This window comes from Cibotium barometz, chromosome 14 (genome assembly GCF_041138505.1).
Source record: "Cibotium barometz isolate CiBa-2024 chromosome 14, ASM4113850v1, whole genome shotgun sequence".
In the NCBI taxonomy this organism is placed as follows: Eukaryota; Viridiplantae; Streptophyta; class Polypodiopsida; order Cyatheales; family Cibotiaceae; genus Cibotium; species Cibotium barometz.
Window position 1 is genome coordinate 36,651,707 of NC_141059.1, and position 72,089 is coordinate 36,723,795.

The following is a 72,089-nucleotide window of genomic DNA, read 5'->3' on the forward strand; positions in this document are numbered from 1 at the left end:
AAGTCAATGCATGAGCGACACTCCTAAGATCAGGATTTGAGATTGTAATATAGTGATGTCAATGAGGATAATGGTGTGAACTCGCGCCATGGCAATCATATCAAGGGTAAAAGTAGTAGGAATAACCCATGGTCGTGTGTGAACAACATAAATAATGCTCAAAGCATGTGTGAACAACACCAACAAAACCATGTGTGAATAATCACTACATAAACACCAAAGTGCTCAAATCAAACGCTAAACCAGTCAAAATGTGAAGCACACGTGAAAAACCTCCACAAAATACAAGGTGTGTAAACATGCTCACAAAGCACTAAGTAGACATGTAAAATATTGAGGCTTGTAGAGTTTGAAAAGCCCAAAGGAAATGTGGAAAGGCCAAAGCCTTAGGGTAAGTCCAAGGTGTGAAAAATGTCAAAATATACCCTAAGGTATTTAAGCAAATGAAAGCCCCCTTTTTTTTAGCTCATACCAAGAATTTTTTTTCTCTCTCTTCCTCCTTCACGTTGGCGGCCACAACTTTGAGCCTTCACACAAGGCTATGGTCCTATCTCCAGGCTGAGAGCTCTTAATGATGCCCTTCACAATGACTTAGTTGTTAGTTCTTTTTTTCTTTGTCTAATTTTGAGGACGCTCCAGCCAACAAGTGCTAATAATTGCTGAGCCTTAGAGAAAAGAAAAGGCAGTGAAGTTGTTAAAAAAAATCACTAATGTGTTGTGCTAAACTGAGCTTGCATTTGTGTGCTGCTTCTTGTTCAACCTCACACTTGGCTCTCAATAGTCATCACATATTCATCATGGTCCAAGGTTGATGGAGTGCAAATCTTAGCCATTTAATCAACAAGCATTATTTTGCAAGAATAATGTCATGATACAAAATGATTCTAACACATTAGCACTAGGAATATTATAGAACACAACTATTAAGGAAATATTTCCAAGTCAGCACCACTCAGAATATTAAAAATCACAAAACTAATAAAATCATGACACATAAGCCTACTAGAATTCTAAAACTAGAGAATACCAATAGCATTTTGACACATCAACCATCAGAAGTTTAAAACATTGAATAGACATAAAGCTACCCAAACATTCTTTTATTAGTATAGAAAATTCTACAACAATTCCACGAATAGCCCAACCCAAAGCTCTAGCAGCACCAGCACAGGTGGAAGATGATCTAGCAATCCTTCATCAAAAGGAAGGTCATCACCAACAGTGTAAGGAATAGAACCCTGTTTACAACCACTTTCCACATCATCAGAACCACCAGCACCAATTGTTCCAATGGCAGAAGCACCACATGGCATAGTAGCTACTGCAGAGCCACTACCATCAACCATAAAAAAGCTTTCATATCCTTGAGCGCAGCAATGGTAGAAGCTGCACTTGCACAACCAACAGAATTTGCCATTGCACCAATAGCGCTAGAGCCAGCACCTGTGCTCACATAAGCACCAAAATTTTCCTTTAAACCAACACCATTACTGCTCCTCGTACTTCTCCTAGACTCAACAGTAACACATGATGTAGATCGGCTTGCCACAACTGAACTGCCAAACAACAGATACAAAAGGTGAAGATTTTCTTGCTAAGACTAGACCAGCAGGCAGTGGCCACAAAATGAACATCATTTCTTGCACAAAAAATAATAAATATAAACATAAATACCTTACCAATGCCATATACATAAAAATACTAAATATAAAATCACATAAATGAATCAGAATTGACACATTTAGAAAAAGTTCACCATCAACACTTTTGTAGAAATCACTTATTTTCTCATGTAGAACTGTTGGATAGCTTCATAGTCTTCCATGTGTATCATGTGGCATTGAAATGACTCTCTATTTTTCCCCTTAAGGGATTTCTCACCCTTCCATGAATCAAGGAAAAGTGGTGAAAAAAGGTTATAATATTGCGATCCTCTCTCCTCTTTTAGAATTAAGGATATCTCTTTATATTGTTTTTATAAGAGATTCACCTATTATTTTATTGTATTACTGTCCCATGTCCAAAGTTAGAACCACCTATCCTTAAAATTCTTAAATTTGAAATAATAATGTTCTATTTGATCTAAAAACGTGAAGCATCTAAGATGTGACACTCTTAAATACCCACATGACTTTTCAACTTCTAAATCCTTCAAAATAGATTGCATTTACGCATTTCAAAATGGGAGAAGTTAAAAAATGGAATAACTTGATGTAGACATCAAATTTTTGAATTTCTTTTTACCCATGCCTACCTCTATGCTCTAAGAGTGTGGTTGTTAATCTGTCATTTTTCATTAAGTATACAGGGGTTTATGAATTTTTTTCATTTAGAGACTTGTCTAGATTTTTAGAATAAGAAAAATAGGGTTTTCAATGTAGGGCGATTTTAGTATACTTTGATGAGATATAGCTTTAGGTTTTTTACTTTTCCTCCTTTGTACTAGAGAGAAAATTCAAATTTGTGTTTATTTTCTTTAGTAGCTATGCTCAAAAGCTTTCTTTCCCTCATAAACCACATTAATGACTTTAGATATTCTCAATCATGGGGTTTCTTCTCTCCTGTAATAGATAAATTAGAGGGTATGTTGATTATTTGGTGTCATTTAGTTGGAACCATATATTCATCTTTCCCTTCAATCATATTTATGATCATTAATCTCTACAAAAAGAATCAAAGAACAAGAGAGAAATGGAGGTATGTCCATCTTCTAATCTGTTATGTTGTTTTGTTATGGTTTAATTTTGTCTGAGTTATTATGTTTTCTTTTCTATTTTGGCCATCTTATTGTTCTAAATGTGATTTAGTCATATGTGAAATTGAAGATAACAGTTGAGTTTAATGATGTTATTTTTGTGTTATTTGGATTGTTCATTAGTGATTTTCTGAGTGAAACAAGTGGGTGAAATATAATTGTTGATTAATAGTTATGATTTAGTTCTGGGATATATTGAAGTCTATATGTTATGTTTAATAATGTTATTTCTCATTTAAGCTGTGTTATTTGTTAATTTTTTGAGTTATACAAATGTATAAAAGCTAATTTGGGGTTAATAGTTGTGTTTAATGATGTTTGCTTTCCTATTCTGACCATCTTATTATTCTAAATGTCATTTAGTCATGTGTGAAATTGAGTCAATAGTTGAGTTTTTCGTGATCTTATTTCTATGTTATTTGGTTGAAACAAGTGTCTTATTTTGATTAAAAGTTATGATTTAGTTTTAAGTTATATTAAAGTTATATCTACTTAACGTTGTGTTCAACAATGTTATTTCTAGTTAAAGTTGTGGTATTTGTTAAATTTTTGAGTTGTACAAATGTATAAAGGCTAATTTTTTTGTTAATAGTTGTGTTTTATCCAAAGCTAATTTTTAGTTAATAACTCTGTTTTGTCCAAATGCTAATTTTAGGATATAGGCTGGAATAGGAAGAGAGACATTCACTTCCAATTGGAGCTTGAGTATGGACCACTATACAAGATAACGACAACAAGTGAAAAGCAACCAGAGATAATGCAACAAGAGAGAAATGCAAGGAAAAAACATGTCGATCTTTGGGTTGAGGGGTGTATTTATCCACTCGATCCAATTACCCAAAGACCTCCAAAATTTAGTGGACTTATATCTTTCATTAAGTATGTGTGTGAAGGCAATGCAGGTTATTGGGATACACTAGGAGGCTAGAAATGCAAGCTCATAGTGTTTACACATCTGTAGCGCACCATGATGGGCATGGATGCAAGGATAAAGGAGCTCAAAAAATCACTAAGTGAAAATGAGAGAGAGTATCAGAGTCTGCAAGATGCGATTCATGTTATGGAAAATGTGGTGCATGTTGTCTAGGTAGATAATGAAGAACTGCATTGCAAAATACATGGTTTGGAGAAGGAGAACAAAAAGATGGTGGCAATGCTTGAAAAGACTATTATTTCTAGACCCTCAATGAAAACCAAAGAAGCATGTGAGCATGTGAGGTTGTTCAAACCACTTCATGAGCTGACCAAAGGGAGTGGGCAACATAATCGTCGAGAGTCTATGCACAATGTGCAAATATGAAGAATATGTTTTCCAACCTAAGTGAAGAGGTTGATGATGCAATTGCAAAGCTCCTAAGCAAAGGTATGGTGAAGTTTACATTGGAAAATCCCAAATTTAAAACCATTGGTGATGATGTTGCAAGAGTATGCTTGAAGGAAGTAAGCAATACCTTCACAGCTACAGACACTCAAGGTAAGGATTAGCTTCGAATCCTATGCTATAATTTATAAAGCAATTGGATGTAGGGTTTAAGGCTGTTCTTAACAACAGATGGGTGGTGCCCATCCCTAAGCCGTTCCATGTGAAGCAAGCACGGAAAGATGTTAATGCAAAAGTCTTAGACACAATTGGTAAGCCAATACATTTGGAACATACAAATATTCTTAAGTCTGGATCAAAGGAAGGGCCTTTCAAATTACATGTAGAAAATAACTTTATATTGGATGTATGTAAGCTACAAGCAACAATGGTGAAGTTCTACAACATGTTTATCGAAGTGCAGAAGTAAGCTTCAATTTGTTTTGAAGCTTAATGAGAGTGAAGTCATTAAGGGCCAAAAGCTTGAATATGTTAGCTTGACACTAACGAATATGGCGTTGGATCCCAACATCAATTCAAAACATCCAAAATATTTCAGTGTGCAATTGGTGAATGAAATATGATGGCTTGCTGCATTTGAGGTACCAAAGGAGGACCATGAAGTACTGAAGATTTTTTTTAAAAACTTAACAGAGATACCAGATATTGTACGATGGTAAAATAATGGTGAAGTTTTGCATGTTGATGGATTTGGTGAATATGAGGTAGAATGGTATCTTGCTGGTGATTTGAAAACATTGAAATGTATGTTTGGTGTTTCAAATTTAGCATCAGCTAAGTTTACTTGCTTATATTGCATGCAGTCCAAAAAGAAAGGCAAGGATGGGAAGAAATAATGGATTTCAAGGACATGAAAATGTGGTGCTCTAACACGTGACCAATGTGTTCAAAGGAATGGAATGTTGGTGCTCTAACACGTGACCAATGTGTTCAAAGGAATGGAATGTTGGTGCCATTAGATCCTAAGTGGGATCCTATTTTAGAAATACCCTTAACAAGGGTCCACTTTTGCACCTTGCATTCCATAGTAAGGATAATAGAGAAGTTGGTGTTTGAGTACGTGTGTTTTGCCTACAACAAATGCAGCATGCTTCAAATGTTGATGCAACATGAAGGAAGGTAGAACAAGTTCTATTTGATGTTGGATTGCACCGGGGCCAAGTAGAAATAAAAAAGGATGAGAAAAAGTCAAGAAAGAGTGGAAATTTACCATGTAAACCGTGTGTTGGGGGAGCGAAAGCTAGGAAATTCTTATCTCCACCATGAGTTGAAGATTGTAAGTTGCTTGTAAAACAATTAGAGAAGTATGAAGCATGGAAAAAATTACACATGGCTATCCATGATCGAAGCAATGGGGGACGGATGCATATAGCAAAGGTAAATGTGTGGATTGCACTTGATAAATTGGTACCACTTTTTCAAAAGATGACATTCAATTCCGATGTTGCCAGTTGTAAACTATCATAACTTAATGGCAGAGACATGGACTTCAAATTACATTACACATTATATGGTCAGAGTGGTCTCCATTTTGTTTTTACAATTAAAATGTGAATGTAATATTTTGAGTTTTATTGTGGATCTTGAATGCAACACATACTTGAGGCTCATGGTCCATACTTTGCTGAACAAGGAAGTTTGGCGATATGGTCCACACAAGGTGTGGAGAGATCTCATTGGCAAGCTTGATGCGGATTCTAAAAAGCAACGGTGCATGGAGGTGGAATTAATGATTCAAATCCTCTAATGGTGGTATAAGAGAATAGAGATAAGGTATGAGGACAAATTATTAAAGTCCAAATCCAATGATACAGAAGCTGTTCGGGCAATATATGAAGTGAGGAAAGCAAGATATGAAAATAGCATGGCTAGAGAACATCATACAGAATGGTTGACAACCCAAGAGGGAGTCAGGTAGAAAATGGAAACATCAAACAAAAAGTGGTAATGGAAGTGATTTAGAATTATAATTAAGAAATAAGATTTTATGAGAGTATTGGAGCAATCCAATATGAGAGTATTGGAGCAATCCAATGTTTTAAAGAAATAGGTGTTTTATGTTTATGAGACTGCAAGAGCAATCCAATGTTTGAAAGAAATAGGTGTTTGCTAAAGTCAACATGGATTACTTTTTCAAAATAAGTGTTTGCTAAAGTCAACATGGATAAATTTTTCAAAGTGTTGATATTTTTTAAAAGTAAGTGTCAATAACTTATGATAAGTTCCATTTATAAATGAGGGCACTTCTTTCATTTCTCTCCATTCCTTCCTAGCTTATAAGTATCGCGTGTACTAAGCAAAGACCAAATAAGATGCCTACCAAGACACCAATTCATTCATCCGAATCTAGTGAACATACTAACACCGACAATGATGAAGGTCAAGCTCCTCCTCCAAATAGGAAAGCTGCTCTTATTGCTTAAGCTACTAATGTTCATCCCCGACATATAAGAAGAGAAGATGAAGACCAAGCACCGCCACTCTTCGTGAAATTAGGAGGTTCCCAAAGAGTCCTCAGTTGATTATACCCAAGGTGCCTTTCTCGAGGTTGGTGTAAGATATTGCAAGATCTACAAAGGGGAAATCACTATAGGTACTTTTTAAGAGACCAATCATGCAGTGTGGATTGATGGTCAGCCCAAGCATTGCTTGATCTTTAAGAGGTGGTTGAAAGTTACTTGGCGGACCTCATACATGATGGTTAGCTTATTTAGCCATCCATGCCCGGTGCATTACACTCAAGCCTATGGATCTCTATCTTGTTCGTAGGATTCGTATAACAATAGTGATGCATTCAGCCTTAACCATGACATGGTTTGAAGAGCTGTGTGAATGCTCGTGTATCATTTTGTGTTTCATGTTTTTGTTCAGTTTTACTCAACTAGTTGTACTTGATGTGATGTACCGGATTTGGATATTTTAAGTTTTCTTTATTTCCAATGTTGTGTCCTTGATGTGATGTATCGGATTTGCCCATTGATTTGATATTTTAAGTATTTTTTCATTTTCAATGTCCGTGTATATTTTTATATTTTCATGGAAAAAAAATTGCATGTGCATCTGTAGGTGCTTTTTTATTTACATGTGCATGTGCATGTGCATGTCCAGGTGTATATTCATAATTTTTTTCGAGAAAAAATTGATGCATGGTGTGCAGTGATCATAATGGGCTGAAATTTATTCTATGTATAGATCATGTGGCTTACATCATGAGCATGCATGTGCATGTGCAAGTGCTATTTTATATGATAGTATTATTTTTCCAAGAAAAAATTGATGCATGGTGTGTAATGATCAAAATGGGTTGAAATTTTTTTGCACATAGAGCATATGGATTACATAGCCTAGATAATATATTAGACCCATTAGAGGAGGCCTATAGGGTCCCTGTATGAAGGCTTACATGTGGAGGCCTTCTTTTTTAAAAAGTAGGTCTCTATACATGAGTCTTCAAACAAGGGCCCTATAGGCCTCTGATGGTGCACCTGCTGGGTTCTTCCCTGTGTCCTCTTGTTTGACTTGAGCTTGTGTTAGGACATTTAGTGGCGTGATGTTCCCAGGTTGCACACTTATGGTCCGGATAGTGGCCTATTTATAGAAGTGGAAACATAACTACTAGCATGATATGGACAGTCTTTAATCAAATGATCAACCCCACACTTAAAACAAGTAAGTGTTGGCATGTCATTAGTAGGCGGTGCTACCATTGGTTGATTTTGATGCGAACCACATTCGTGTTAGGACAGTTTTCTATTCGATGAGATCCACCGCAACCAAAACATTGTAGTTGCCCCCTTCTCATACCTAAGTTCACATCTTTACCTCTCCATTGCACTGTGGTTTGGAACACTAGCATTGGCGTGCTATTTTGTAAGACATAAAACTCTGGTGCAATCTTCGCGGCCTCCTCATAATAATCATTATTGATTTCTATCTATGTACCATCTCACCCTCGTCCAATGGCTCCTCAATCAATACTTGGTTGATTTCTCATTGATTTTAGCCTGTGGTGGTGGTTGTGGCGGTAGAACAGGTGGCAATAGGGGCGATGTGTCCTATATCCAAAACATCTCTCTTGGTAAGTAGGATGGGTTTGGCTACCCTACAACCGTCGCAGCGGTTTGCACGGGTGGTGTTGGTAAGGCTAATGGCACTCTGGGTGCCGGTAGTTGTGCTACGGTTTGGAAACTCAGATACATGCACATATAAGTGTCATGGTTTCCTAATTTCACACAATGAGCACAATAGAGTAGCGGCCTTACTCTTAATTAAGGGCATTTAGTAGTGATGTGATTCATAGCACCATACCAGATCCCTTCAAGGGTAGAGATGAGCATGCCTTGATGCTTCTCTTCCATCCTTGACTTTTAATTTGTCCAGTATAGCATTATTGAGCTCGTCATCCACAGTCATGTTTCCAACTTGCTTGCTTCGAATTCTTGTGTCGTCCTGGTGGTGACTTAAGACTCTCAATGTTTGTTGGTACTGAAGCTGCCTTCGAATCTTCAGGCTGTGGCAATTCAAGCATGTTGTCTTCATATTCTATTGCCAACTTACATCATGCATCTAAGGTAGCGAGTCGGGCTAATACTAGACAATCATGCATTTTATGATCTCGGAACCCTCTGCAGAAGCAAGGCAATAACTGATCATCCGTTAGCCTCTCCCGTAGCTTACATCTTGAATTCAAGTGCTTGAGTCGAGATACATAATCTCGCATAGACTCATTATCTTTCTGCTTAATATTGTGAAGCTGAGCCACAGGACTCCATATGTCACCACTTCGAGCAAAGCTTGGTATGAACACATTCTTGAGCCGAGTGATGTTGATTTTATCTTATGGCTTCAAGGTTTGATACCATTGATGAGCCTTTCCTTCTAGGGTCAGCGAGAAGGCATGGATCATGGTCACAACACTCACTTGCCCCCATAGGTTTCACATGTTAACTCAAAGACCTCAACATGTTGGATCGAGTCCCCATCCCCTGAGAACTTTTGTATAAGCTTAGAAATGATATGTGGCTTCATTTGGGATGGTCTAGATTCTAGAGCAGTGCCTAGTTCCCTAACCATTCCTCAACCCATTTTCGAAGCCGTATTGAGCAAATCTGCCCTTGTGACCATGTTAAGATCTGCATTTAGATCCACCATTGGTCTTTGAGGAGCTACTCCCCCTACCTAGACCTCGTTCTCTTCCTGCATATGCTCTTCTAGGCAATTCGGGTATTATGGCCTGGCTCATTATTAGCAGCCTCTGGCCGCCTTTGTTGAATTAAGAGCTCCATGTCCTACAACAATGAGGGATCATTGATCATTTTCTCTATGTCTTCCTTTTGTATAAAGGCGATCCTCACCTTCAATAGTTTCCCTAAGTAAATTGTCTCCTTATTGTGTGTATTAATACCTTCCTCCGCCCTTGGCTCTTCATTGATGGGTTCTTGATTTGGGATTTCTCCTTCAGTCATACCCAATTCCATACCATCAATGGTGTTTAGTGATTGAAATGGATTTACATTCTCTATTTTCTTTTGTTCATCCCTTGTTCTTTGAGTATTGAGCTCTTGTTTCCTTAAGCTCAATAATCGTAGTTGTTGCTCTACTTCAACCCTCTTCAAGTCTAATTCTATTTTTTCTGATGTTGGGAAGAAAACTTGACCAGTCCTAGTCGCACTTTCCTTGTCTCTCCTAACCCTGGGGGTTCCACTAATCCTCACAGTGTTAGAAAGCCTGGTACTCGAAGATTGACTTGGTTGTCCAACGCTGGTTGACCCACAGATTATGCTTCGTCTTCTATGCTGGGTTGGAGACCAAAAATCCCCTGACTATATCAAAGATACCACTGGATCTTGTAGGGGAAGATGGTTTTTCTTCCTCTCCAAACTCAGGGAATCATATCCCTTCATCCATGGCCTCTTCTCTACTTATATTAATGGTGGTTAGATTTCTCTGAGTCGAAACACTCAATTGAGTGCTCGTCGAGTGGCCTGAACCAACACTCTTTTGATAGGAAGATCTTGGGTGGTTGGATGCACTATCGTCGGGAGTAAGATCGTCTCCAATGAGTTTACCAAACCTCAAGTGCATGAGAATGTGATTTGATAGGCTAAATCACTACCCCAATTTAGATTTTCATAGGGTTCTGTCGATCTAAATTTTTAGGTCGTGAAAAAGCAGACTACAGTTCACGTTGTGTGAGATAGTAAGGAATTGTTCACTTCGTGAAACAGTAACTGATTCATGTCGTTGAACAACTTTCTGCACTTTCATGTGTTTAATAATCACTTCAAATTTTAGGTCTGCATTGCCTTGAACTAAGTTAGTTGGTCTCAATTTGTGTAATAGAGGCACTTTCCTAACTTTGACCTGATAGCCCTTGGTTCGTGAACTAGGTCCGTCCACTGATAGTTCACGTCGTGAAATCACAAAAAATAATTCACGTCATGAAGTGGTAAAGCAAGGGTTCACATCATGAAATAGGGAATGTTTCACATTGTGAAGTATGAAATGGGTCACGCTGTGAAATAGAAAATGTTTCACGTCGTGAAGTATGAAATGGGTCACGCCATGAAACAATGAATGTTTCACATCATGAAGTACTTTTCTGCTAATTCACGGAATAAGATTCCTTAGAATCCATTGAGTCACAAGTGTCATGATAAGGTACCTTATTTTTCGTAAGGTAATCTTAAAAATTGCGGCACTGATTGCGGAAGGCGGTTCGCACCTTGAAGTAGAAGGAACTGGCTCACCTCGTGAACCGTTTTCTACACTTTCACGTGTCGCCCCCAAGTCGACAGAATGAAGTTTGGGTGTAATTTACCTATCCAAATGTTCTAGAATGGTTATGCTAGGAGTAAGGAATGTAATGCAAGTTTTAAGCACAACCATTGGCTCCTTATTTTTGTAATTTTTGTGAATTAAAAAAAAACAAAAACAGAGTATCACACCTGCTCGTTCACTCACGGTAGCAAGTTTGGTGATACAAACATCAAAATTAAAAGAAAAAATGATGCAGCTTTCCTCTAGGATAACCCAAATACTCACCCACACCCAAAACAAACAATTTCTAACAACTCTTCACTTCTAATCAAACCGTATCCATTCATTCTCATCATAATGCACTTTCTAAATTCAAAGACAATCATGAATCTTGCATAGTGGGAGCTAAAGCTCAAAGAGGATGGAAGAAACAATGGTGTTCCCCGGTAGTTACACCAAAAATGTTAATGGCTTCTACCGCACCTCCCAAGAGAGAACTTTAAACATTCACCATTGAAAGAAGTAATAGACAACAACCATCATTGGGTACTTACCAATGCTTCGAGCTCACGCCCCTTGAGGTCCCCAAGCTCACTTCCGAGACGGAAGCTCCAATCCTCCAACCTCCACCTCCACACTGTCACCGTAGAGTCGCTCACACCATAACACAAGGCAATCTCTCTCTCTCTCTCTCTCTCTCTCTCTCTCTCTCTCTCTCTCTCTCTCTCTCTCTCTCTCTCTCTCTCTCTCCTCTACACATACATGCATAGAGAAAAAACATGCACTAGAGGACTCTCTCACACACACAAGACAAGGAAGAACTCTCATAGCACAAAGGGGGATTGTGTCCTTCTATTGTGAGAAAATGCCTTATATACAATTGGTCCTTATTCATGCTTAGGCATCCAAAACTTACTAACTAAGGCCTTAGGTGGCCAATATCTCATAATGTCCTCAAATGGAGGAGTATATTTGTTAATCCAAAATGGGATTAACATTGAGGAAGAAATTTACATGCAGTAGCCTGCAGGTTATGTTAAAGCAGGAATATAGCATCTTGTTTACAAGCTACATAAGAGCTTGTATGGTCTGAAACAAGCTCCAAGAGCCTGGTATGGCAAAATTGATGAGCATCTCAAAGCTCAGGGGTTCCAAAAGAGTAATGCAGACTATACTCTCTACTACATTGTTCTAGTTCTTCTATATGTTGATGATCTGATTTTGATAGGAAGCAATGCAGCCATGGTTGCAGCTACTATCAAATCCAAACGCTCAGCTAAGTTTGAAATGAAATATCTTGGATACTTGCACTAAATCCTTTTGGGATTTAAGTAGCCAGGATCACAATAAGTGGTATCTTCCTCGCTTTAGCAAAAGTACCTTCTGCTCTCTGTAGGCTATTCTCAAGAAGTTTGGTATGGAGACCCGCAAGCCAGTGTCTACACCAATGGAATCCACTCTGAAGCTGCCAAAAGGATGAAACAGGACATCCGTATGATACTACTTTATACAAGCAACTCATTGGTTCTCTCATTTATTTAATTATCACTAGGCATGATCTTTGTTTTATAGTAAATAGTCTTGCTCAGTTTATGCAGAACCCCAAATTATCTCATTGGACTACAACCAAAAGAGTGCTCAGGTACTTGAAAGGCACTCAGCATTGGGATATCCTATATGTAGGTAACACACTAAGTCTTTAACGGGTTTAGTGATTATGACTATGCCGCCTATCTTATAGACAGAAGAGGCATCAATGGCAATGCATTCTTTCTTGGTGCAGGAGCCATTTCATGATGTTCTAAGAAGCAGAATACACTCAACCTTTCCTCTACATAGGCTGAATACAAGGCTTTAACCACCTCATTCTGCGAAGCTATCTACCTAAAATGATGCTTGCAAGAACTTAGTCTTTATGGACTTGATGGTCCTACTCCTATTCTTTATGATATCATATCAGTTGAAGCCTTAGCCAAAAATCCAATCATGCATCAAAGGACCAAGCATATTGAAGTCAGAGAATATTTCATGTGGGAGAAGATACACTCAGGTGATATAGTGTTGCGGGGGGCATTGTAATACCAAAGAGAATGTTGCAGATATCTTCACTAAAGCAATAGGCAAAGAGCAAGCAGGCCTTGGCATGATGGAGCTTCCCTTAAGGGAAGGTGTTTGAAGAGTAAGGTAAGGCTTCACAATTGCTCCATGCTTGGAGCAAGGGAAGGCTCAATAGTCTTCCACAAAATAAACATGTTTGAGATTTTTTAGGTCTAAGTTAACTGTCAGAATCAACTATCAGATCAGAATTAGCTAACTAAATGAGCTGGCTAAAGAAGTTGTTGGAGTCAGCTTCCAAAATATCATGTGCAATACATAATCACTAGCGTGACCCCGCTACACATATGTTAATAGAACTAACACATTAGTATTTTTATTGGTGAAATCACTCATGATACTAATAAGTTAGCATGACACAAGGGCTTTTTAGGCATCCCCATATAACCATAGAGGGTGTCTGGTAATATCCCTCGTGCTCGGGTTGGCAACAATTGTCCTTAGTTGCATGTTTGCTCATATAAGTGGATAATGTTAGGACCTATACAAACAAACACCTATGGCATTGATCTATCATCTTCTCGTGGATGGTTTTTTAACTTCAAAAGGCATCTAATGTATGTGTTGCTTGTGCATGTAGTGGTGTGTTCATGATCAATAATTTTGTCTGGCTCTAATTGTTTTGCATCATCAACTAATTGTAGAGCCTCTTCATAAATAGGATGAGTAAGGATTTGTCCTCAAAATGACCTTAACAAATTAATATGAAAAGGAACAAGAATGTTGGATAGTCCTAGATTCCTTTGGAAACATTTTTCTTTTCATAATTAAGGGCTAAGAAAATAGTAGATCTTAAAGAATGAGGATGAAACATATTTACTTCAGCTCTAATGTGTGATCTCAATCCAACTATAATTTTTTTATTTGTGTCCTTCTCATGCACTTTCTTTATTGCCAAATTTGTCTACATACATTTGCACTATCTCCTTCTATATATGTAGTATCCCATTCCTTTGGGTGGCAATAAATTTTTCTTTATTGCCTTTTGGAACTCTTTCAAGAACGGGATTTATGATGTCCTAGCTTAGTAGCATTCCACCATAATGCAACACTATCAACTAAATGGTTCACAGTGCAACTCATTTTCTCTCTTTAAGAGAATTTCTTCCCCAAAAAGTAATCATCACAAGCTGCCTTAACCCCATGAGAGTACCACCTTAGCATCTTTTTTGCCATCATAATTTTGAAGCAAGTTTTTGACTAATCTTCTTCTCTTTTCTAGACTCTTGAGCTCTAAGGGTAGCTTCCACTTTTTTCTGAATATGATCACCTTTAGAATCTGAGGATTCTCCACTACTTGCTCCTCTACACCTCTTCTTGTTTGCAAGATAATATATCTTCTAACTCCCTTCTTAACTCCTTTTCAACTAGAATCTGGTGTTGGAGTGCCTTGATTTGCTCCTGTGAAATTGGGGGTTGAGGATTCATGTTAGAGAAAGAAACGTATATAAATAAAGAGTGTAAAATTTTAAATGTGAATAGACGGGATTGCAATTGATCAAGAAACAATAATACTTATTAGTTTGTCTCCAATTGCAAAAAGTCAAATCTTTGCGTGGTAACCCAAACATCAACAAGCAATAACAAGAGTGGAGACACATTTTAAATCATAGCCGTAATCACATTTGTCAAGTTGATACCAAAGTTGTTGAGTTGAAGCCACACTTGATTGGACAATTTTGTATAGAATCTTTGGAAAGACTTGTTGAATTTTGTTTTCCAAAATTCATGTTGAAATTTTGGGCCACTTTGACGTTGATTATATGCTTTGTTTTTGTAAATCTTGGAAGGAACTATTATAAGCTTCTTTAAAAAAGCTTTGTAAACTTAAGCAATTAAATCTTAAATAATAATATAGGCTTATTAAGCCTTTTCCTCACTTAAGCAAATTTATTGGTGAAATCACTCACAATACGAATAAGTTAGTATGACACAATGGCTTCTCATGCATGCCCAAGTAGCCATAAAGGACGTTTGCTAACATTTCTCTTCCTCTCATAGGCATATCTCCCTTTCATCTCCCTAGCTCATTCCCTTCCCATGCCCATATTTTTCTCCTCCCTAATCTTGTGATTTCAGCCCAATTTTTTCTCCTTCACTCAAGACAAGTTAATGTTAGCAACCTTGCTCTTATATCTAGTGTACTATTCAATGAGTCTACTTAAGTAAGCCTTGCAAGAGTGAGTAGAGGATCAAGGATATGATCTCTACGATGTATCAGATGGATAATCAAGAGTGAGTAGAGGATCAAGGATATGATCTCTACGATGTATCGGATGGATAATCAAGGATCCAAGTGGGATGATTGTTTCTATAACTGCTCAAAGTAGACAAACCTTGGAGGATTATTGGACTGAGATCCAATGCTGAGAAGATGTATTGATAAATGCACACAAAGTTAAATATATTGCAATGGTGAGTTTACCAAGGGTTGAGAGCTTCCACACTTGGAAGTTAATTAGGGGTGTTTACTCAAAAGATATTAAACCAAAGCCACATGTTATAGAATAAAGTAAATCAAGATATGCAATTGTCAAATTTTACAAAACCATGCAGGTGTACCAAATGTAGTCTTTGAGAAAAATAGAACACATAGTTGATGGCAACACCAAGAGTCACCTAAGATCATTCTTTGAGTTCACTCAACCAAAAAATGAGTCCAATCTATGCTAGAAATTCTTGTGAAGTCAACATTGGAAGACATGCCAAAAAACGTGGAGACATCGAGAAGTTGATCTAAGGGAGAAAGTTGCCTCCTAAAACGAATTTTTTTGCACACTATAAATGCAATACAAAAATTTATATATATGCATTCAATCCATAGGCATGTACCTTTATTGATCAAAAGATGTACTTTTTTTTACATATCTCCTTAAAGATAAATAATTTTATAGTATTTTTAGAGAGTTTAAAAATTGTGAATCTACTAGGTACATGATTTTCCTTTCAAAACTTTGAAATTGTGAATCACAAGAAATTTCATGGAATATATTAATTTGCCTTTCCATTTCTTCAAAACTCATAATCAATGTTAAGCCAATTTTGTGGCTTAATCATAATTGGCCATGTTTCATCTTATTCATCCGTATCTCTTCTTGGATCTATTATTGCAACATGGGATCCATGTCTTGGACACCTTAACTCTACCATAATGTCCTAAAAAAGTCTCAAGCAACTCATTGGTTCTCTCATTTATTTGATTATCACTAGGCATGATCTTTGTTTTATAGTAAATAGTCTTGCTCAATTTATGCAGAACCCCAAATTATCTCATTTGACTACAACCAAAAGAGTGCTCAGGTACTTGAAAGGCACTCAGCATTGGGATATCCTATATGTAGGTAACACACTAAGTCTTTACGGGTTTAGTGATTATGACTATGCCGTCTGATAGACAGAAGAGGCATCAATGGCAATGCATTCTTTCTTGGTGCAGGAGCCATTTCATGATGTTCTAAGAAGCAGAATACACTCAACCTTTCCTCTACATAGGCTGAATACAAGGCTTTAACTGCCTCATCCTGTGAAGCTATCTACCTAAAATGATGCTTGCAACTTAGTCTTTATGGACTTGATGGTCCTACTTCTATTCTTTATGATAACATATCAGCTAAAGCCTTAGCCAAAAATCCAATCATGCATCAAAGGACCAAACATATTGAAGTCAAAGAATATTTCATCTGGGAGAAGATACGCTCAGGTGATATATAGTGTTGCGGCATTGTAATACCAAAGAGAATGTTGCAGATATCTTCACTAAAGCCCTAGGCAAAGAGCAAGCAGGCCTTGGCATGATGGAGCTTCCCTTAAGGGAAGGTGTTTGAAGAGTAAGGTAAGGCTTCACAATTGCTCCATGCTTGGAGCAAGGGAAGGCTCAATAGTCTTCCACAAAATAAACATGTTTGAGATTTTTTAGGTCTGAGTTAACTGTCAGAATCAACCATCAGATCAGAGTTAGCTAACTAAATCAGCTGGCTAAAGAAGCTGTTGGAGCCAGCTTCCAAAATATCATGTGCAATACATAATCACTAGCGTGACCCTGCTACACATATGTTAATAGCCGTGACCCCGCTACACATATGTTAATAGCACTAACACATTAGTATTTTCATTGGTGAAATCACTCACGATACTAATAAGTTAGCATGACACAAGGGCTTTGTAGGCATCCCCATATAACCATAGAGGGTGTCTGCTAATATCCCTCGTACTCTAGTTGGCAACAATTGTCCTCAGTTGTTGCGTTTTTGGTCATATAGGTGGATAATGTTAGGACCTATACGAAAAAACAGCTACGGCATTGATCTATCATCTTCTCGTGGATGGTTTTTTAACTTCAAAAGGCATCTAATGTATGTGTTGCTTGTGCATGTAGTGGTGTGTTCATGATCAATAATTTTGTCTAGCTCTATCATCAATTAATTGTAGAGCCTCTTCATAAATAGGATGAGTAAGGATTTGTCCTCTAAATGGCCTTAACAAATTAATATGAAAAGGGACAAGAATCTTTGATAGTCCTAGATTCCTTTGGAATCATTTTTCTTTTCATAATTAAGGGCTAAGAAAATAGTAGAGCTTAAAGAATAGTAGAGCTTAAAGAATTAAGGGCTAAGAAAATAGTAGAGCTTAAAGAATGATATAATTTTTTATTTTTGTCCTTCTCATGCACTTTCTTTATTGCCAAATTTGTCTACATACATTTGCACTATCTCCTTCTATATATGTACTATCCCATTCCTTTGGGTGGCAATAAATTTTTCTTTATTGCCTTTTGGAACTCTTTCAAGAACATGATTTATGATGTCCTAGCTTAGTAGCATTCCACCATAATGCAACACTATCAACTAGATGGTGAAGTGCAAAATGATAATTTTGTAGAGTGGTAACCCAAACATCAACAAGGAATAACAAGAGTGGAGACACATTTTAAATCATAGCCATAATCACATTTGTCAAGTTGATACCAAAGTTGTTGAGTTGAAGCCACGCTTGATTGGACAATTTTGTATAGAATCTTTGGAAAGACTTGTTGAATTTTGTTTTCCAATGCTGAAATTTTGGGCCACTTTGACGTTGATTATATGCTTTATTTTTGTAAATCTTGGAAGGAACTATTATAAGCTTCTTCAAAAAAGCTTTGTAAACTTAAGCAATTAAATCTTAAATAATAATATAGGCTTATTAAGCCTTTTCCTCACTTAAGCAATTTTTATTGGTGAAATCACTCACAATACCAATAAGTTAGTATGACACAATGGCTTCTCATGCATGCCCAAGTAGCCATAAAGGACGTTTGCTAACATTTTTCTTCCTCTCATCTTTCTAGCTCATTCCCTTCCCATGACCATACTTTTCTCCTCCCTAATCTTGTGGTTTTAGCCCATACTTTTCTCCTCCCTAATCTTGTGACTTTAGCACAATTTTTTATCCTTCACTCAAGACAAGTTAATGTTAGCAACTTGCTCTTATATCTAGTGTACTATTCAATGAGTCTACTTAAGTAAGCCTTGCGAGAGTGAGTAGAGAATCAAGGATATGATCTCTACGTTGTATCAAATGGATAATCAAGGATCCAAGTGGGATGATTGTTTCTATAACTGCTCAAAGTAGACAAACCTTGGAGGTTTATTGGACCGAGATCGAACACTGAGAAGATGTATTGATAAATGCACACAAAGTTAAATATATTGCAATGGTGAGTTTACCAAGGGTTGAGAGCTTCCACACTTGGAAGTTATTTAGGGGTGTTTACTCAAAGGATATTAAACCAAAGCCACATGTTATAGAATAAAGTAAATCAAGATATGCAATTGTCAAATTTTACAAAGCCATGCAGGTGTACCAAATGTAGTCTTTGAGAAAAGTAGAACACATAGTTGATGGCAACACCAAGAGTCACCTAAGCTCATTCTTTGAGTTCACTCAACCAAAAAATGAGTCCAATCTATGCTAGAAATTCTTGTGAAGTCAACATTGGAAGACATGCCAAAAAACAGACATATCGAGAAGTTGATCTAAGGGAGAAAGTTGCCTCTTAAAACGAATTTTTTTGCACACTATAAATGCAATACAAAAATTTATATATATGCATTCAATCCATAGGCATGTACCTTTATTGATTAAAAGATGTACTTTTTTATACATATCTCCTTAAAGATAAATAATTTTATAGTATTTTTAGAGAGTTTAAAAAATTGTGAATCTACTAGATACATGATTTTCCTTTCAAAACTTTGAAATTGTGAATCACAAGCAATTTCATGGAATATATTAATTTGCCTTTCCATTTCTTCAAAACTCATAATCAATCTTAAGCCAATTTTGTGGCTTAATCATAATTGGCCATGTTTCATCTTATTCATCCGTATCTCTTCTTGGATCTATTATTGCAACATGGGATCCATGTCTTGGACACCTTAACTCTACCATAATGTCCTAAAAAAGTGTGAAGAGTTCAAATCATTGGATTGAGAATTAAATGATCATATGCAATTTCAAAGGGAATCTTCTTCGATTGAATCATGAATCCTATCAATAATGGAATGCTTCAATGGTGGTAAAAATTCCTCCCAAAGAGTCTATTAATTTTGACAATAACACCAAAAAATGGATTAATTTTTTTATTCATGCTCTTGGTCTGAGTGCTACTATCTACGGATGAAAGGCCGCACTAAACTACAACTTTATCCTAGGCTAAAGAACAAGGCCTTCCAAAATGCTCATGTGAATTGTGGATCCCATGGTAGCTCCATAGAAATATCTTCCCATGGTAGCTCTAGAATTGGCAATGGATGAAGCTTGTCGGCTGTTTTTCAGTGTATGCCTTTCACTTTTGATTGACCTTAAATACACACACTACTAATGCAGATTTTGCTTCATGTGAGGCCAATAAAACAGAGAGTCAATTTCTCAAACAATGTGCTTTCATCCTAGTTTTTTTTTAAGATGGGAACGTTAGGCAGTCACACCTTGGTTTTTTTAAGATGAGATTATGTGAGTTTTCTACAAAAGAAATAAGCAAAATCACTTAGTAAATCACCACCCTTAGCTAAGCATAGATTATCCTTAAAGTACAGGCAATCATCATAAGCGGGGTACTTTGAAGCAATGCCCTGCCAAAAACTTGCTCCAATGGTCCTTGAAATCCAAGTCCTCAATATACAGAGTCTTCATTGGCACAAACTACCCACTACTACATTGCTCTAAGTCCACCTCCAATCTGGTTGCAAAACACACTGAAGGGCTTATTCAAATCTAGGAAAATGGATAAGGAAAGAATAAGACATAATTACTTTGAGCTTCTTAAAACATGCTTGCTCTATTGGGGTCCCAACACGGTCCTCCTTTGTTACATATGTCAGAGGAGGATTGGTCTCCTATAAAGGATAGTCACCCCTACAAAATTTTGGAGCTCATATACATCCGCCAGGATCTCCCATGAAACTATGGCCTCAATCTTCTCAAGATCCATTAACATTCCATCATTTTTAATATTGTCTTGCACTATGCAAACCTAATGGTATATCCGAACTTTAGATTCAACTTGCTAAACCATTTTGCCATGGCAAACAAAACACCAATGAGAGGTAGACAATACTTATTATTAACAGGGATTGTATTCAATGCCCAAGAATCCATGCACATGTGCATACTCCCATCTTTATTCTTGATTAAGAGGACATGAGCTCCAAATGGTGATGTTGAAGAGCTCGGATGGACCAACCCTTTGACCCCAACACCTCCTCCAAATGTTGTTTGAGCTCTATCAATTTAGGGTGGCTCGTACTCGTCTAGAATCTGCCACTTCCTATCTTTCTCCAGATGATCCAACTCGATGTGACTTCATTTCCCATATACACACATGCATGACCATCCTTGTGCACCTCTTGTTTCAAGTGAGAGGCGGATATAACAACAATGAGTTGTGAGTGAGAAGCCAAGGGATACGTAGAAATCTACAATTGTGAGCCAAAACCATCTTAGAATGTCAACATTTCTCCTTATGGGAGACCACCCCCGAACGATCATCCAACCATGGGTGGCCTAGAATAGCACCCACATGATCCAATGATGCCAACTTGAAGGTGTGATAACTAGAGAACTCCCCAAAAGCTAATCCAATGTTTTTCTCACTTTAAATCGGTTTGACTTCTTTCACTTGTCCTCATAGCAATGGCCAAAACACTTCACTAATGTCCAATATAAGCAACTTCAACCGCTCAACCAAATGGTGTCCTTGTTGATACAATAGCATCCTCCTAGTTGAAGTCCAAGATATAGTATACTATCACTTGGGCTCCAATCAAGATGATTACATTAGCAAGGACATGAAGCTTCATCTACTATCAATATAAAAAGTATTTCTTTGGATGACCTGCTGAGGTAGATGCTGTCTCAGCCGTGCGGCGGGCCTTCGCAAGCGGCTTGGATGGAGAGTAGTCCCCATCCGAGCGGCTGCGAATCTGCCCACCCGGTGTACTGCAAGAATCCCGGATCAGGCGCCAGTGGCTGTGGCCCATGGCGACTGCCTCCCGCTCTGACAGAGCAACCTCGTGTATACATACATATCCAGGGTCGCGTGCTAAGTCTGCCACTATATACGCACGACCAAGTGACGAATCCCTGAGGCATCCACACTCCCGGGATCCAAGAAAAAATGAGCCAACTCCCAGAGCCGGCCTATCACATCTGTCACCTCCAGGTCGCTCACATGATGTGAAAACTCAACTGTCTGAGTCTTCAAAGTGCTAATAGCAAGCTCTAGAGTCCACTCCCGGTCGCAAGGGCCACAGAGAGGGAACGAGAAGGCCACTGCTGAATCAAGTGCCTCCTCCCCGCGGGCCGGAGGTATCACTACATGAACGCGGATGGGTGCTGGCTCATGGGGGCCCTCTGCTCCAAAAAGCCGAGTGAAAGCGTAACCGAAAGCCTCCGATCGCTGTCTAACACCGAGGCGACTCAGCCGACTGCGGATAGATGATATCCGTGAAGCTCGGATCGGCATGGCAGGTCTCCTCTGTGGTGCTCGAGCGAGATCGGTGCTCAGCGCCCTCCGGACTGCGGGCGAACGCCAGGGGACTGCCAGGGTCTCCCGAGAAGGCGAGGCGGGTGGGGGGGGAGGAGGGGGGGCGAGGGGGGCGGAGAGGGAGCCGCTGCCGAGACCGGAGCGGGGGCGGGCGGAGGCGAAGGTGGAAGCGAGGCAATGGGAGGGGATGAGGGTGGGGGTGGGGGGGGTGAAGGAGGGGGTGCTGGCATCTCCTGGTCCTCAGTCACTGCAGGGGGCTCCTCCTGGAGAGGAGCAAAGCTGTTCCTCACGGGAACCCAGTGAGGCTGAGCCTGTGGCTGCTGCTGCAGCGGTCTCTGTGCGTGCTGCTGTGACTGTCTCCCTCGGTGGCGCCCCTGTCCAGGCTGCCACTCCGAGGTCTCTGTGGCCTGAGCAGGTGTCCCGGAGGCAGCCTGCCGTGCCGCATCTGTGGGCGGCCATCAGGGGCCTGCTGCTGTGGTGAGGGTCGAGGTCTCCTGCGAGGGCAGGCCTTGGCCAGATGGCCGACCTGCCTGCATATGAAGCACTGGTTCGGGAGCCCCGAGAACAACACTCTCTGATCAATCCATCCCCCCCCTATCCTAGGTAGCTGAATGACCTTAGGAAGGGAGGAGATGTCAGACACCAAAACTCTGACGGAGGGTAGCCCAGCTGCTCTGGCCACCACTGAAGCTACTGTGGGGCCAGTCTCGAGTACCGAGCCCACCAATGCTCCTAGCCGAGAGAGAAGCGGAAGATACTCCCGGCGGAGTCCAGGGAAGCAAACTGTAACATGAAAAAGGCGCTCTCCCTGCTCAGCAGCTACTGGATCAAAGCCATGCTGCCAAGGTCTGAAGAAAGCCCGAGGACCTTGGCCACACTCTGGGCGGTCTCAAACTCGATCTGATAATGTCCCCGGCCCAGAAGCTGTAAGTCCAGGATCTTGCCCACATCTGCAAGCAGGCGGGCCTGGAGAAGATCCCGGATCTCCCCTCTGCTGGGGCGAGTGCCGACTATACGGCAGATGGTGGAATGGGCCTGAAGGCGTTCCACCTCTACGGTGAGGCTCGCTTCCTCTTCCGGCGAAAGAGAAAGCCTGATGGGGGTGTCCTCGGGGGCGGGCGAGGGGCTGCTGATGAGTCCCTCTGAGGCAAGGCGGGAGGAGTCTCCATCAGAGTCTGAAGCTCAGGCGTAGGCGAGGCGAAAGCGGAAAACCTGCAAGAAAAGGGCTGCACACAGGAAGGTGGAAGACCGGAGGAAAAAAGAAACAAAACCCCCAGGGGAACGGAGGTCAGCACGAAAAGGAGAGGGGGGGGTAAAAACGGCGAAGGAAAAGCATGGGGGGGGGGGGGGGGGCCGGCAGCTGCACGACTGAGGGGCGGGGAGGAGAATGCTGGCGGAAGGGGGCGATGCTGAGGCGAAATGGGCGAAGAAGGGGATGAGGCGAGGAGGGAGGGGGCGAGGGGGCAAGCAGGGAGCACAGCAACGAGGGAGGGGGGGCGCAGCAGAAAGCAGGCGAAGGGTGGCGGGCAGAGCACCGAGGGAAGGTGGCGCAGGAACAAAAGCAGGCGGGGGGGGGGGGGGGGGGGGGGCAAGAGCACAATGGCGGGGGGGGGAGCTGGTGTGCAGGTCGCGCAGGCAGGAGGTGGGGCGCAGCTTCAGCGAGTAAAAAAAAGAGAAGAGTCAAACTATTTGGAGTTACTTGTGAGTGTGGCACCATATGAACTTTGAAGAGCTTAACAAACACCTTGACTTCAATGTTCAAAGAAACCTGGCTGCCATAGAATATTTTTTCATGCCCATGGGTGCTATACCTGCATGACACAAACATTGATATCAATAATATGGTTGAAAAGATGTCAGAAAGTTAACTTGCACTCCTTGCAACCTTTCTCCACACATGCACACTTGCATGACACAAACATGTGTGCTCATGCACATCTACTCCTACACATACATACATATATATGCCATGTAAGTGAGAATGAGCTGCATGTGCATGTGTTTACATGCATTTATGCTGCATGAGCACATGTTTCAAACTCATGGTTTTGAAGCTAACAAAAACCATGGTATTTGTTGATCTGCAAAACCAACAGACAAAATGCACTCTAAATCTTGCAAAACCAACAGACAAAATGCACTCTAAATCTTGCATTCTTTAAACCATGAGATTAAGAACTCGTGGTACCTACTGATCAGTGCACAAAATACACTCTACAGCTTGCATTCTTTAAACCATGAGATTAAGAACTCATGGTACCTACTGATCTGTAAAACCAGTACACAAAATACACCCTAGAGCTTGCATTCTTTAAACTATGAGATCAAGTACTTACACTGTCATTGTTACTCTCACCTCCATGGTGCGGGACAACTTGATTAAATATCTGCTGATCTGCAAAACCAGTACACAATATGCACTCTACAGCCTACATGCTTTAAACCATGAGATCAAGAACTTACTCTATTTAACCCGTTATTATTTGCAAATAAAGGTAATACCAACAAAAATTCTTCAATCATGAAATAATAAAAAATTTGCAAATCACACAGTCTTCTTGCTTTTACAAACTCCCAAATCTCATAGACTGCAGCCCAATCAATGCTACTGATGTCAGGACCTTGAAGGGAAATCCTCATCAAAGCTTCAAGAGTACTCACCTTCAAGCATTGGTGATGATCATTTTTAATGATATTTTGTTTGGAGAAGTCTCGTTCACATGAAACTGATGATGTAGGAAGAACCAAAATAAGTTGCCACAATTTCATAAGGTTTGCATATGTTGCATGCCAATCCAAAGTGGAGGAAAACACATGCCAAGCATCCTTCATAGTCATTCCTTCACATCCCCAATACAATGTGTCCACAAATGCAAGCAATTCATTTTTGCAACCTTGCACATCTATGAGTTGTCCACCAAACTTCTCCAATAGCCAAGTTAGAGCTTTTTTCTCCCTCTCCTTTGGATCATGCAGAATATGTTGTGGACTACACAGCATTAAAAAATACACATCTGGAAAACGTTCATTCACACAATCCACTACCTTTTCAACAAATTCTTTTGCAAGTTTCACACAACTATCCACATCACCTCCTCCACTATCCAAAGCAATGCCTACTTTATCCTTATCTTTGTAAATAAGAGCTCATGCGAATACTCCATTCCATTGTCATTCACATGCCACATCATGCCAATTGTTGTTTCAACCATAAATTTCTTCAAGAACAAAGTGCCTTTGCCAAACTCCTCTTCCAAAAACTTTCTTCGTAAAGATGCTAGTGTCATTTCAATAGAAGTACTTATAGAAGTGATATCTAGGACATCTTCTTGAAATTTCTTGCTCAAAATATTTAAATCATGCAAAACATCAGCAAGCATATGGATGCAAAATAAGACTTTATACACTTGTAGCTTCTCATGCCGTTGCGCTCTCTTTCCAAAAGCTTAGAATAGCAGGCATCAATTTAGTCAATCTTTCCATGACACTGCCTCTAGCCAGCCATTGAACCTGCAAATTCATCTCATGCAACAAATTTTGAAACGATGTATGACATATACTAAAGGCACCTATCCAAGAGTAGATCTTATTTGCAACTTTATCAATATATGAAAGACAAGTGAAACATTTCGATGCATCAACACCAGCAAGGGCTTCTCTGTGTGCAATATAATGCACACTAGTAAGGAGGGGCACTTCTCTTTTGAGTTAAGCAAATGGCATCCCAACACTGAACTATCACCATCAGTGGCTATTCCCACTAAGCGTTGCATGTCAAGGCCACTTGCATTCAACACTTCCATAATGGCATTGAATTTTGTTTGGGCAACACCATCGTTTACCAAAATTAACCTTGCAAATTCCTCTACCCTCTATAGATAAAAAAAGATGCATACTATTGACTCTGATCCTCATGTAAGGTTCACATTAGGGCATATTCATCCTGCCTATCAAGCCCAGCCTAGTATATCCACATGCATCTAATGGAGGGAGAAATACGAGGGACAAAGCTCTATCTGAACATATAAGCATGTGTAATACAAGTATTTCTCTGTGCCGAGGCCCGACACCAATACCTTCACCATGTCCCCTCCTGCAACTCCACCTCAGCGATGATAAAATGTCAATGTGGCCAGTTTCTGTCGATCTAGAAATGTAATGGCATCAATTCTTTCTGATAACTCGAAGATGAGCAGCACTGTAAGAAGCTCACAGAGATCAGTTTCGTGGATAATTACCTCCTTCAACAAATTACACTTCTCTGAAAATCTTCAGCACTTTCTGCACAATGAGGGCTACGTCAACAATACCGTCAACCCATCTGATGTACATTTTTTTGCATGCATATCATGAGCATATAAGCTGCATGACCACAGTTGAGTATTTTGTAAATCAATCTTCTTGCATGATGACTTGCTCCCACATAGACTTGCTGCTCGATTCCTGAGCTAATCTATCCGTAGATTGACTTTGTAATGCTGCCTCTGTATAAACAACACAAGACCAGAACCATTAAGAATCTTTCATTCCTGTGTGGTGCTGCAAGTGGGAATAGATTCAGCCTGAGATTCTCTTGGCTCTAAACCCACTTGTTGCATCTTGCATGAGAGTTTTGAAGCTTCCTCATGCTCGCTGCACTCCTCATATGCTGCAATCATGGACGTCCACACGGACACAGGTCGTACAAGCATTCGGTCAAACACGTTCCGTGCGTCAACTACACTTCCACATCTTATATACATACGGACAAGTTCACTGCCTACACGACTGCCCAACTCAATTTGACTTTCACAAATGCAAGCATGGACTAGCTTTCCTTGTTCGAGGTTTGCCAAATTACCGCATGCCTCGAGGACATGCACCCACGTCGCCTCACTCGGATCTATCCCATGCCTCCGACGCATGTGATGAAAAGCTTTCAAAGCCTCCTTGTCTTGTCGGTTACACACATAACCTGCAATCATGAGACTCCATAGAGTACCATCTTTTTTTGGGATTCCATAAAACACCTTTCGGGCACATTTGATGCTTCCACATTTGATGTACATGTGGACTAGGGCACCCCCCACATATATGTCCCGCTCAAGACACCTTTTGACAACATGCTCATGGATACGCTTGCCATCATCAAGGGCTTCGGGGCCATTACATGCTTTGAGCAAGCAAACATATGTAATCTTGTTTGGCCTAACATGTCTCTTAAGCATGGTGAAGAACAGTTTCATAGCTTCTTTGAAATGACCATGTTGGGCATGTGCATTGATCATCAGAGTCCATGACACAACATCGCGTGATGCACGCATAGCATCGAACATTACCCTAGCTTCATTAAGACACCCACATTTCACATACATGCTAAGAAGGTTGTTTCTAAGAGACACATCTATCTTAATCTCACTGCTAGCAAGAAGGGCATGGACCTTCTTGCCTTCATCAAGAGCTTTCATCTTGGCGCATTCTTGCAGCAGGAAGGCATAATTGTGGGGGACCAACTGCAAGCCTCCTTTGTGCATAAGTTCAAAATAGGCCACAGCGTCCCTCACGTGTCCGTCTTCACACATTTTTCTCAAATCAGCATCAACATTGTATGTGAACTTGCTCTCTGATGGTATTGGCTCCTTTTCAAAAGGAGTAGAAATGATCCTACATACCAACACAGTACCAAAATGTCCAAACAAACTATCAAGCAACAATTATTGAGGCTTTCAGATATTATATAAAATATTTTTTTTAAAAACTGCAAGGATAATTTTATTCGACATCCCAGAATTTTGCATGTACTTGGAAGAAAACTGTAAAATAAAGAACAACATTTTACGATAAATAGTTGCCGTTATTTTAGACTATTTATTTTTAAGATTTGGTTGAACTAAAACCCTAAATTGAAGAATATTTAGGAAATGAAAACCAGTTTTTTTCCCCAGATGGAATAAAAACAAGAGCTGGAACCCTTAACCCGTCTTACCTGTTGGCATGGTGAGCTGTGCTGCTTTTCTTCTTTGCTGAAGAAGCAATAATCGGCAGGCGTCTTCGGACGCTGGTTGAAAGGGAACCTTTTTCGAAGATGAGACTGTGCCAGTGGAATGAACGAGAAGTGCACGTTTCCTTGCAATCCATGGCATGCTATAATCTTCTGCAGAAAACCAACATGGCAGAGTGTCTCTTCCTCTCTCTCTCTACTGACGTTAATACCCCTCTCTCTCTCTCTCTCTCTCTCCACTTCGTAAAACTTTCTCCTCTAGTGAGCTCTAAACAAGGGATGACTTAGCTCATAACGATGTAAGTGTAATGTCAAATTCTCATGCATACTAATAGCCTAGGACACAGAGTCAAATAGTGGCCACTCGTGCCCAAGTGCCTGGCCACTTATACATTTTGTATCAAGGATAACTCAACCAATGAGAACATGATTTGAGAGCTCTTGTTTATAGACTCTTTTCTTTGAGTGAAAGAAGACTCCAGCATAGTGTAGCTACAAGAGTTGTGTGTCTTGAAGAGCATCAACAAACCACGGTGACAGCGGTGGGGGTTGACAAAGGCTAGTTGCAAAGTTGGAGGAGCTCAAAATGGAGCTTCATTCACGTTATACACAAAATCTAATAAAAGTAAGTCTTTCTCTCCATTTTCTCTTAGTTCGGACATATGGTGTGTGTGGGCACATCACTAATGTGTATCTCTTGAGAGGTGGGTTTGAGCTTAACATTGGTATTGCTACTAGTAAGCACGGTGACCTCCGTAGCTCTTAGAGAAACTCTTTTGCTTTTTAAGTCCTCTTTTCTACCATTTTCAAGGTTTCTATACATTCTCGTGTGGATAAGGTGTGAGGCAAGGTGTTTACGATCATGGATGTGCTTGGGTTTTAGTTGTTTAGTTTGATTTTGAGTTTGTGTGTTGTTTTTTGGTTATAGATATGTAGTTTGGCATAAGGTGAGAGGCAAGGTGTTTTCGATCAATCATGGATGTGGCTAGGATTTTGGTTGTTTTTTAGTTTGATTTTGAGTACATGTGTTGTCTTTTGGTTATAGATGGTTAGTTTGGCATATGATTAAACATTGGATAAGGATTAGGCTTTGTTTTAGGCCTCTTATAGCTCATTTTAGCTCTTTGTATAAAACCTACAAAAGAATCTCAATAGAAATTAATTAGGCTAACTAGTTAGTAATTACACTAATTGGTGTAGCATTACATTTAGATTGACAGTTAGCTTCATTTAGATGCATTAGTTGTTTGATTTGTTGCTTAAATTAATTTTCACTAACTCTATAAAGCTTGCATACATAACTGTTTATGTCTTACATGTAATCTCTTGTCCATCAAAGAAGAAAACATCCACCTAACTAAACCAAAATAGTGGCTAAGAATCATATACACTAAGCCATGCCAAATATGCTACAACTACAACCCAGCTCCAAAAGTAAATCAGGCAGCAAGAGTATCGGCTTTTCCTACTCCTCGTAGACCACTTGCTTTAATAGCACCCACCATGGATATGACTTCAAATATGGCTTTTCCTACGCCTCGTAGACCACTTGCTTTAATAGCACCCACCATGGATATGACTTCAAATATGGCTATGGCAAGAGGAAGAATGAGGCCAATTGAAATTCCTCCACCTGTATTTCCACCCCAACTCGCCCTTTCAAGAGTCACTCCGATCCATCAAGTAGGAGCAGAAGAGGGGGATACTTTATGTTGGCATATACTTATGAGTCACATTTCAAAAGTTATAACACTCCTGAGTATTTTGTCATGCCGCTTAGCTACACAATAGTTTACATCAAAGGAATACATTCTATTACATATTCGGGCGAGGGCCCAATTAATTAATTAGTGCCAATCACGTCAAGGTTTAAATTAATCAAAAGCTAAGGTTTATTTGATCATCGTCGTGTCTCTCTCTCATTGGACTCAAGGTTTAAATTAATCAAAAGCTAAGGTTTATTTGATCATCGTTCTGTCTCTCTCGTCGAACTCGCAAGCAAGAAAAAAATGTATTAAAAAATATATTTACATCTCGCATTCGTCTTCCTCTCTCTCTCGCTATGCGTCTCTATATATGGTGCGCTCTCTTTCTCTAGGGTGATCTGTCTCGTTGGGGCTTTGCCCCAACTTGAATACGAGACAACGATGGGCTTTTAAACCCTTGATCGAATACTCCAGAAAGTCGGCGCTCGAGAAGAATCAAGATACTTCAATTTTTATTAAAAATAATAATTTTTCTAAGGTCTAATCCTTCTCTTGTTCCATGTCTAAGGCTACCTCCCTTCTACCAACTAATTAATTAATAGCAAAGAAATATTTTGGTCCCATATTGGTTGTATCAGAGGAGTAATACACTTCTCTAATGAGTATTATAGCATCATCGCCCTGAGTTAAAGACATAAATTCGTTGACTAGGAGAGCTTCACTCTCTTGTTATCCATTGTATCCAAATGCAGGGCATATTGGGGATAAGCTTTGTATAGCCCTAGTGGTAGGTAGCTTGTCAAGGGTGGCATGAAAGGTGTAGGTGATATAGAAGTTCTTCATGTGAGGCCTTCTTCTAATGTTGTGGGCATGGCTTGGGCCCTTCAAATTCAAAGGTGGTTGGTAAAAACCGGCCTACACCCTTTGATTAGTGGAATGAGTACTAGGACTAGCATGATTTGCATAGGTAAATGGCAATTTGGATCTACTTGGCACGACATGATATTATGCCCCGATCTCACAGTGTGATGCTTAGAGATTGGGCTTCATTGTGGCATCTGACTGTGCGTGCTGTGAGATGCAAGGTGTGAAAATTTGGATACTCTTAGTGAAATATATAGGTTACATGCATGGGTAAAGCGCGTAAGTGTACTTCTCCAATCTTGAATTTTTCCCTAATTCACTGTTGTCTTTGGCTCTGTTTACTGCTTTTCTTGACATTTATTCAACATCCCTCTTTATGGAAGTCAAAATTGTTATATTGTTGACACATGGAAGCAAACTTTGCCCATAGCTGCTATAATAGAGCTAGGCAATCTCTCTTGCTCGAGGAATCGGGATTATCAAGAATTGGGGATATACGCTTTATAGATTAATAGTTGGTGTGGTCAAAAAAGAAGCCACATAAGGTTCCTGCAATGGGTCACACCATGGGCTAAGCTTGCGCCCGCCATGGTCCCCCATCTAGAAATGTACTTGGACAACTGTCAACAAATGAGGTTCCTTCTAATTTAAGGAGGATCTATGGGTCATACCATGGGCCATGCTTACACCGCCATGGTCCCCCCATCTAGAAATATACCTAGATATTTGTTGGCAATGAGACTTAATGAAGTTGCTTAAGATATTGATGCCTATTGATGTGTCCATAGATGCAGAGCCCATGTGTATATTGTAAGTTTCATCATGCATGTTTCATCATGCATGGGCTATGGGCTAAAGGTTTGCCCATGTAGAAGCTCCTTTTGGTGAAAACTCCAACACATCGCTTTCTTCGACACTTATTTATTTGTCTTTTCACATATGGTATAGGGTAGAAGATTGAGTGTTGATGTGTAATGAGCTACCTGCTGTGATAAGGCAGTTATGAGGTTGGGTTGTCTATGAGAACGGAAGAATTTAGGACGCCCAGTATGGTAGGTACACAAGCTATGGGGGGTTTGCTAGATCTTTTTTAATGGAAATAGGGTTAGTTAAGGCCACCTCACATGAAAAGCATGAAAGAAAGCAAACTTCAAATTGATCTACTTATCTTATAACATATGCCTTTAGACAATAGAAAGAAACAAGACTGCAATACTAGCATGCAGCCAATGTTTAAGTTAGTGTAGCGCATTACTTAAAGTGTAGCATAGCAATGTGTTATCACAACAACAAGGTGGTACAACAAAACAGAGGCTTTAGACCCTTGGTTGATACAAATGTAGTAATCTACAAGAGCAATTTAGTAGTAGTAGATTTACTTACCTTCATACGCAAACCCTAACCAAGTCTCATCATCATAAATCAGATCAATAAAGGGCATGCATACATGTTCAAGAACAACATATGCAGGTCAAATTTATAAAGGCTATAGCATTGTATCAGTAGAGATTCACTTGAATTAAGGATATTGAGTCATAATGCAACAATAGAGTAGATGGCAAGCTACCCACCCATATAGTAATACAATCATTCAGACAATAGAGTAGATGGCAAGCTACCCACCCATATAGTAATACAATCATTCAGACCTACAAAGGGTTGTGCAAAGTGATTATCCATCCTTGCTTGGTTCTCTTTAAGAAGTTTCATGTCACACTATGGAAAATGATGTATCTAAGAAGAATCTTATGACCTCCTACTATATTGAGAGAGTTTAATCAAATCCTAGTTTCTTTGTTCTTGATCCTTAGGGACAGTGAAGTTTTCATTTTTGATCTGGATTAATGCTTAAGCATTTTCGAGTTAAGAGGCATTAAGCATTTTCGAGTTAAGATGCATTTTCTTGCATTGAGCTTTGATGGTCACTTTGGAGGCAATCTAAAAACTATCATGGTGGCTTTGATCCAAAACTTCTCTAGCGCACTCTCTTCGTAGAAGTGGTAGCATTTTTTAGCATTGCTACTCTTAAACCCACATTGCTACTCCAAACAAACTACAGGTAGCGTAAAACTGAAAACAAAAACGAAAAAGAAAAAGCTTCATTGAGCTCGGCTCTTTGTAGTGTACAGAGCGTTGGCATCTTTGGTTGAAGCTCTCAACACACTTGAGATAACAATAGAAGACATCTTTGAGCGTTGCATCTCTCCGCCTATTGGAGATAACAATAGCTAAGCACATCACCAAGCCTAGCCCCATCATTGAGCTTAGGCATCACAAGCTTGTGTAGTAGCCAGATGAGATGACAAGAGGTAGCGTGGAGGGAAATAGACAAGATGACAGGCAACATTCAGAGAAACACAATGTATTGTGGAGAAGAAGACACAGGACTAAATGACACATCATGAATCAAGAGGGATCTAAGGCTGAAAAGAGCGTCTCTATCTTGCCTAATCTAAACCATCGGATTCTCATCGGGCAAGTGAACTAGGCGCATAAATGAGGGGTGAACGAGGGGTGAACTCAGGCATGAACTTAGGCCTTAGGGGCATTTCACATGTGGCATGCACTATTGGGATTTGTTGGGGCTTGTTTGTGTGCATACATTGCTAACCCTTGTTCACATGCCTTGTGTCTTGCGAGGTGTGTCACGCACATTAGTTCCTTTTCACACACTTTGTGATTCTTGTAGTGTGTTCACACACTCTTGTGTTTTTCGTGCATTGTGTTTTGTGGTGGCTTGGGTGATTTTGACTTTGGTTTTGTACGCCTTTACACACATGGCACACCCTTGCATGTAGACATGGAGGCATCCTCGAGTTACCTTATGGCATCCATGCAGGTGGACTTGGCAGCATCCTTGAGTTGCCTTAGGATGTGGATGACGTTGACATATGCATTCACCACAAGTATGATCTATGTGGAGTTTTGAGATGGTTGGATGATGCATGGTCATGATTTTGGTGTTGGTGATGCATGATCATGATTTTGGTATTGGTGATACACATGGCTACATGATGATCATGATGGTCTTTCATGGGAGGCATTCCATGAGTCATGGGGCAAGAGGATTGGATCCTTTGAGGACACATGTTGAGCATGCTTACACATAATGTTCTCAAGTTCACATGGGCCTCGACAGCGTTTATGACTTGTCTCTACAACATTTACTAGCCATCGTACCATTGATTTCCATTCTCTTGGACAACCAACCCATTCATTGTATTATGATGCGAATGATGATGATGATATATCATGCACACGCACACAAATGTTGATATTAACACGTGGTGATACTCATGCACATGATGATATTGATGTGATACACACGCACACAAATGTTGATATTAACACGTGGTGATACTCATGCACATGATGATATTGATGTGATACACATGCACATGATGATATTCTTACACATGCACCTCATGATGATGTTGACACATATGCACATTATGATACACATGATGATGATGCATGTGGTATTGATATGTGTGTGCTAGATCATGTGGACATGATCTTGAGGGCAGGCATGGCATCGACGAGCACATCGAGCATCGTAGATGGTGATACACCTAGTATGTCTACCTACTTCCCTGGAGATCATAATGATGCATTTGATGATCGTGAGGGCTGACAAGAGGATCTTGAGTATTTGGTGATACACCTAGTATGCCTACCTACTTCCCTAGAGATCATAATGATGCATTAGATGATTGTGAGGGATAAGAGGATATTGATTATGCGATTAGTGATGCATCGACCATTGCACATGAGGTTAGAGGTACTCCATAGGATACCCATGAGCATATGATGGACCATGAGGAGCACAAGCCTAAGGTTCTTATGATAGATGTGTTAGAATATTCCTCTAAAAAGTTTTCTCATATAGGGAAATCTATGGTTTGACCTCTACTCCTAGCTTTCATAGCATACCTGGCAGCATTCGTTTGGATATAGTTCTTGTGTTTGAGCAATCAGGCATAGTGCATGAGGGTAGTGTGATGACTTCATTGAGAGGTTAAACCTCATACGAGAGGCATGATTATACACAGAGATCACATGGATCTTGATAGATTTGCATTTGACTTAGGCATTCTCATAGATCCAATAATTATGGAGGGACCATTGATGAAGCCATACCATACTTATGATACATGAGTTTTTGGTCTAGCCCTTGACTTGGATTATGAGGCATGAGTTTTTGGTCTAGCCCTTGACTTGGTTTATGAGGCATTCTTTTGTGATGCTCGTGGATGCCTATGCATTGATACAGATGCATATATTTTTGGTCCTACCAGAAATCAATCTTGAGAGCCTTGTGCTTATTGTTGTGGTACACTATCATGACACACTCACCTTCGACCCTATAGGATATTTAGCCCGTGATCTTGGTGGTGCATCTTGTGGATTTCTATTTGATCTAGGCACTTGGTGATGACCACCTTTCAACGATGGGGTGGTGTTACTTTACATTCGATCACGGTGGCCGCACACACGGGACTTGGGGTGATACGACTTCACCTTTTGATCCAGGTGGCACGAGATCTATGGTTATGATCAAGCAACTCCTTGATTTCACTTCAACCTAGGAGGATGTAGATTTAGCCTCATGTGATCGATGTTGCTCTACATTTCTTTCCATTTGATCCAGGAGGGATCAAATGGAAAGAAATGTATTTTTAGCCTTGTTTATTGATGTGGCTCTACATTTATTTCCATTTGATTTGCAAGGATGTATATTTAGCCTCGTTATCGATGTTTCTCTACATTTCTTTCCACAGTGATCTGGGAGAGATCAAATGTATTTTAGTCTCGTTGGCTGATGTTGCCCTACATTTCTTTCCATTTGTTCTGGGATTGATCATACACCTTGGTGAAGACATACATTTAGTCATGGATGTGATTTTTGGCTTTTGTATATGTCTCTTTTTGTCCACCACGACCACCCTTTAATTTCGAGGATGAAATCATTATAGTAGGTGATGACTTGTAACAAATCAATATTATATGCACATACACACGTATGGGTTTGGGCTTAAGCATATGGACCTTAGGTCCCTTGTGCATAGATTTGGGCAGCATGGTCATAGGCACTATATAAGTGACCTTGGTCTAGGCTATTATACTTTTTGACACCTTTTAATACCCTTTGATCATTTGATCATACTACACATCTATCTTGGAGATTTCAAGCTTCCACGGAGACATTCTCACATGTGTTAGACTCCATGTAAACGATGTCTACATGCCTCTAGACTCCATGTAAATGATGTCTACATGCCTCTAGACTCCATGTAAACGAGTCTCCTCTCCCTCCCTCCCTTTCATTGGCCTACTCCATGTAAACGAGTCTCCTCTCCCTCCCTCCCTTTCATTGGCCTACTCCATGCTTTGAGTAGCCTCCTTTCTTTCAATGGTGTTAGGTTTGTCTATGTTGATCCCCCATTCATGGCATGTGGTGAATCGTCTTTTACATCCTTAACCATCTGCATTTATAAAAAAATTATCAAATTTACATATGTATCATACACTTATGGCTTTATTACATACTTAGATTAAGCTAAAAAAGGGAAAACTAAGCTTATACTTATACAAAGCTCGCTTGGCTACTTGTTTCAAGCCTTGTACACTCATGGCTTTATTACATACTCAGATTAAGCTAAAAAAGTAAAAACTAAGCAAAGCTCGCTTGGTATAGTTATTTCAAGCCTTGGTTTTGTTCGATTGTGTAGCTGGGTTGAACCTTCTCAAGGAATTCTTGGAACAACTAATCATAATGAACTCTTTTTAACTCCATCATATCCATAGTGTACGTGTTAGGATATTTCACCTTGTAAATATCAGATATTTTTCGTACTCCACTATTTGATGCCACATAACCTCAATCTTCACCCATATATGCCACTTCTTCACCTCACATGGGGAGAAAACATTATTAGTATGTAATAAAGCCATGAGAGTACATACCTTATACTCTCATGGCTTTATTACCATACTCAGATTAAGCTAAAAAAGTTAAAAACAAGCTCATTCTTGTACAAAGCTCGCTTGGTTAGTTATTTCAAGCCTTGTTTTTGTTCGATTGTGTAGCTGTGTTAAACCTTCTCAAGGCATTCTTGGAACAATTAATCATAATGAACTCTTTCTGGCTCCATCATATCCATAGTGTACGTGTCAGGATATTTCACCTTGTAAATATCCTCAAACTCATTGATAAGATATTTTCCGTACTCCACAATTTGATGCCACATAACCTCCATCTTCACCCATATATGCCACTTCTTCATCTCACATCGGGAGAAAGCATTGTTAGTTTAAAATAACATATTGGTTTCTAATATACATTATCGTTGTTATTTAAAAACTTACTTTAGGGTAGTTTAACTTATCCAATCTATCCCAAAAACATCAATTGGAGAATCTTCACTTTCTCATCTGCTGATGGCAAAACACAGTGTGCCAAAGTGTAGAGAAGCTCCTCATTTAAGCTAGCCTCTCGTCCTGCCTACTAGACTAAAATGAGATTATGCCTTGATATTTTATTTTGTTAAGAGTCAGCACGTTGCTCAATTTTAAACTTATAACATATCAAACGAGTATAATTACATGAACCATTCTTCTCCTAGATTTGGATTAACAATAACAACCCATTTTCTTACGTGTTTCCTATGTGGCTTGTCATTTTCATAGTATGCACTCCTCCAATTTTCATCAAATTCCTCGGGAGTCATTTTTCACTATTTTCACCTCCCTTGCAGTTGAGAGATACGCATCCTACAAAACCATATTATTAATGTAAACTTTTCTCGATACATATATATTATTGTGGCTCTTGCACATATATTTCATAATATATGCATAGTACGCATGCACTTCAGGAGTATTACACGTCATTGCATATCATTGGATGCCTTTGCATGTGACGTCATGCCAATGCTTCATGTCATTAAAAAAATAACAATGCAAAATTGAAAAGGATAATACTACAGCCAATTGTTGGCAAAAGATAAATTTATTCCCTAAAAGAAATTACATTGGGATCACGTACTATTTTCTAAAAATAATAAATAATATAAAATTTGACAAGGCGAATAATAAAATTGACAAGGCGAATTATAGTTAAAAGAAGACTTTATTCCAAAAAGGATGTTACATCATCCTTATATACTGTTTATTAAAGACAACATAACACCCTCACGTAACTACATAAGGGTTCCTACAACTAAGTACTTGTAAGGGCTACAACCTTAAATATTATTTCCTAAAGACAATATGACATAACTACATAAGGGTTCTTACACATAAGTGCTTTTATGGGATACTCTATTCTTCAACTCCTCTCAAAGGGGCCCCTCCTTTTCTTCACAAATGTAGTCATAACTCTGCCAAGTGTTAATGGTGATTCCAATGTTCATATTCCATTCCACACATATAGATCTCTAGAATCAATGGGCTCATGCTAGAAGCTTGCTCCAAAGATTACGGGCCTTTATTGTAATTTTGAGATGTTCTTGCACATCTCCACCTGGCTTGTTGCACAAATCCTTGTAAACAGCTTCAAGTGTATCCTTGAGAGTAGAGTTGGGAGCATTTGATGAAGACATGATGAGTCAGACAAAGATAGAGAATGAGGGAGAAGGTGAGGGTGAGAATGAGGGTAGGTGAGGTGAGGTAGAAACTGATGGGGTGAGAGAGAGTGAAGGAAAGAAGGATAAATAGGGAGGGAGTTAATGATAGTGAGAAATGAGATATGGGAGAGAGGGTTAGAGTAAGAGCAAGGGGGTCATATATATAGATAGAACATGGTAAAAACAAAAAGTGATTTGCATGGATATTTCCTAAAGTTAGAAAAGAAATTGCATGGATAAGTGCTTTGTATAGGAAAAGTAATTGCATGAATAAATGCTATATTTAAGAAAATCAATTCTAATAAAAGTAAATAGGCCTTCATAGAGAGTTGATACAACCATGATATAAAGGACATTTTATACTAGCAAAATCAAAGACATTTTCAAAATAATAGTACATAGTCATTAACCTCGAGATCCTTTTTAGATTGTTCTCCTACTACTGAACATTCTCGTTAGGTCATCCTTTTTTTAGAGTGGGTTGATGTATAAACATATTATGGTTTTCATATCTAACCCAAAAATATGCAAATATACAAAATAAATGTTCTTGCATACGTAATATGATATACCAGCCCCCCTGCTCTGATTTGACAATTAGGACATGTATATGATGGATTCTTTCCCATAGTCAATCTGTGTTTTTCACTATGTAGTAGTGATTCCTCAATCTCAATTACAAACACTTCTATGTGCCCAGCCTTAATGACCAAATGCTCAAAGACCGTACCTTTATTTGAAATTACCGAATATATTCTCTTAGCCTGCCATATCCGATATGCCACTTCTATACTTTGTTGATGACCAATGGGAGCATCATTTGCTTCTTGGTGTAGTCCCTTTTGCAACACAAAACTACCAGCCTCCAATGCTCAGATCTCATCCACATTAACATTTGTACCTCACCCAATTGGCCATACAATTGGGGGTCTAGATAGTATTACATACTCTCCATGTATGACCCCCATTGTTGTTACAAAACCATATGAACTGATGCCTTTGGCCCCCTGACCACTCTCTCATACGATAAAAAGATGGAGCTGGAACACCTTGTCTCCACACAGTTTTTGATTCCCTTCTTACACTTGCTATCTTGGCCATCTAACCATCCTTGGTACGTGACCTTTCTTTGTAGAGGTGTTTAATGTATAGCCCACATTGAGTTGTGTATGTCATTCTCCACAATTTTCTACATCTTAGCTTCAGCTTTGCAAATCCCTCTGCATTGTGCTGACCACCTTTGTGTAGCTGGAATAGCGGCACGGTAGGTGGAAAGCTTAACCTCCTACCTTGTTTCTTGCATGGCTGGTTTTCTGTGACATACTTCTTCGGACGAAGTGGCGAGTTGTCATCCTCAAGGTTTATAACTGTGGGTTTTCAACACCAGCTAACTATAATGTTATCACCAGTATAGTTTGGTTGCACATGCATTGGTGTGCTCGTCACATTGCTTCCCCCCCACCAATCTGCTCTAGTGGGTTGACGAGCTTGGAGCTTTTGACAATCTAGCCTTCTCCATCAACCTTGTTATTGTAGGGCCTGCTCTTTGATATTTGCATGAATGCATGTTTTTTGTGGACTGTAAGAGGGCATTGGTGAGATCTGAAATAATAGCATCACATAAACTGATATGGTTCCTTTAAAACCCTCTCCTACTTAACCAACTTGCATGTTTTATTTCAGCTCGATTGGTGGTTGGCATGTGTGACAAAGTGGCATCATCCACATCATATAACAAGAGATGAAGTTAGCCTATGAGAATCCAAGTTGTAAGCTCCAACCACCACAACCCATAACAAAAGATTAACTTAATAATCGAGAAAGCAAGCTATGTGTTTTCAAAACCCAGAAAGTAATACTTACCTCTACAAGGTGCTTCCTCTAATGCTCCCCTCTCATTGGCCATTTGGTTTGGGAAAGTCTTTGTACACCACAACATCATTAATCATCTCCCAAAATAGAACTTGTGCCACTATGTCTTCTTCTTTCATTTCACACAAAAATCAATTGTCATAAGCTCTTGCAAGCCACATGTCATCATATAACAATTGTAAAGTAGCCCCGTAAAGAAGTTTAAATTTTTTAAAAATTTTACAAGACCATACTGTACCTTAGATCATATAGATGTGCAGCCATTGTTGTCCATCCCTACACACGCATGAACAAACCCAAGCCCTTCTCAAATCATCGTCTCCTATTTGAGGTATACGGTTCACTAGGTCTAAACCCAATGTGGGGGTCCTATGGTTGACATTTTAAACACGTAACACCACTCAACTCGTCCAAAGCTTGCTCAGAAAAATGACTATCATGGAAGAACTCAAATATTGTCTCTTCAAATCTAGGATACTAGACTCTGCATTTTGCACTCTACCCTTGATTCTAGACACACGTACCATCTTCCTAAATCTACAAGAGAATTGGAGAACTTAACAATTTACGTAAAATTATGTTAAGAAGCACAATCAAGAAATTAAAATTAATATGGAGTTAAATTTACCTTTGATATTGAATTAGGGAATGTATGTGTTCCAATAATAGTGACAACTTTATGTTGCTAATATTTTATTCATCCTTTGTATGCTTTCCAACTATATCCAATACAAGTTGTTTAGTGATATCCATTTGTATCATCCTTGGACCACTTGTAGCCACCACTGAAAGTGCCTCTTGCACAAGTTCTCTTATCTTTTACAATGCTTGCCTTGATGTGCCCCTTTGCACCTCATGCAAATGTTCCCCTTGATGTATCATCAATCTGGTCATATGTGGGTCATTAGGCATACAATAGTACATTGTAGCATCACACATGATCTTACATACAAGTTTGGTCTTGCAGTAGAAACAAGCTAGAGAGCCATATCCATCCGATGTTAAGCCAAGTGAGGAAAGCTTTTGTGTGAGCTGCTTATTATTTTAAAAAATACAAAGTCCTAATAAATACTCTTATCAATCAATGTTTATTAAAATTGAGCTAAGATAATAAGATTACTAATCCATGATGTTGTATTCGGTGTGCCATTCATAGTCCTGCTTCCACATAAGGCATAAGTGCACTCAAACAATCCTCCACAAGAACTCTTTCGGACTACTCCAAGAAACTTTACATGACTCTCCGTCATGCAGGTTTCACCCAACAATGGCCATCATGTGCTTACTCCATTCCTTGCATTGGTGAGGCTAAAGAATTATGTATCTTTAGTGACTCAAAAGCCACATTGTAAATTTAAGGAATCTCTTCCACTTTCTCAATATGCGTGCATGCTAATATCATTCTACGAAGAACACCTGCATGAGATGCGGTGTTAAGTTTTTTAAAATAGCAATGGACTAATTAGGTTCACAATGAACGTAGCATTCATGAATGTTATATCAAGACATCCATATGTTGACACTATCTTTATTGAATTTAATGAGGATAGTGAGGGGGAGGTCCTTACCGTCAAAGCTCGCTTAAATAGGTAAGGAAATGTATACATTACAAGAATATTTGTTATAAATCTCTTTGACTTAGGATTGTCCAACTGCAGTATGTTTTTTCTTTCGCCATAACTCATAATTTATTTGCCATAGGATGAATAAAGTGGGCTATAGTTTGTTGTCTCTTGTGGACAAAGTGTGCCTCATTAGGGAACTTGTATTAGCAAATAAAGAAAAAATTATGAAGCACACAAGAGCGATGAACAAGGCATGGATGGAGAAGCATTCCTCTTTGCAAAAAAACAGGTTGCCCATCTTGGTACAACTGTGAACTTTCAGAACTATCCCAAATAGTATTTTAGGTACAATCTTTATATAAATAATTCTAACATTTGAAATATAAGATTAACATCTATGTATTCTCATACTAATGTAGTAACCTATGAAATATAGGATAAGTACCTCGTTTTGCCACTAGAGAGATTGACCCCCTTGTAGATACCTTGCCTACAAAGGAGTTTGAAGACAAATGGAGAACTACATTTTATAAAGATAAGAGAAAGTGGAGGTATGCTACCTCTATGCTACTAGACGGTTAGTCGTCATGATTGTAAACCCTACACAAGGAGATGGTTTCTTTGAGTAAGAATACTCTTCCCTCTTAGTCCTTTTAGTAGGCAATGACATATTTTGGATTTAATGTTGTGGTTTGATTTGTGTTGTGTTACAGTCGACTAGTGCAAGTAAATTGGGATGAGATGATATACAAGATTGTTTGATGGGAGGGTAGATTGTATTTCTTGGCATCTAGCACATTGCCAAATGATGAGAAAGCTATGATTTCAAATATCGTGATTGATGGATATTCTCAGAGGGTGAAGGACTTGTAAATCCCAAAGAGCAAGTAATAATTATTTCTTCGATTTTCTTCATATATACAAAGCATTGTATCTTGTATTAATAACAATTTCAATGGCAACGCAACAAATGCAAGTTTATTCAGAGGTTGGCTAAGACAAGAAGTGATATGGCATGAGATTGGAGCACAAGGTGTGGCAATCCTTACAGAAATTACAGATAAGTACCAAATACAAATTTTAGATACATTTTAAGAGGACCTCTCAAGAGACTATATTTTAGGAAGCTGTTTGAGGAAATGGTAGGGTCCCTGAAAAAAACAAGGCATGGTAGCTTCAAACCCTACTATCATCAAAGCTACTAAGGGTGTTGTATTTAGGTGCGTAAAAATCTAAAAAGACTACTCACTACTTTATTGTGTTCTTATATTCGTAATCTGAACAAAAACAATTATATGTAGATGGATTTGTAAGTGCCATGTTGAGAATTATATTACAGCTATGCCAACCATCATAATAAATGAGTGGTGCAATCCACGACCTGAGAAGACAATGAGAAGACAATGTATACACAACAACTTCAAGAACTTTGGGATGCATGGGTATACAAGAGATGCCCCCACCATTCCTTGACTTTTCAAATGGAAAATTTCCTAAGAGTGAGAAGGAGATGTACACTCGGTCTTGTAATTAAAGCAATCCAATATGGTATGTACTATGTATCTACTTATGCTAGTAATTAGACTTTTCAGTGAATTTCTAATATTATATTATATATATTTTTGGATCGTGATTTATATTGTGAAGACTCAAATTCTACGTGACTAATCACATCTTCAAGAAAAGGGAAAAGAGCTTATGGACGATTGAGAGGCTAATGAAGATGAAGAGGATGATGACGATTGAGAGGCTAATGAAGATGAAGAGGATGATGATGATGAAGTGGTAAAAGTGCCATATAAGAATGCCATGAATAAAGAGGAAGAAGAAAATGTAGGAGGGGAAGAAGATGAGGAGGATGTTGTCTCTGCATCATAGTATGACAAAAGCAATTTCGAGGATAACATTCGGCCCATCAAGACAACCCCAAAAATTGATGAAGCAAATCATGCTACAACACAAGCAGGGCACTCTTTTACTCATAATTTATTCGTTTTATTATTAAATAGTTGGAATACTAACATAGATGATTAAGTTATGGGGCTAGATAAGCTTGGTAAGGTGTGAAATGCCAAATGCACCATTTTAACATAATAATCCACCTGACCTACGTGTTTTAACTATAATCCAAATGAATTTGCCAGGTATGATTTTACTAAATAGTAATGACAATGTAATGTATATATGTAGTGAATGTATATGTAGTGAATGTACTTACAAAATGTATGCTTTGTAGGAGTGTCTCATGGTATGATAAGTACAATAGTCCTCGGTGCTCCAAGAATGTTGCAAAATCAAAGTGCCAATTCCTCTATTGTTGTAGAAACCTCGGCACTCATCATAGATGTACTAATCAATTGTGTATCACATATGTAATGACAGTAAATGTGTGTCTTGTATATCATGTAATGATAATTAATGTGTAACTCTTATCAACATGGTGTAGAAGGATATAATTTTTTGAAGGTGAGAGCATTTATTAGGGATCCTTTCAAGATAGGACATGGTGTAGAAGGATATAATTTTTTGAAGGTGAGAGCATTTATTAGGGATCCTTTCAAGATAGGACATGCAATTCAAAACCATGTATCCAGAGGAGCTAGCATGTCTTCAAGATATGTTAGAAAGTGTGAGAGGAAAACCGGACCTTTAATATTAAAGGTGTCAATATATAAGCACAGGATGTGATTGTATTGTCGTTGAGGTTGCCCACCATAATAGGTTCCATTTATTTCTTCCCCAATAACTTTATCCCACCAAGAAATCTCTATACATGTGAGTGATCAAGAGGAATTTTTTAACATTGATACCTTAGGTGTTATTATGTTTACGTTGGGTACAAACTCTCATATTTCACATCTACGTCACGTAGGTGGAGATGAGCCTTTATTGCTCAATATTTGTGAGACCATCCTAGAGGAAAATGGCTCCCTTATTATCATTGGTACTATGTATTAAGTGACAACCATGATAGGGAAGGCCGAGTAATATGGCTTCATATTAGACACCTTGTTGAATGTGCGGTGTACAATGAAGATTGGAAAGGCTTTTGGACAAGAGGTAAGAAACACTAGCCATAGAGGTGCTTATGATTCTCAAAAAGATTGCCATTGAACATCACTTTCTATTACAATAAATCTTCTCATACTCTTGTGAAGACACATACCCTCGTCGCCTGCTAACTTCATAAGCATAGTTGGAATAAACATGCACAATATTTTTTGCATGATTATATGATTGATCCTTGCACTAGTATGCACTGGGAAAGACACCTAGATGGGTCAGCATGGCGAGTATGGCATAAACATATAAGTACTCCAAATTATGGGTGTTGCATATTATGTGGAATTTAGAGAAATGTTTTCTTTGGAGGTGGTTGTGTCAAAGTGGATATGACTTTTGGGATAGCTTCTTGAAGCAAAATGCAAAATAAGGGCAAGTGATTGTAGAGCTATATGCAAGATGTGGAGATTGTGCTATGGTAGCATGAAAATTAGACATAAACTTTGTTTGCATTGATCCCAAAGAGGACGTTGCTTGATGAAGATGTGATAGTTGTGTAATAAACATATTTGTTTACGAATATTTAAGTGATTAGGTTTAACAATTGTTTATGATTATATTATGATATTATTTTACATATGAATAAAGAGAGAGAGGGCAAGAGCAATGCATATTGGGGTTTAAATTAAAATATAATTGACAATTTCAACAATGTTTGTGCTCAACATGTCATACAAACTAATAAAGTATTGACATTTTGTGTATTGCGTAGATGAAGAAGGTAGTGTTAAGTTTGTAGACTCAAAGAATCTGCATGGGTAAAATGAAGTTAAGTGTATCGTGTTAATAAATGAATGACAAGTTTGTAGCCTCATATGAACAGAAGGATAAGAGAGAGAAAACATGAAAAGCAAGGGAGATGCAAGAGGTGATAACATGGACAAGAGAAAGGGAACATGAAGAGAGAGAGGATTCTATCTCCATTATAGCATCATAGCTTCAATCCAAAGACAACAAGATTGATAATAAGGAAGAGGAAAAATGAGTTGGAAAGAGAGAGACAATGATAGACTACTAATGAAATAAAGGAGGAGAGAGGGTTAAGGGTGACAGAGATAAGGAGGAGGGAGGAAGGGGGAGAGAGAAGGAGAAGAAGGAGAGAGAGAGAGAGAGAGAGGGAGGAAGGTGGAGAGAGAAGGAGAAGAACGAGAGAGAGGGAGGAGACAAGAGCCAACCACCATACAAGAGATGGTAAGAGAGAGAGAGAGAGAGAGAGAGAGAGAGAGAGAGAGAGAGAGAGAGAGAGAGAGAGAGAGAGAGAGAAGAGGGAAGAGAGACAAAGAACACGAGATATAGAGATAGTAGTAGAGAGATATGAGGGTGGGAGAGTGCAAGGGAAAGAGATGGTAGGAGAGAGATGGAGAAAGAGAAAAAAATACTGAAGGGTGAGAGAGAAGAAACAGAGAGATGTGAGATGGTTGGAGAGAGAGAGAGAGGAGATGAAGAGTGCCAGAGGAGAGAGAGGGAAGAGATGGAGAGATGTGAGATGGTTGGAGAGAGAGAAGAGAGGGAGAAAAAAGAGTGTGCTAGAGGGGAGAGAGAGGGAAGAGATGGAGAGATGTGAGATGATTGGAGAGAGAGAGAGAGAGAGAGGAGAGGGAGAGAAGAGAGTGTGCTAGAAGAGAGAGAGGGAAAGAGATGGTAGAGAGAGAGAGAGAGGGAAAGAGATGGTAGAGAGAAGAGAGTGTGCTAGAAGAGAGAGAGGGAAAGAGATGGTAGAGAGAGAGAGAGAGGGAAAGAGATGGTAGAGAGAGTGTGCTAGAAGAGAGAGAGAGATGGTAGAGAGAGAGAGAGAGAGGGAAAGAGATGGTAGAGAGGGAAAGAGATGGTAGAGAGAGAGAGAGAGATGGTAGAGAGAGAGAGAGAGATGGTATAGGCTTGTAGTGGAGTAGGCAGCATCTACTATCTTTGGAGATTCCCTTACATGGTGTAGCTGGGTTATCAATGTGGCGTCATGCGATGTGAACTATATCTGGAAGATGCCGTTAGAGTGGTAGTGCGGCAGCGGTGCAACATCGGGCTGGTTCTATTGAGTTGGTCCACTGTGGGCACCCTTGGTGGCTACAAGTCACCCAACACTAGAGTGCTCACCGTCCTCAATGAGGAAAGAAGAAAAGAAGTGGCCGCAAGGAACGCAAGTCGGCATAGGAGCCAGTCTCTGGAGTTCGACCTGAAAGAGGTTCTTCCTCTTCACACATACTAGACACAGCCAAAGCATAACAATCCGATGCATAAGAGGCATGCTGAAAACCTGAACGAGTATGACTAGACATAGGTGCATCAATTTTACTATCATGCAAGGTTTGCACGAGCCATTTAGGCATACCTCTAGCCCGCTCATTTTCAGCCCTATCCTCATAAATTACATCCTGTAAATGTGCATCCGAAATAGGCTGATCTATGATGTCGTTTGAAATCTGCATAGGCTGAATATCTGCCTCATTTAGGACACATTTGAATTCCCATATGTAAACAGAGGCAACAACGTATCAAATATATCTCGTGAGCTCACACCTGTCTCTTTGGTACATGATAACAAAGGGTACACAGCATCTTCCACAAAAACAACATCTTGACTAATCAAGATACGCTTTGACTGTGGATGATACAATCTGTAACCCTTGCTCTCAGCACTGTAACCAACAAAAATGCATTTGACAGCCTTATCATCCAATTTTCCATGTTGTTGCACAGGCACTAAAGCATAGGCCAAGCAACCAAAGACACGCAAGTGACCAATAGAAGGCTTCCTGCCATGCCAAGCTTCATATGGAGTAACAGATTGCAAGGCCTTAGTGGGACACCTGTTGTACATATGCAGCACACATGATAGCCTCAAGCCAAAACGCATGTGGCAAAGCTTGGCTCTTGACCATACATCGTGCCATCTCCACCATAAGTGACCTGTTTTTTCTCTCAGCAACACCATTTTGCTGAGGGGTATACGGCACTATACATTGGTGTTTTATCCCACGACTAGATAGAAATGCATCAAACTCTTTAGACATGTACTCCCCCCCTCGATCAAAACGGAGGGTGCCAACAGTACAATTGGATACATTTTCAACCATAAGCAAAAACTGTTTGAAGCACAAAAACACTTCGAACTTTGCCTTCAGTGGATATACCCATACATGCCTTGAGTAATTATCAATGAAAGTCACGAAGTACAAGTGTTTACCAAATGACGGAGTTTGCATAGGCCCATATACATCACTAGGTACAAGTTGTAATTTGCGAGTGGCCCGCACAGAACCATCCTTTGGAAATGGAAAACGCTGCATTTTGCCCAAAATACAGCCTTCACAAACATGTTTCAATGGTGCCTCAAGAGGGGGCAATGAAGCAACCATATCAAATTTCTGCAAACGCAGCAAACTAGCAAAGTTCAGATGACCAAAATGAGCATGCCATAGTTTTGCATCTGAAACTGCCTTTTCATCCAGAAACTGCATTTGCTGAATCTTCCACACACTTGTCATAAGAATTGAGCCTATACAGCCCACGAAACAAGGTGCCAGATACAATAATCGTATCACCAGAAGTCAAATCATGAACAGTACATCTGTCATCCACAAATTTTACTACAAGTCCAAGTCTAGCAAGCGCAGAGACAGACAATAGATTCTTCTTTATCCCTGGCACATACAAAGCATCTGAAAGTGTAAAAGCGCTGCCATTTGTAGCAGTAAGCATAATTTTACCAATGCCCTTCACTAGGTAAGAAGCATTATTGGCACATGTGACAGTATTCCCATTAGGGACAGCCTCAAGACAAGCGAACATATCACGATGCGAGGTAATGTGCTTTGTAGCACCACTATCAAAATACCATACATCAAAGTCAACAGAAACTGCCAAACATGCATCATGTACAGATGGGTCATACTGGCAATACACGCTAAACGCCCATTCTGCATCCTACACAACATTTGCAGAATTTGCATTTGTAGAAGCATCCGCCGCTATTGTGGCTGCATTTGACTCTTTCTTCTTTGCCTCTTTAGCCTTTAGCTTAGGGCAATTCTTAATGACATGATTAGTTGCCTTACAATAGTTGCACCCGATCTTTATCTTACCTTTATCAAGAGCCTTCTCAGACCTATTGTTGCTAGAAGGAGAAGAAGTTGCACCCGATCTTTATCTTACCTTTATCAAGAGCCTTCTCAGACCTATTGTTGCTACCTGTGGAAGGAGAAGAAGTTGCAGACCTACTAATAGGAGAAGAAACAGTGGAAGGGGCTGCCTTACCACTTCTTCTCTGTTGTGGGCACAGCAACAAATGCCTGATCAACTGCACGACGCTGCCTAGCCCTGTTTTGCCTGGACTGCGCTTCTTGCAAGAGCTTGTTGACTAAAGTATTATATTTGACAACATCAGGTCTGTCCTTAGTAAAACAAGTCTCCACGTGGAAGCAAAAGTCTGATATGACTCAGGTAAAGCATCAAGAACAGTCTGCACAAGAGAATGATCAGGAATAATCTCACCTGCAAAAATCAACTGTTCCTTGAGATCTTTAATCTTAGCAGCACAAAAAACATTCATGTCATCATCTTCCTGCATAATCTTCGATTCTAGCTCTTTACATAGGTAAGAGATTTTTGCCTCATTATACGACTTGCATACAAACCAGCTAGAATATCCCAAGCCTGTTTTGCTATTTTAGCTGAACAAATATGTGGAGTGATGTTACGTTTGACAAAAAGTGCAATCAAGGCATGAGCCTGCGCATCTTTCCATCCCAACAAGCTTGTTCAGCAGTGGGTAAAATAGCAGCAACAGTAGAGCTGCTAGAACGTGCAACATCCTCAACAGATTCTACATCCACAGAACCTGGACGTACATCCATACCCTGCACAATGTTCCACACTCCTTTTGCAACCAAAACATGCTGCATCATGTATGCCCAAAGTGGGTAGTTGCTGTCTCCATCCAATTTGTCTCATCAGCCCAGTAGACAACATGCGAAATACATTCCATGGCCACTAACTGAAACTGATGCAAAAGCTACCTGTAATGAAGCAAAGACTGAACAGAAAACAACTCGTGCTATGTAGCACAGTCCACAATAGAATACGTATACCTATTTTGCAGAAAACTGCACTGTCAAAATTTCTGCACAAAATGACGAAAACACCTGTGCAGAACTTGTAATGCAAAAACGGAGCCCGAAACGACCTCAGATGCAATTTCTGAGAACGCAAAGCCCCACGGGCTAATCTGTAGAGTATAGGGACCTACAGACAGCAGACGCTCGTGAAAGCTCACCTCAATCGGAGAACGTGAGTCGAAGGGTGCTAGCAGCGTAGCCCTGTGTGAGCCGATGCCTACTCTGATACCAATTGTTGGAATTAGGGTTGCAGGAAAGCACACAAAGCTTGGAGGAGAAGAAGCAAGAATGCACACAACACACAGTGTATTAGATTGTGTCCATGTACAAAGATAAGTTAGCCCTAGAATAATGGGTGTATATACAAGCCGGGGGAAAAAACCTCCTAAAGAGGGAAAAAGTGCTCTGGCGGTCCTAAGTGTGTTCACACACATCACTGCCTATATATATGGCAACATCCTTTCCTCTATTCCCTTGTTCTGTTGTGGATTTTCCTTAGAAAGTTCCCCTATTCGACTTTCTTCCTATGTTAGACTTTACATCCTGGGAGTTGGTATAATTTGTAGACCCCTATCAACAAGTGCCTTTACTGCTCCAAAGATAAAAATCTTATGCAATAAGAATGGATTGGCTATAGTATTATTGTGTTCTTTGTAATAATCTTATAGATCCTTCTGAATTTAAAAACCCAAGTCATCTTCTTTTCTAGCTTGTAACATGTACAGTGGTCTTGGATTAATTTTATTGCATTTGTCTGCGTACTTAACTTGCAAAAGCATGTATAGAGCCTAGCTTGCTTTTATAAGCACCTGATCTGTGTGAAGACGTTAAAAGGTACTCCTACATTTGACCTTTGCCAATTCCTTAAGTACCTGCTTAAATACAAGCTTTCCATTGTGAGTTTTATGTATTGAGGTGAAGTTGGCAATGGAGGGCTTCTAAGATAAGTTCTCTATCAATGGTAACCTCCATTGTATGACCTCCCAATTCCACTATCCCCATATTCAAATCTACATCATAGGTGCTGAGGAATTTCAAAATCTGAATAGGATCATAATCTTCTGACCAAGAGCTTGTTGAATGACCAAGTTTAGTGGCTTGTAGCTTCTCTTTTACTCCAGACTCTTGTAGAATTTTGGTCCAAAAAATGCTACTATCTAAAAATAGATATTCCAAAGTAGGAAGTAGGAAGTAGTCAAAAAGGTACTTGTCCAGCCAAACGTAATTTTGGTCCAAAAAATGCTACTGTCTAAAAATAGATATTCCAAATATTTTCTTCAAAAACATGGGCTCATTAGTTTTGGAATAGGACATTCCATATTATGCAAGATTTTCCCATGAGCAGGAGAAAAAACTAATTTGTTATGAAGAAAATAGTCAAATTGTCCAATATTGGCCCAAAAAGTCAATATTAGGTAATTTAGGAAAAATCTCACATTTTGGGAATCAATTACTCCATATAGTTTTGGACATATCTTAAACATACTAACTCCAAATTTGTCGGAGATCATAGATTTAGACTCTACTCTTCAAGATCTTTCCGATGATATGTCACATGAGGGGGTTTTGACAAACTTTTGGAAAAGTTCACCATGCTCCCATTTTTCAAATGGGAATGGGATTTTTCCCTATAATATGGTGTTCAAAGACAAATGTTGTTTGGGGTCCTGGGGCTACCTCTAGTGTAGGGTATAGCAGATGACCTTCCATGGCTATGAGATTTGGTAGGCCTGCGGAGGGTACCGAAACTTACATAAAAGTGATTTCAATTTGTGACTAGCCCTCATCATTTGTGTTATGCAGCTAGTTCATAATTTATGCCAAATAGCCTGATTAAGTGTAAAAGGCTAAAAATAGTCAATGAATGGTCTCAGATGGGGATGAGGTTTTGCGTGCCTGTGTGGAACATGATTACAGACTGTCATTCCAGATCTTAAGTCATTCCATTCATGTATCACTAAAAGTTTAAAGTTCCAGTGAATTTACAAGCTTTGCCGAAATCTGAAAAATTTTGTGACTAGCCCTCATCATTTGTGTTATGCAGCTAGTTCATAATTTGTGTTATGCAGCTAGTTCATAATTTATGCCAAATAGCCTGATTAAGTGTAAAAGGCTAAAAATAGTCAATGAATGGTCTCAGATGGGGACGAGGTTTTGCGTGCCTGTGTGGAACATGATTACAGACTGTCATTCCAGATCTTAAGTCATTCCATTCATGTATCACTAAAAGTTTAAAGTTCCAGTGAATTTACAAGCTTTGCCGAAATCTGAAAAATTTTGGCAGAACCTCCCCATGTATGCTTCCCCATGTATGCTATATATCGTAAGTTTGATTGAAATATGTAAAAGTAAGATATACAAATTACATAGACTTAATCCGAAATGACCAGCCATGAATTTGAAATCAAAAAGCAGTAATTAATGCAATTCAACTTAATTTTTGGCGAAGACATTTTTTTCATAGAAAATTATAGAAAATAGCAAATCAAATCCACGCAGATTGAAAAGCATAAGCAAGCCTCCAGTGTGTCCGGGCAAGACTTTAGTAGCTTCAAGAATGGCTTAATTTTAGTGGCATGTGAGATTTTGTGTATTTGTAGGTTGTTGTATGGGCAGCTATCATACAAATATGTACGGGCATATGTAGGTTTTTGCTTCCAGGGTAGTTCTCTTTGTTATCCTCCAAAGCAAACCTGGTTTCACTTAATTACAATATGTCTGGCACACTGTTGTCAAACCACATACCAATTACTATTTATAGAGCAGCTTCGGCTGGTCGGAATAGTTAAAGATTTAACACATTCTAACTACAATATGTCCGGCACACTGTTGTCAAACCACATACCAAACTGACTTCATCTACATCCTCAAATAGTAGGCGTGGACATGTGATAAGATAGTAATATGTAACTTTCCAATCTATGCTCAGAGCCTATATGAATAGCCTTGTTAAACATGCTAGATATGTCCTTTTGACCTAAGGTTTGATCCGTGGCTAGTCTGGTATATGAGGTTAGATGCCTGTAGAGCAAACTGACATGCAGAAGGCCCATTTTTTACCAAACGTGGACAAACTGGTGCCCATGATGTGACTGCTTTTCATTTGCTACAGTTGCCAATCCCGGATAGGGCTTGGAAAGTGGTTAGACTGACTTCAGGTGCCAGAATGCAACCAAACTTGATAGTCCTATGAAATCTACCTAGTAACATGGTTCTGTATAATATTCTAGCATTTGGATAAATATAAGGTCTCTTACTAGCGAGGTGTAAACAACGTTTGTGCTTACTGGTCAACCATGCAACCATTTGCCAGATGGCATGTTCCCCATGTCCGAAAACATAGACAATAATGCCAGAAACTGATAGGGTTTGGTATATGGCAAGTTCATAGTATAATTTCAACATATCTCAGCTAGTACAACCATCTGATGATGCCAGATCCTTCATTTGACCAGACATGGACAAGCTAGTAGGCTTGTGTGCCTGAAATATGTTACCACTTTCCATTTCATGAATTTCTACTAGAGTTAGTTCACCATACATGGTCAGATTGCCTCCATATTTGGTATGCATGTAGTCCGGGAAGCTATGGACTTGTGTGCATGAGCATGCAACATTTTAGTGTATGGAAGGGGTAGAAAATACCAGGTGTGGACATCTATGTGCTTTTCCCAGCTTGAATGTGAAAACAGTGTCAAATACCCTTTTCGAGCTGAAAACATATTAAATTAATCCGAAATGACCTCAGGCTTAGTATGCCTAAGGTAGTATGTATGAAGAGCTGATGTGCATGACCTTACTGAAATTTGACCATGGGAAGCCCTTGTTTTTACTAGGCATGGACAGACAGTTATGCATAATGACTGGGCTTTGCCAATTGCATGTACATAGTGCAAAAATTGCTTAATTGATTTGGTTGGTCAGTTGAAACCACTCCAAAGGACTTCAAATTTGATATTCTTGTTGTTTCTAGCATGTATGAGGGCTATAAAGAAACTCCTAAATATTTGAGTGCCACAAGGCCATTTCCAAGCTGGGTGTAAACAACTTTCCAACTCCCAAAGGCACTATGTGAAAATTGGCTTTTGGGCCTACTTTGGTATGCGTGAAAAGTATCCAAACAATGCCAGATTTGTTCTTGTTTTAATATGCCTATAGGTTAGAAATCAAACAATAGGTATACATGCTCTAGGAGGATTCTGGCATCTAGAAGTCTGATTTTTCATCAGGCATGAATAGATCACTGGCCTTGATGCTTAATTTTGTGCATAATCATTATTAATACTGCCACATAAACATACCATTGGCTTATATCTTCACTTATAAGCATCACATTTAAGTTTCAATATCAAGAAAGTTCAAGATGTAGTTTAGACCTGTGGGAAACCTTATCTGATTTTGGCTGCTAAAAATAGTAGTCGTAAAAAACAACTTTTGGTTTGTCATTACAGTTTCGAATTAGTGCAAAGGGGGTGCTTTGAGGTGTTGAAAATTGTGCTTACCGCTATAATTTTGGCAATCAAAGTATGAAGCCTTGTTGGAATCTCAGGTGCAAAAGAGCCTCTTTTGATCAGGCATGGACATTTGTTTAGGGCTTGTGACAAATTTTGTCAAAATCTACTCAGCAGTATTCACCCAGATGCTAGTATTCACCCAGATGCTAGTGAAAATTTGACAAACATAGGATTGTCCAAATTGGACAAGATTTGATATCCACCCTGTATTCTTACTCTATAGGAGGTGTCTAGTTGTTTTTAACACATACAAGTCATTAGGAGGCTTCTTACAACCCAATTTTGAGAAAACTTCTATTTTACTGGCTCAAAAATAAATATTTCTATTTTTCATATCTTACACATGTCCAAATGACTCAAGCCCTGATTATTGGCTTCTATGTACTTTGTAGATTCCTTGTGTAAGATATTATGCAATTTCATCAGTATTAAGGGCAGCAAACTGCCAGGTGGGAACATCTTTTTATATATTGAGATGACTGGCTAAAAATAGAATCTAAGCATATCCAATGTGACCAAAAAATGATATGTGGCATATCCATGCATTGGGGAATAGAACTTTGAAATCTCATGTGAAACTGACATGTGACAGACATAGAACCACATATTCGGTAATTTTAAACTCAATCTACAAAATTTAGATGTCAGTATATGGGCTATTAGGATAGCACATACCCTAGAGTGTCAAATGAAATTGATATTTGGCACAAGGCTAGTTTCAGTTAAGTTAAACTTACATATTCAACTACATCTGATTAAGGCCTTATTTCTACCAGGTGTGAACAACTTTCTACATGGGAATCCATTTGGAGAAACATGGCTTCTTAGCTTGTTTTTGTGAATAGCTTCAGAAAATGGCATTACTAGCTCAGATTGATTTAAGATCTAGCATGTGCCTAGCCTGGGGGGTTGTTTCTAAACCTGTGAAGCCATGCAACCAAGTGAGACCATCTGCCCCCTCTTTTCATTAGGTGTGGATAGATAGTAGCTTTTAGGTGTTTCTGCATACCGACTGCTACCTGGAACATGTACTTTGATCTGTTGAATTGCCCAAGTTGCCCAGAAACTACCAGAATTCGGTATGCACATGGTTCTAGTGCAGTTGAACATATGTTTATGATCAAGGTAGAAATTGATGATGGGAAGGTCTAATTTTTACCAAGCGTGGACTTCTCCTCCAGATTTAGCTCACTAGGTGCCCAGTTTGACTGCCCTAAAAACATGCTAAATTATCTGGATTGAAACAGGGATTGGTATGCACTAGAACAGATGTTTGGCAGCAAACATACCACTTTGTGCATCAGACAGGGTAGTGGAAGGCTGAATTTTCATCAGGCATGGAAATCTATTGGGGCTTGGTGGCTACTAATGTCCGAACATTGCCCAAAAGCTGTCGTGGCCTCCGTGACCTGCTTACCTGAGTTGGAATGGTTTAAAACTTTTTTTGCCTATAAATTATGATTAGATTGTGGATTTTGCAAAAGCTTGCTAAAATTTGAATAATTAATGCCCACCAAATGTCCAAGTGTGAACAACTTCTTGCCTTTTCTAACATGTTTTTACTCGTCCCACATATGACTTATTAGTGCACCAAATAGTTGTTGAAATTTATGTGCCTAAGATTTATAATGAGATAAGGTATTGTACCAGATGGGATTAGATTTGGAGCATCAGATGACCTATTTTGGCAGTGAGACAGCCTGGACCTTTACCCCCCCTGAAGTGGCCAAAATTGGCCCTGTAGTAGCCAGATAAGTGACCTGTCATACGTGCGCAGGGGCTGAGGGCTATTGGCTTAGCTCCGGGGGGTCAATTCTATCACATGATCTATTTCCCGAATTGGATTACCCAATCAAGAAACTTCTTGAACCATGGTTAGTACACATCATTTCAAATTTTTATGCAAGATTTTGATTAGTTTTGAGCTTATCTTGCCCTTGATATGGCCAGATGAACAACTTTTTGTTGTTTTACAATTGGACCAAAAATAAACTTTTTCTGACCGAAACTCGACTTCCTTTGTTTTATGTGCTTATTATGTACTAAAGAATTCTTGTATCAAATCTTAACTCCATCTGAGCATGGGACCATCTAAAAATAGTTGACTACCAAAATAGAGCAATTTCACTGTATTTTGTTGTCAGCTCTGCCTACCAAGGGTAGCCCCTGGCTTGAGTTGTCTAAATGTCATGAGACTTGGTATTCCTGAGCTCCTAGATGAGATAAACTACCATACCAGTTCTTATTTCATTCTGAGATGATTTGGTCCTTTTTTTTCCGGGTGTAAACAAGTTTTTACCCTCTATGCCAATCTGCCAAATCTTTGTCGGGTGGTCTTTTGGAGTGCTTCAAAAATATTGCAAACATATCTAAAACAAGCCAAGGTTTGATATGCATCAAGATTAGGAATTTTTCTTGCCAGATGTAACTCCTTGACTACATCTAACATTGCTAGGCCCCTTTTTGAACCAAGCGTGGACATCTGTTTGGTCCGACACTTGATTGCTCCAGAAACAACCCCAACTTGCTGAGATCATAACTTGTGTTGTACAGCTCCAATCGAGGTGTTCTTGTAGTCTAAATTTATCTAATGATTACAAGCTTTCCATTGATATAATAAGTTTGTAAAACCAGGAAATTTTGTAAAATTTATTGCTATTGAGGAAAATTTATCCATGAATTTATGCTCAGAGGGCCCAATATGCAACATTTGTCAGGAGGGTATTTTGAGGGCTTGGAAAATATAGTTCCCAGTGTTTGTTGACCATGGGGTTTGATATGATTGAAGTAAATACTATTGATAACACACATGCTTAGCCTCATCTAATATTGACCTCATCTAGCTGTGTAAACAACCAAGAGTGGACATTAGTTTTGCTCTAATTGCAATTTGTGAGAAAACTCAGCCAGGACAACCCTTACTTGCTAAGATTATAACTTTTGACTCAAAGATCCAATAAGGGTGTTCTTGAGTCAAAGGTTATCTATAGAAAACAAGCTTTCCATTTTTACAATCAATTTGCAAAACTAGATTCTCTATCAAAAGTTACAGTTGTTCAAGAAAATGCCAGTTTTGTCTATATATCCAGTTAACCGTAAGTATATTTTTTATGATTTCTCTAATTTTAAGCATTGGACCTGCATTTGTGATGCTTGGGCCTCTGGTATTACACCTATTAGACTCATAGAAGTGTTGGTTATACAAGAAGCTAGTCTAGAGCATGAGGGTAAGGTTTTTATCAGCTCTTCAATGACCTATAAATCTACCAAAGAAAGTTTTGCATCCAAAGCTCTTTTGCCTTTGTCTTTTTGAACCATGGCTGTAGTTTTGTCTTCATTAGGTGAAAGCCATGTGGGTTCACACGTCCTTCCAATGGATCTCCATTGCGAGATTAGGTAGTCTTCTCCCGATTGACTTGTAGCCTTTTCTACAGCCACTTCCCTTATCACCTTTGCCGTGATTCCTATTTTGTTGATTATATATAAGTCTGTATCTATGGGTTTTCATGTAACTACAACTAACTTCCCAATGGGGATCCATTTTAATATTGTTTTCCAATAGCTCTTGCTATTATTAGTGACATGTATATTTTTAGCATAGTGAAGAGCAGAGTTACTTTACTGCCTCTTTTGATTTCTTTGAGGTGATTTCTTTGAGGTTTCACTGCTAGAGGGCTTAATTCATCCTTTGCTGGCAAGTGATGTACTTGCTTTTTGGAAACCCAAAAATAAGTTTTATGCTTATGCGAAGTTGGATTCACTAAATGTTTTTGTGCTACCCATTGGTATCCATTTACCACTGCATTGGGCATGTCTACATTTAGAAGAACTGAGACTACAGTAGATTCATTAGCAAGAACTTGGCCAAATTTCAGAAAGGTTAGAGCTTCAGGGGGCAACAATGTCATCAAATCTAGCTTTGGTTCTGCTATACTTATTATAGTCTTCCCTTCTGTATCTAGCATGTAGTAGTGCTTAGGTTCCCTTATTGAGCTAAACCATACTATTGGTATATCATTAGTCATATATATAGTGTTTACTCTAGAGGGGAGCATCATGCTCATAGTATGATCTTAGTTAAGGTTGCATCTGAACTTGGCCATCCAGTTCTGGCTCGATATAATCTCTTCTGACATCTCACCTGCGTTCATAACATAAAAACTGCCTTCCAAAAGACCATTTGCAACATGGTAGGAAGTTGTTAATACACCGAGGCATTTGGAATCATAACCATTAAATGAACTCAGAACAAGATTTGTTTCCCATTCTTTCCCATGCTTCGTAGGACAAAAGTTTTTTATCAGCTCCTAAATCTAAAAGACCTAGGGCTAGGAAAAATTTACTTTGCCTTGGAAAACCCAACCAAAGGCGGCCAGGAGCAACATACTCCTCATCACTCATCGGGATTGTGCGTCAATCACTCACCTTTATTTATATATTTTTTATTTCTATTTTGTTTTGCTTTTTCGACTCGGGCCTTGCCTTCTAGTTGGGCTAATCTTCTATTCTCTATTTTTTATTTTTTCTTTTGTTGAGCTTTATGCATTTCATTCAACATGGATTCAGTTAGAGTTCCATAGAATTACACAATTTGAGGTCCATAGAATTACGCAATTTGCTTCCATTTACGAAGGAATCAAAGGGGATAATGTCCAAGGTTTCCAGTCTTGCTAATCCAGAGGTTGTAAATTCAGAAATACGAAAAGGTCCCATACCCATCAGTTTCAATTTTTGTTTGTTCTTTTTTACTACATACATAAGTACAAGATCACCTTCCTTAAATTTACGTTTAACCACCCGTTTTTCAAACCAAGTCTTACGACGTAGTTTCTTGACATAGAGGCCATATGCCACTCTTAACATGGTTTCATCTAGCTTCTCTAATTAGAACAACCTATTTTGTAATTCATGCCCTTCAAGATTTTTAGCAAGTGCCACCCTTAAATATGGAATTATGAACTCCATAGGTATGATTGCTTCCACCATGTACCAAGTGAAATGGTGTCATGCCAAGAGCTGTTTTGTAAGCTGTTCAATAAGCCCAAAGTGCAGTTGGATGTTTCTATTCCCAATCGTTCCGCTTTTTATTGACTATTTTATTCATAATGGTACAAATAATTTTTTTTGTACTCTCAACATGTCCATTAGCTTGAGGATAATATGGCAAAGATTTTCGATGCACAATCATGAATTCCCCCAAAAGGAAATTTACAACTTCATTTATGAAATGTGTTCCCCTATCACTTACTATTTCCAACGGGCAGCCATAGTGGGTAATAATATACTCATAGATAAACTTTGTGGTACTACGAGCATCAGCTTTTACTGTGGCTTTGGCTTCTGCCCATTTTGAACTATAGTCCATGGCCACAATGATATATCTTGCCCTTATAGATTTTGTTGCTGGACTTATAGAACCAACAAAGTCCAAACCCCATTTTTGGAAAAAACCAAGAGACATGATAGCAGTCAATGGCATTCTATCTTTGTTATGAATGATGTGTAATCGTTGGCATTCATCACATCTTTTAACAAATTCTGCAGCATCTCCAAATAGTGTAGGCCAACATAACCCAACCTAAAGGAATTTCTCAGCTGTGACTTCACCTTTTGAAATGCCCCCCAGCACAATGAGCTTCCTCTAAAATAGAAACATATTCAGCCTCTGGTACACATCGTCAAAGAATATCATCTTTGCTTAGCTGATAAAGTTGTCTAGAGATTAGTTGGAAAGGTGTTGCTAATCGTATCAATTTCTTGACTCTATCTTTGGGCATAGCCTTGTCTACAGGTAATCTCTTGGTCAAGAAGTTTACTATATCAATTCTCCACTCAAGAATTATATCCACTTGGAACAAGTTTACTATATCCACTTGGAACAAGTTTACTATATCCAATTGGAACAAGTTTACTATATCAATGCTCCACTCAAGAATTATATCCACTTGGAACAAGGGAGCATCAGGGAGAGCATCATCTACCCCTGTAGGAGGTTCTCCATTTGTAATTATGAATAAATGATCAGCATGCACATGTGTGGATCCCTTACATATTGTAACTGTAAAGTCAAACTCCATCACGATGAGTAACCATCTTGTTATGCGTCCTAGAGCATATGGTTTATTTACCAAGTAAATAAGAGCTTGGTGGTCAAGTAAATAAGAGCTTGGTGTTGGTCAACAAGGAACACAAATTTTTTTTCCAACCAATAGTGTCGTAACTTTTTTACTATATAGACCATGGCCAATCCTTCCCTCTCAATAGTTGTGTAATTTTGCTCAGCATCATTGAGATGTCTACTACTAGCAAGACTGATAGAAAAATCCATATTATGTTCTCTGGGTTGAGCTAGTGTACATCCAATAGCAAATGCAGAGGCATCGATGGGCACATGGAAGATGACATACCATTTGGTGCTCTTAGTATGGGAGTTGATGCCAATGCCTTTTTGAGTTTATCATAAGATTCTTGACATTCCTTTGTCCATACAAATATAATCAAAAGTTTATACAAAGGTCTTGCAATTCCTACATACATGAAGATAAATCTCATGTAAAATAGCCGACATGACCCATAAACCTTTGCACTCCCTTAGGATTTGATGGTGGAGGTAATTCGAGGATCACTCTGATTTTACCATCATCCATGGAAATGTCGAGCATGGACTATGAACTTTGTTATAGTTGTCTCAATGACACTAAACACAACTACACAACCATTGAAAGAGCGAAGTGACTCTCTCACTTGCTTACTCGGACAATACACACTAAATGATATTCATACACTCTATATTACTATGCTGATATTCATACACTCTATATTACTATGCTCTTCAAAGTCACACAATTCTACTCTGTCTAATTCTATCATGTCTCTCTATTTTCTCTATCTTACTCTTATTTGTTTCCTACTTTAAAAGGTTCAACAAAGGTTTTACAGATGGAAAGGATGTCAACAAAATCTAGCTGGCAAGGCTAGTGGTCCTAAAGCACATTCTTATCCCCTCCACTTTCTTTCTTGCTGTCCACTAGTGATCTTAAGACTTTGGAAGCCATGTGTAGAGACTCTATGGGTTGGAGACTCTAGTAGGTATAAGATTCCCAAAGTTGCCTTCCTAACATCCTCGACTTAGTAGACAAACTCTCAACCAAATAGATCATTTTAGAAGCCTCTACTTCCACAAGGAGGAGTAGGCAATCCTATTAAATGTGTGCACATATTAAATAGGTGCACACATTTGAACTCTATCAAGGATTTCCCGAGATGGAAGGGTCTCCCCTTCCTTCCCCTATATTGTGTACTAGTTCAAAATAAATCTAATGGTGCACTATCTTGTCACTAGAGAATCAAAGAATTGTTGATACACTGTGGATGCAAACTAGGCCTACATTCACCGCAAGGAAGCAATTGAGGATATTGATTACTAAAGAGAATGAAGCATGTTGATCTATGCTCATCCAACTAACCAAGAATATAGAGAATATAGATAAAGAATGAAGCCTTCTATTTTCTATTTATTTAGATATTGAAGTTAAGCTTCTTCGGTTAAAAATCTTTATGTATTACTTCTATTCTCTAATATAATTCTAGTCTTTTCAAAAAATCTTTTTGTATTACTTTTTAAAAAGGGTGTGGGTGCATGTATATCAAGGTATGCAAACATTTAGCTATTTCACATATGAATATAATGCATATAACTTAAATACATGTCTTGAAATTATTGTTTAGACATTGTATTCATATGATGCATGTGCTGTTTGTTTATGGAAGCTTGTAAAGGTACCACACATGTTCATGGATTTCTGTGGGGTGAATCACACAAAGGCAGCTATTCAAGGCCTTGACCCCTCTTGGCCAGGAACCCAATTTTTCATGTGCAGGCAAAACACATTGAGGTACACTACCACTTCATCAGGGAGAGAGTCTTGGCATGCGACATCAATTTAGCCTACGTTAGCACATAGGATCAGGTCACTAACATCTTCACAAAGGCCTTGGGAGTTGAGAAGCTTCGAAAATTTCAAGATATGCTTGGAGTTCATGAGCTGGAGTTGAGCTTGAGGGGGAGTGTTGAGAAGCTCAACATGAGTTGACACGAGGCACCTACGTGACCGTTCAACATTTGCATCACTGGCAAGTTTGGTTGCTAGCATCGATATATCTTCGCCAGAGATTCTACAACTGGACTACACGGACTAGTCCACATCTACCCACTCCACTTCAGCGTGCTCACATTATGGACAGCTGTATATACTCTAGTATGTGTATTAGTCACCTTATCTCTTTGTGTGACCTCTTTTGTTGAAGAAGAAGAAGAACAATTTTCAGCCTCTCACTTTGTGTGTTCCCTTCTAGGGTTTGTGAGAGTGTGTGTGTGCTTGCTAGTGCTCAAGATCCCTTCTCCCCTGCATCTTTTCAAGAGTGAAATGGGTAGGATAGTGATTGTTGGCTAAGTATGTGTGCTAGTACAAAACATACGTGGCTCCTAACACCGATACATGGAGTTTTGTACGTGGCTCCTAATGCCGATAACTGGAGTGTTCATGCTTCTAGGATAGGTGACAACTAATAGAAGTAGCTCCTAGGATTGTGGCATGTATGTTGAGGTGGAAGCTAGACTTACGAGCTCTTCCGGTTATCACAACAGTTTAAGAGTGTTCGTTTCATTTTAGGGACAACTTTAGTATGGCTAATTCTACTTTTGTGTCTGGGGTTTTATTCACTTGGATATGGCTGAGGTTTTTAGTTATCAAAAAATTTGTTTCTCAAATATGTGATGTGTTTTTGAGAAAAGATGCAATCCTTTACGAAAATGATTTCTTTCTCCCTAGATCTGGTGTTCACCTTTATCTTCTGGGCATGTTGCTAACATCATGTTAGATGCTAGTTAGAGATGGGTAAACTTAGTGTTACAAATAAGCAGCCAAAATGTTTACATAGCTTTACGTGTTACACTATTGTGTACTCTAGAAGCATGCATCATGTGAACTCCACGTGCATGCAGCATGTGAACTCCACATGTAGGCATATGTGCTTAGTTATGTCATGTTGTTCAACTTCTCAAAACGTTGGTGGAGTTTATAAATATAACTTGTTGCTGCTTCTACCTCTACCTTTCACGATGTTGCGTAGAGCGTTTCCTCTTCGTGATATTACAAATTCTACTCCTGTCGGTGCTTCTGCCTCTCTTGTGTGATGAAGCACAAGGCACTGCCAGCTCAATACCTAGAAGAACATGTGTCGAGTCTGCTCTCCAATAAGGGTTCTCACTCCTCCTATGCATACAAATTTTTTTCTCAATATACATACAAAAGTTTTTCTCAATACTATGTGAGTACACATGCATTTTTAACACATAAAATATTCAAGTTTTTAATTTTTTTAAATGTATTAGGTAAAGGCATCTATTTATGGTCAAAGTTGTGGATTGAGGATTGGAAAGGTATAATAGCATCAATGTTCCTGATGAATACCTCGGCACCTACTTATATAGGAGAGATTTCATTTTCATAGCTTCCAACGATTACTTGTTGCAGACATGTGTTGCTACATTTGAGGGATATTATAAACCAGAAGATTGGATTTTGCTTACTAAATCCAAGATTTTATCTTAATCTTATGAGTTCTTTGTAGCACCATCACATCTTTAGTGGCATCTTCCACCATTGTAGGTGTGCTAAATTTAATCATTTTTGTGTTTTTTTACTTTTCATTGACATGATATTATATTAATCCTTCTCTCTTTGTATGTAGGTCAATGTGTGCGAGAGAAAAAGATATCCAGTTTACATGTTGAATGTGTTGGAGATGGGTCTCCCCCTTATTGTAGTGTGGACGTGATGTTTCGGTGATGATCCACTAGACGCAAACTTCATTATGGCTTGGGTAATTAGATTTAGGGATGGCCTTAGAATTCATCATGGCTTGGGCAATTTTAGTGATACCCTTTGGAACCTTGACATTTGATATGTCTTTTGTTTTTTAGATTGACCAAGTACTAGGAGATTACGTGCATGGTTGTTTGGATTTGATTTTTGTTTTTCAGATTGACCAAGTGCTAGGAGATTACATGCATGGTTGTTTGGATTTGATTTTTGTTGTGTGCGTTTTGGATATTGAGGTACATCACCTCCTTATTGATAGATATTTGACTTTTTGGATATCTATGCTATGACATTGTGGTTTATTTATTTGGATTTTGTTTTTGTGTTGTGCTATGATTTTCTTTATAATGATTAATTGGCATTGTTCACATACCTTTATGGAGAGAAAGCAAGAGAGAGAGAAAGGAAGAGAGCGAGTTCATTTTTAAAAGGTAATATTACAAAATAATGCCAGTTACATGTTAGTGTAGTGGCAAGGAAAGCACTCGAGAGTCCCAAGGTATGACTCCTCCTTTTGCAAGCGAGATCTTGTGTGTTCTTCCTTCAAATTTCTAGTCAATTGAAAAAAAAAGATATCCAAAGGAAGAGATTACCGATCAATGAGCTTTGTTTGAGCAAGAAGTCTCTTAAGAAGTTGCAAACAATTATGCCACAGTAGAAGCGTGCGCATCGACTGGTACCTTAAAAAACCTAGGAGTTTTAAAGAAAAAACTTCAAAAATCTAAGGCTGTAAGTTTTGTGATTTGTTGGGAAAAATGTTTCGTGGATGGATCAATTTTATTAGTGTTGCTTATTCACACTTAGTGTTGCTTTAATTAATGCCCGCTATGCGCGGGCATTAATTAATATAACCTTATGCAATTAAGGTTATATTAAATTCCTCCCTTTTGCTTGTCGTCGGAGAGTGAACCCAACAGCCCCTCCTCCCCTGCTATGTGCCTCTGGCTGTCACCTCCTCTGCCCCTCCTATGCACCTCTAGCAGTCACCCCCTCCTATGCACCTCTAGCAGTCACCCCCTCCGCCCCTCCTATGCGCCGCTGGCCGTCACCCCCTCTGCTGTTGAAATATACAAGTGAATAGGGTGTGTGCGGGAACAAGCCCTTGGTTAGATGCTGTAAAAGAGAATGTGTAAAATGTGAGAGAACCTGTGAAAAGTTGAGAAGAATCTATTGGGAGAGAATAAGGGGTAGCATGAGAAGATTTAAGAAGTGTGGAGATATTCTGGGAGGTGTGGAGATATTATGGGAGAGGTGGAGAGAATCAAGCAAAAGAGGTGGAGTGAATCAAGGAGAAATCAGTGGGATTAGATGCTTGGATGTAAACACTATAAATTGAGGCATTGGCCTAATGAGAATTTGCCGGTTTTTGATTATCCATGCCTAATTAAGCTATTTGGCATTGGCCTAATAGCTTGGATGTAAACACTATAAATTGAGGCATTGGCCTAATGAGAATTTGCTGGTTTTTGATTATCTATGCCTACATTAAGCTATTTGTTAATTATTCACTAATCACATCTTAATTATCATCTAATCACCTTGTTAATGATGTTGATTCTAGTATTTGATCCACCATAGCTCATCACATTGCTTTAATTTTAACATGATATGAGAGCCAACCCTAGAATCCATCAAGTTTATGAGCCCATTATCTAGTTAATTAGGATTAGTAGATAATTAAGAAATAATCAAATTTTTAGCTATTTTCAAGAAGCCTTCTGTACCCCCATCTGGTGGAGGAGCTTTATCTCCTTGCACACATCAAATTAGCCCCATTGCTTCTAGCCATATATAGCCTACCCATAGGTGCTCTAGCTAGTCGAATCAGAAGCGCAAACCGCCGGCGGAATGACGAGAAATTGCGTTTTTTTCCAGCGTAATTATTTCTGAGAAAAATTGCTCGAACGTGTGCATTTTAATCTGGCGAAGCGCTCAGCACACGACAATCGCTCCAGCAGGCTTCGTCACATTCCACATGAGGTGCTGCTTGACAGACTTGCCAATTGCAATAATAGAAGTAGATAGGATGCGAACCACCATTTGAAAGTGCAAATAGTGAAGCGTTCCACCTCTTTCGAGGGAGAGAAGGGCTTGGGTACACTACAGCCGGCCGCCGAGAGAACTCGACGAGGTTATCCCACAAAGAAGTTTCGACATTGCTGTTTTACTAATGCCGATGGTCACAGACACCTCCATCATCTTCAGATTGCCACGAGTCGGGAAATAAAGACAAGGCCGGAGCGCATCGGGCGGACGACGAGTATACGAAATGGATAAGTCATCCACCTTCTTCCTCTTCGTGGTGGCACATGACGTGTCCGTGCTGCCTGCGATCCATATACACATGCAGCCAAAGATTGAACGCAAAATACAAAGAAAATTATACATGCAATAGTAAACACTATACCAGAAGATCACCTGAAGAACGGGCTCTGCGTTTGACAACCTTTAGATCTTGCAAAGCAGCCGAGCCTTCGGGCAGTGTGAGGATACGAGTAGGAATATTTTCCTTGTTAGCCTCACATAACGTGGCTTCGCAAGGAATAGGGATGATAGTCTGAGGGGGATGGAGGCTGTAGGTGCGCGAGCAGGCGTGAAAGGCGACGGTACCGGAGATGGTACCATACATGCAGGAGCAAAGTTGGGTTTTTTATGCACACGCTTGGATGGAGCCATAGGAGCAGAGCACTTGGACATAGCGAAAACACTATGGACACAAAAGGAGGACAGTAGTAGAACATATAGCTTACCGAGAGCCATCGAACATAGTTAGATGACACCAATGCAAGGACAATGAAGCGCATCTAGAAAATTGAAGAGAAGCAGAACCTGCATTGAGAATGTGAATCTCGACGAGGCGTGAAGAGCATGCACGCCTGTGAGGAAGAACCTGCATCGAGTGAGGGAAATATCAAGACGACGCACATCAAGAAGGACAATGAAGCGCATCTAGAAAATTGAAGAGAAGCAGAACCTGCATTGAGAATGTGAATCTCGACGAGGCGTGAAGAGCATGCACGCCTGTGAGGAAGAACCTGCATCGAGTGAGGGAAATATCAAGACGACGCACATCAAGAAGGCGAATCTTGGCGAGGCATGAAGAGCATGCACGCTTGTGACAAAGAACATGCATCGAGAAGGCGAAATATCCAGACGATGCATGAACAATGAACACCATGCAAAGCATGATGCTGACGCGTGTAAAGAGAGCATGATACTCACACGTGTCAGCATCATGCTCTCTTTAAACCTTAAGACTCACTCTTGGAATCCATGCCGCATCAAATAAATTAATTAATATTCCTGCACAAAACAACATTTGCGAACATATTTCCTCGGCCTACTACCTAGTCACCTAGTCAGTAACAGCCGCCGACGTGCCGACTGACGGCCCCTGAAGTCTGGATTGAAATTAAATGCATAGGAAATTGGGTTATATTCACTCCCGGCCTCCCGCCATAAATCGCCGCGCAGTCGATCTCTCTTCTCCCTTCCTGCAGTCTCTATCCTCCTCTCGCTGTCGATTGTGCCATCCTTACAAGACCTCTTCGCAGACAGGATTGGGATATGGCGTATCGTAGCTACAACCAGTCTTTCTCCTCCGATGATGAAGACGAGGATTTCTATTGCCACCCCTGCGAGCGTAGCTTCAACTCGCGCCGATCTCTGCAAGCCCACCTCTCGCAGTCCTCGCGCCATAACTACTGCATAGAGTGCGAGAGAGACTTCAGAGACGCCAACGCCCTCCGCAACCATTTCGCCTCCAAACGCCACCAAAACGCTGACATTAAGTGCCCCCGCTGCAAGTCCGGCTTCGTCTCCGCCTCGGCCCTTACAAAGCATGTATTTTCACGTCCCCTCCCTTTCTCCTTGATGTGTGCGTAGCTTATGTAGGGTTTCTACGTTCTTTTTATCATGCCTTGTCGGCCATGGCTAGGTTATACTACCATACCTGCAGATTGAGGCTGCAGAAGCAGGAATTGAACCTTACCTCCGTCATGTCTTTCCTCTAAACCTTAGGGTTTGAAAATCCTGCTCCGTCGCTCTTTCCATTTAAATGAATGTGAATCTTGTTTTGGTTGCTGCAGATTGAGGTAGGCAACTGCATCAACATAACCAACAAGCAGATAGTGCAGTGTGTTAGAAGGTGGGAAGAGAGGTCCGGAAACCCCAACCTCTTGACACTGCCACGCATAGGCTGGCAGAATGTGTAAGACTCTGATGGCCTTTGTTGATATCTTGCTGGTTCTTGCTACTAAGTTGCGAGTCTTGACCATATATAACTTCATACCCCAAGGAATGTTTTTGTACAGGGATGATGATCTGATAGATTCGCGCATTAGAACAAAAGTTTACGCAACAGAAGCTTCTTTTGATGGCTACAGCTATGTCTGCCCCATGTGCAACAGGGGGTTTCTCAGGCTGTTGAGCCTAAACCAGCACCTTAACTCCAATGCTCATGAGCCTTCCGAGTTTAGATGTAGAAAATGCAGGAAGACGTTCAGAGGTTGGTTCCATTTACTTACCATTATACTAGGCCGTCAAGGCAAGCAGTTGAAGTTTTAGGGTAAGGTAAGGGCCTGATGCGTGTGGTAGCTGTGCTGGTGATGCATATGTGCTGTGAATCATTTGTCATAGCGACTCGCAGGTGCTGAGCTAACCTAGTTACTTGCTGGGCGATGAATTATGGTGTCGTGATGTGTATGGGCTCATTTGTCACAGTGACGTGCATGTGCTGGGCCATGGTTTGCTTCTTGCGAGGGAGGTTACTGAAAGAAAAGCCTTGTGTGTGTGTGTGTGCGCGTACAGAGCTGTCGGCACTTGTTGGACATGTGGAGTCGGAAGCTTGTGGTGCCATGAGTGCCCAAAGGATCAGGAGCATCGTGCATAACTTTGGGTCCATGTCTCTCACCAATGGATGCTAGATGGACTTCCCTTCTGTTGTAGATAGAAGGTGGACTTGCCTTCTGTAGATGCATTTTGTCCTGATTTTTTTTTGATATCTGTGCATAATATTTGCATGCCTGGAGTCAAAAACTCCGTGCTGCTGTCCTAGGGAAACTACGCGGGGAGAACAATGTGAGCCCCGCATAATTTTGTGGTTTTGATGTTGCTGACACGGAGTCCCGAGTCATATGTTATATGACTGATTAAAATGGGCAAAGTTCAATCTCTAGAATTATGTGCAAAAAATCGAAAAAGAGGTTATCAGAGCCAGGTTTCGATCCTGGGACCTGTGGGTTATGGGCCCACCACGCTTCCGCTGCGCCACTCTGATTTGCTGTTAGAAGAGCGAATCTAAGGTTAAGTTATCATACTCAGACTAAAGCCTAAATATAAGATGTCAGTAAAACACAAATCCTCCATATGAATATGAGGTATTAACAAAATGCGTGTTGGGATGAAATTTGACGGTCCTTAAAAATCATGAAATTTTATATCTTTATGTAACGTTTTTTATTTTTTTTCCTCACAGGAATTTTTTAGAAAGAGCAAATGCTTATGAATTCCGGTCTTATAACTCAATGTAAAATTTTCTTTGTAAGGAAAAAGTCAGATTCGAGGCTTTTCGAGCGTAGCTAAGGTTTGTATGTCCATCGGAAATTGCATATGGGCCCCTCACTGACAGGTGGTTTAATTTATAGGTAGTCTGTTTAGTTTTTTATTTTTTGGGTTGATTTCATTTATCCCTTTCTCTCAAAAAAACACACACACAGAGATATATATATATATATATATATATATATATAGGCCCAAGTTTTATTTTGTTATGGTGATGGTTTAGCAATGGGTAGGTGGGACCTTTGAGACGAAAAAAATGGAGCCTTAGACTTGCGCAACTTTTGAATTATTTTTAGAGGCTATATAAAGGAATGCATGAGGCGAGAGAGAGAGAGAGAGAGAGAGAGATATGGAAGGTTTTCATGCGGGACGTGAGAGTTGGCGATCTCCTTTTCGAAGTCAGTCTGCGACTTCTTGTTATCTGCAGTCTCGTGGTATTTTTATTTGGTATCTAATTGGAGTGTTAGTTGCACTGTATAGAGAAGAGAGCGTTCGCTAAGGTTTGTGACCTTATGTTGCTATGTTTTGTGACCTTAGACTATTCATTAATTAGTGCATGCTTGATGAATCAGGCACTAGCTTCTAGCTTGAATATGAATAGTTATTATGTAAGTTTTTAATCAAATTGTAGATAAGAGTGGATGAGTTATTATATAAGTTATAAAGTAGTGCATCATTAAGTATCTCACAAAGGTCTCAAAATACAAGTGTACTTTAAACCTCTATGCTTAATGGTTCTGCAACAATTTGTATGATGTCATTTCATATGCATGTCACCTCTAAATCATTGAGTATAATATTATACAATATGTAAATATAGTAGTATGATTGATGATTGTAATGTAATCATCAAATGGGTTTCTCTAAACCCCTATAACTCCACGTCTCACTCGCCCATCCTTGCCCAGCTTCCTCTTCGCCCCTTTGTATGGAGATCTATTTATATATTCTTTTTTTTTTTTGTTCATCCTATATGAGGATGTTTTCGAGGATAAACGTGGGCATTTGATGGCCATCTATTCATCCAATAGCCTCCAACCCATCATATGAAGGCCATTAAGAAAAATGAGTTGTTAATTGAGATGGTAATTTTAATTTTTTTCTTTTGAATAGAAGTGCATGATACTTGAGTAAAATTCTTATTATGAAGGGCAACCCAATGAATGTCCATCTAAAAGCAATCGGTGATTGTGCTTTTAGAGGAAAAAATTTGTGTAAATTTGTATATTGAGCTAATAGTATTTTGGCTTATGATGATATACTAACATAAGTTGCCTAACCAATTAGATGCATATGAGTGGGGATTCTCTAACTTGAAAAAATCAAAGACAAGTTTTGAAAGTCACTTGATATGCTTAACGAGGTGATGTTTGTTAGATTGAACACTTCAAAGTCAAAACTTTCAAAAGAGGATCTTTGGTATGATTGTTTTGAAGCTTGGAAATCCTTGAAGAGTAGGAGATTGAGATTCATGCAAACAACTTGGACTATAGTTACTCATTTTTTTGAAACTTGGTACTTATTTTTCTCTCTTCTTGAGTGTATTTGAGTAGATGTAGTTCTCTTTTATTTTGTAAGTGGATTGAATTCAGCATTGTGATGCATTGAGGTTGTTTTAGGACTCATGGATGCTGTTTACTCATTTGGGAATTGTGTACTTTCCAGTGTCATTATGGTGCCTTGTTCTTAGTATATGCTTAAGAAAGTAGACATGAATTTTTCTCTTTCTTTGCATGGCTAACCTTTAGCATTGTTAAAATTTTAATAAAATGTCAATGGACAAGCATTTACAAGTTTTAGTGTTCTTGTAAAAAAGAATATTTTGAATTGAATGTCATAAGAAAAACCCAAGTTGCCTTTCTAATCCTATTGTTGGTTGGGGGTGTTGTGTGGACAGTGAAAAATAGAGTCCAAACACCTTTGAAAAAAATCAAGAACATGTGTGAGTTAAGTCGAGCTTCTTGATCTCTATCACTTGCACACCAATTATTATAGACAATTCCAAGACTCCAAATCTAAATGAAAGGTGACATGGATGAGATTTTATTTTGAAGTTCTTGATGGGCTCGGTCTTTCCATGATATTATATGACATGATGCTTATCCCTCACTTATTGTACAATGCTTCACGCTAGGCATGGGGAAAATTATTAAATTGTATTTTAAAAAATGATTGTTTTTAATGAGGGATGTTAACACATGTTCTTGGAATCAAGATTGGATGATGACGAAGACAAGATGGTATTTCAAAAAATGATTTTTACCATTGAGGAGGTTGTATACATGTCACTCGAATAGATACCCTT

At 39.3% G+C, this 72,089-nt stretch overlaps 2 protein-coding genes and 1 non-coding gene across 4 annotated transcripts; 1 reads left to right on the plus strand and 2 right to left on the minus strand.

The window, feature by feature from the left end:
* Positions 1-23,722: 23,722 nt before the first annotated feature.
* Positions 23,723-28,447, minus strand: LOC147631969 (pentatricopeptide repeat-containing protein At4g18520, chloroplastic-like). 2 transcript variants are annotated; one of them, XM_086808511.1, is made up of 3 exons: positions 28,001-28,447; positions 27,464-27,678; positions 23,723-23,846 (listed from the first exon to the last, which is right to left on the minus strand). In XM_086808511.1, the coding sequence occupies exons 1-3, from the start codon at positions 28,150-28,152 to the stop codon at positions 23,794-23,796; spliced, it is 420 nt and encodes a 139-aa protein (XP_086664637.1). In that variant the 5' UTR covers positions 28,153-28,447; the 3' UTR covers positions 23,723-23,793. The 2 variants fall into 2 exon arrangements, with proteins under 2 accessions (XP_086664637.1, XP_086664636.1); XM_086808510.1 differs by lacking the exon at positions 23,723-23,846 and having other exon boundaries at positions 25,622-27,678.
* A 39,282-nt stretch (positions 28,448-67,729) lies between these two features.
* LOC147631970 (uncharacterized) lies at positions 67,730-69,945 on the plus strand. The gene is made up of 4 exons (XM_086807911.1): positions 67,730-68,065; positions 68,311-68,432; positions 68,536-68,729; positions 69,032-69,945. Exons 1-4 carry the CDS (start codon positions 67,790-67,792, stop codon positions 69,145-69,147), a joined length of 708 nt encoding a protein of 235 aa, XP_086664037.1. The 5' UTR covers positions 67,730-67,789; the 3' UTR covers positions 69,148-69,945.
* Positions 69,429-69,500, minus strand: TRNAM-CAU (transfer RNA methionine (anticodon CAU)). Its single transcript has one exon. It is a non-coding gene; the product is annotated as a tRNA-Met (tRNA).
* Positions 69,946-72,089: the final 2,144 nt, after the last annotated feature.

What these genes read in the sequence shown, in the direction of transcription:
- LOC147631969 (XM_086808510.1), bottom strand. Translation starts at nt 28,152, where the DNA reads ATGGATTGCAAGGAAACGTGCACTTCTCGTTCATTCCACTGGCACAGT. An exon ending in ACAGCTCACCATGCCAACAG is followed by an intron (nt 27,679 to 28,000) that starts GTAAGACGGGTT and finishes GTTGGTATGTAG; the next exon opens with GATCATTTCTACTCCTTTTG.
- LOC147631970 (XM_086807911.1), top strand. Translation starts at nt 67,790, where the DNA reads ATGGCGTATCGTAGCTACAACCAGTCTTTCTCCTCCGATGATGAAGAC. An exon ending in CCTCGGCCCTTACAAAGCAT is followed by an intron (nt 68,066 to 68,310) that starts GTATTTTCACGT and finishes TGGTTGCTGCAG; the next exon opens with ATTGAGGTAGGCAACTGCAT. An exon ending in CGCATAGGCTGGCAGAATGT is followed by an intron (nt 68,433 to 68,535) that starts GTAAGACTCTGA and finishes GTTTTTGTACAG; the next exon opens with GGATGATGATCTGATAGATT.